The following is a 68229-nucleotide window of genomic DNA, read 5'->3' as shown; positions in this document are numbered from 1 at the left end:
TTCTGTGAAGCTTCTTTGTGACAACATCAGTTGTAAAAAGTGCTATACAAATACATTTGGTTTGATTTGATTTGATTAGTTTAGGGTGCTTGCCCAGATGTCTAAAATGACTAAATATAATAAATAACTACTTTTTAAAATTAATTTTATGTTAGCTTCCTTCAAACGTTAAGAACATTTTTTGCCTTCTCTTGTAAAGTTACTATTTTGAATATACTTGTTTTTTTTTGTAATGCAATTCTGTAATGCAATTTTGTAATGCAGTCCATTATTAATTCAATAATTTGTTCTAACTTAATAGTTATAAGTAAAACACTCTCTGTTGAGATAAAAAGATCTTTCTTGGCTGCCTAAGACTTTTGCACAGTGCTGTATATCTAAAAAGGCTTTAGCTGGCATTTGTAGATTACCACATTTTTTATCTTTATCATATATAAACATCTGTGGTATTACATTAAGTATGTGATGGGAAAATATCAGCTGTATGGTTTAGAGGTCAGAACTCTGAACCTAATGTCAGGGGTGTTGAGAAATATTTGACAGTATGGCATTATGTTCAAGGCATGTCTTGTTTCTGTGTGTGTGAGTGTGAGTGTGTGTGAACCACATCTTACAACTGCCATCAGAGATTAGAATCAGTCCTGACATAGATATTTCCCCCTTGCATTGCACTATACTGGGTCACTGAGTGGCCTTTTCTCTAAATGCTTACTCACCAGGAGCTGACTGCACAGGCCAACAACAGAGGCAGCCGGTGGCCCTGAATGGCCTTCTGCTGACTAGACTCCAGCAGCCAATGAATGGAGCTGTCATTGCTGTCAGTCCTACTTTCTGTGCCACAATCGCCCTATCACACCCACGCATGCCATCCTGTCTGCCTCAATTACAAGCCAAAAGGGACAGCTCCAGTCACAAGCCACGCCCCCTGTGTGACAATGTGGGAACAACCAATCAACTCATTCTCCACCCAGAGAGAGAGAGAGAGAGAGAGAGAAAGAGAGAGAGAGAGAGAGAGAGAGAGAGAGAGAGAGCTTGATGTGCTTATCCTTATTTCCTTATGGTTAAAGAGAAATTCTACTTTTTTTTCAATTTTTTGGTATAATTCAGTGAGTGAGATGTGAACATAGTCATTCAGAGGGATCTGATGTGAAATGTTTCATTGTACAGAAACTTGCTGACTGCTGTTTTCTTCACAGTGGTGGTGATAGGAACCATGGGTTGTGATGCCGACAGCACAAATCTAATTTATTTGCTTTCAGTCCAAAATGACCAGTGAATCTACAGTTTTTTATGTGTAATATTAATAATGGTAAAATAGTGGTAAATCTTTAAAAATACATTTTCTTTGAAAACTGTTTTGCCTTAAAATGCCATGAAACACATGTTAGGCCAAAAGCTTATCTCATAACTATCATAAAACAATGCCAAAGGCATCATGCAATGCATTTGTTACTATTTCATTTAATAGCTGAGGGAGCTTTTAGGCACTAAACGATTTGGATATCCGGCTTCTATCACCACAACTGTGACAAATTCTGACTTGAAGGTTTCTATAGAATGGGACATTTCACATCAAACCACTTGGAATGACTTTGTTTACGTCTTAGCAATCAAATTACTCAGACATTATAATACAAATCAGCAGATTTCCCTGTAAGATACCCAGAAAACAGTAACATTGAACTGGCTTGTTTGCTTTCACACATTAATGAAGTGTATAACATCAACACAAATATGTGTTTCAGTCTGCTTACATTTGGCACTAGTTATGTTGACTGATATATTTTGTTTATGTGGAGATTATGTACATATGTGTCACAAATATTCAGGACAGTGCTTTTTCAGTGTACAAAGCAAGTCTGTTGAATCCTTTTCTGAACTGATGTTGTGCAAGTGCACATAATACCAAGAAACTGTGAGTATTTAGTCAGAATAAATATGTTAGCTCCTATAGATTTACAGAATCAAGCAATATGTTTGGTCCAAATTAAAAACATCTCACATCAATGTTTGTATGTTTTGCAAGCATTTATTAAGTTTGTTACTAACATAATGCTGGGGTTACCAACCTGTACTGATTTATTCATTTTGCCTAGATCGTGCATATTTCAGTATTCCACCTTAATAACACAATGCTTTCTCTCTTTCTTTCAGAGTTTGGTTGTTCTGAGAGGAATAACGCATGGCAGTGTGAAAGTAGGCCCAATGGAGCGAGCAGAAAGCCTTCGCACTAATCTGCTCTAATGCTCTCACGCCCTCTGCTGGCTGTAGTGTGGTGTGGGCGCAGTGCAGGCCTTTCAGGGGTCAGACGATAAGACAGAAACAAGCAGGATTTGGTCGTTTGTCAACTATGAACAGCCAGTCAGTAGTCGTTCATTATTAGTACTTAAAATACACATAGCTTAGAGTATAAAAGCCAATGTGCTTTGAGTATTACAGCAGCGCAAACTACAGGCACTACAAAAATGCTGTCTTTATTATCAGTAAAATACTAGACTAAATAAATCGATTTTCTGAGAATAATATTTTAATATTGAGCTTCTAATGGTAACTTAACAGAACAAAATATTGCATCATGTTTAAGCTTATTATGTAAAGTTCAACGAACTCAAAATTGAAGGCAACCATAAACAATAACAATAATAAAAATTTAAATTATTTTTCGTCGTAGTAATAATAATGATAATAATAAAAAAATATAATATTTATTGTTATGCTTTATTATAGAATGCACTACTACTACACTCAGAAAAAAGGTATGAAACTGTCACTGGGGCAGTACCCCTTTTGTCACTGGACTGGTCTCCTCTAGGGTACATCTCAGTACCTTTAGTCAGGATCAATATTCAATAGTCCATAGAAATTCTATTATCTAAGTTGTATTGACTCCACACACCTCATCTCAGCTCCAGCCTTTTTATTTACCTGTTCTTTCTTAAAACATCAGGATATGAAAAGATACTTTTTCACCGGGGAAAAACATATTTAAGATGTAAGACACAATTAGACTGTAAACCCACTGTTGTACCTTTGAGGCTACATTTACATTATTTGTACCTTAATGAACGAAAGTTGAACCTGCGCAGAATCTTTATTTCTAACGGTGTATCCAACGAGTGCAACCATTATTAATCATAATTCACACTCTTGTTCTTTTAATGCGCGATTTAACGTGTTTCATTAATCCCGCTACAGGACGCTGTAGAGACTCGTCATCTTACAGCTTGAAGCTTTTTGAACTTTTTTATAGCTAAAGGAGTTCATTTATGAGAATATCGCTGTATTTCCAGCCTGGATTCTCTGGATCCCATCAGCACCAGTCTGACCCCTCAGTGTGGGCCTCACTCACGCGCTTCGCGGGCTCGAGAGCGTCATTGCGCGCGCTGGAATCATTTATTTCTCCAGAACGACTCCAGCAGCTTCACGTTCTGCTGATTGCTTTCCTGTGTGCTGTGAAAGCTCTGACTCTTCAACGCCAGCTCGCAAATTTTCAGGGAGCTGTCGCCATGTTTACCCTTCGCGAGGATAAATCGCCTCCCGTTCTCTCCTTCTTCACCTCCTCCTCATCCACCTCCTCCACCTCCTCCACTCCACCGAGCGCGCTGCCCACAGCCGCGTGACGGTTTATTTGTTTAGTAGCGCGGCATCATTTATTTCCCCGCGCGCTCTGTTTGGGCAGATGGCGCAGTCCCGCGTGTTTATTTGAAAGGGGCCGCATGGCACGCGAGGGTGCAATGAGTGAGAGAGCGGCCCTGGCATCGCGTTTGACGAGAAGCAGGTTAGAGAGAGAGAGAGAGAGAGAGAGAGAGAGAGAGAGGGGCTGGGTCTTGCTTCACGGATGGAGTCTTTTAATGAAACATCCAGTTCAGCCATAAAAAACTTAATTTAATATGATCTTAAACGGTGACGGCGCTGTATAATTTGGCGCGACATATATCGTAACATGAGCGAATCATGACGCGAAGCAGGCCTGAAAAGCCCACACAAGACTCTGCTCTGGTCTTTCCACCTGCTATGAGCTGGATTTATCTTTATTTATTGTGGAGAGCCTCCCATTCTGTCGCACAACGTCAGCTGGAAACGTGTGCCAAAAATCAACATATGGCAACCATATCGAGTTTGCACTGCTGTGTCATGAAACCCTTGCTTCGGCAATCAGCTGCCTGAATAATATTATTTTTACACCTGATATCTTTAAACAGTCTAAGTTCATCACAAAATTCTTCTTGCAAAGTTATCCACACAAGGCTTCTCGCAAAGGCCCCTTTGTGTGAAAGGGGATGATGATTGACAGCAGACATTACACTGGCCACACCCCGGAATCACAACCACGCCCCATCCACGAAAACGTCATTTCTGAAGAAACCAATCCTTAAAGAGCCAATCCATCAATGTCTTCTCGTTCGCCAATCAGGTTAAAGCTATTAAACTGTCTCCATCCAATCACGCTCTCCTTATTTTCATCAGCTCCATATATACGCACGAAGGCAGGACTGGCTGAGCATATGCGAAACATTTAAAGCAAGGGACGAACAGTTCAGAGAAGAATGAGATCAATAAAATAACGCCTGCTGATCGTCACTTTGAGATTAGCGCTGTTATTTATTTATTTAGTTGTCTGTCTGTCGGATCTGACTGCAAGTGCTGGAAGCGGCCTCGAACATAAATAGCAAAACTGCATTTGAGTCTGACACACCGATGATTAGGCTTGCTGGTTACTAAACGTTTTTAAAACCCACACTGGCCATTAAAACCACGTTCAGAAGGTTGTGAAGCGCACGAACGTACACCTCCCCAACAACACGCGCGCACACACACACACACACGTGCGCACACACGCGCGCGCGCACACAAACACACACACACACACATGCACACAAACACACACACAGACACATGCACACAAACACACAGACACATGCACACAAACACACACAGACACACGCACGAACACACACAAGGGCGTGTCAGTAACATACAATAAATTGAAAAATGACTAAGGGTTCAGAAGGTCTTGCCATTCAGCAGCTGTCTCTATGACATAACATGGCATCAGGTATACGTAGATAAGCCATATGGAGGAAGTATGCAAAGATATACAGGCTGCAGTCGAAGTCAGCGTTTTCTACCCTTTTTTCTTTTCTTTTCATCTTTTGTTAGACTGAATAGAAGTGATGCTTTTCTTGATTCATGAATACAGTACATGACAACTACTCACCTATTGCCAAAAATAAGTAAAATGGTAAAAAAAACAATGTTGATATACTGTATTTCCTTAAAGTAAAAGAACACAAAAGTACAAGTCAATGCAATGTGTAATGTTTTTCAGTGTACATTTCGTTGTGATATAAGATATGCATGTCAAAAGCTTTAAAAGGAAGTCATTCTGTCTTTCTTTTATTCAGTCTTTTATTCCCTTTCCCCACTGAAAATACCATTCCAATTTCAGTTAGTTTCAGTTAGGACATTTGCAGTATTTCAGTTTTTTAGTTTGCTCATTAAGAAAGACTACAGTGAGGTTCACCAGAAACAGGAGCACCTGAACTTGCACTTCAACTCCAGATTTATTATTCAGTTATTTGGGAACTGCTATGAAACTAAAGTGTGTAGTTATAAGATTGAGGGACTAAAGTGTGTGCCCACATGGCCTCTAGGGTTTAAGGAGCTAAAGCAGAGGTTCCCAACCCCAGTCCTGGCAAATTCGGGACATGTTTGTGTATTCTGCACTCTGCACACCTGACCCAGATCACAGGTAGGTTGTTAATTAGCTCATGAGTGGAATCAGGTGTGCTTGATAAGACAAAGCACAAAAGTGTGCATAGCGTATGTGCTTCATAAAGATGGTTCTTCAAAGGTTCTTTAGTAAAGGCAATGGTTCTGTTCAGAACCATAATGGTTCTACAGATTGACGGAGAGCTAAATATGGCTCTTTATGGTGCACGTTTTAAAATGTTTCTACAGCACCAATCTGGGTTCTGCTATTGTTATGATGTCAACCTTGTCACAATAGAAGAACACTTTACTGGAGAACCCTTGAAGAACCATCTTTTTTTAAGTGTGTGGGGTAGGCAAGACTGGAATTGGGAACCCCTGAATTAAAGTGTGCGGTAATGCTGGTAAGGTGTGGCGCTGTCCGTGGTGCTGAAGTCGCGCTTGACTGACAGCTATCAAACACCTGGGCTGTCCGTGGTGCTGAACAGTCAAACAGTTGATGAAGTGATTCTGCACTGACAAGCGAGCGAGATCCAAACCTGTGTTCTCTCCATCCGAACACTAAGCAACACAAGCGATTACAGGACGGACTGATAATTCAAAGATAAGTTTAATTTATGCTGAACTTGTGAGGGAACATTGTGACCTTCTGAAGGACTTGCCTCGGCCACGCTCCCACTTATATTCGCTCATGCTGTCTGTGTTTCGCAGATGTGGTGCTGTGAAGGTCTCTTTCAGCTGGGCTCCCTTTGAAGAGCCTGTAGCAGCTGGAAATGGCTCTCATATCATTTAACACCCTCGGCTTGTCTTTAATGGTCGTGGCGCACTTCCTGAGGATATGGGGACACATGTGACACATGCCTGCACTGCCTGAGCTGTCTACCAGAGATGCTTGCATCGCACGAAAGGAAATTGGCTCCAGTATGGTCACTGTTGGTTAGCTGATGAGGACAGGTCATGAGAGGAGGCCTTAACAAACTGTACCACTCAGAAAAGGTGAACAGAACGTTTTATATGTCTTCAGAATGTCTGCATTGTTAAAAGGGTTTCTAGTTTGAACGTAGCACCTTTTTCTCTCTAACATCTGAAAAATGTTTTTAAAAATGCGTCTTTAAAGAACCCTTAATTGAAAAGTTCTTTGGGTAACCAAAAATGGTCCTCCTGTTGCTTTAAAGAGCCCTCCAAAGAAACAGCATGGGGAATCTCAGAAAGCCCGTTGTAAAGTTTGCAGTTGGCCACCAGGTGGAGCTATTCATACACATATTTACACCCCTCATATGATCATCTCTTGTTAAAAGATGCTTTCTAATATGTGTCTCTGGAAAACCTTGTTAAGTGTAGTTAACACAGATGTAAACATTGTTCTCAAAATTAAACTACAGGCCGCACTATCCAACATACCACACCTGGCATTTCGACATTTATTCACGTTTGAATCAGCATCATGGTTGAAGGTTGAATCAACATTGGATATTGTTTTGATTTTGAAAAGTGAATCAATGTTGATATAGCCACATTTTTTCAGCATCCAACCTTTCAATATTGAAAGTTCCAGAGAGCAAAAATCAGTTGGCCCATGTCTAGGCCAAATACTGCATGCCGAGCTTGAAAGGCATCAGCTGAGACTTCAGTTTGAATCTAGGCCCAATTCTGGCCCAGTTGCTCGACTCACATTCAGGTATGCCATGATATTAATGCTCCCCTGCCCAGCCAGCAAAATATACTCACTTCATGCACTTCTAGATACTTTCTGCATAAGTCTAAATCTCTATTTATCAACTACATGTACAGCATAACAGAGAAAGCAAACAACCTTCAAAAGAAAACCAGCTGACTCAATCCCCAATGAAGAGAGCACAGCATAGGTAAACACAGCTGATCAATCAATAGTCTGCCTCAGTTTTAATGTGCATTATCATCAGACAGTATGAACTGAATCATGCCTTGTAAAGTTGGGAAATCTTAAAGCTAACCTGTTTTCACCTGTATGTATTCATGAATTTCAGTGACAACACTAAAAATCATTTGAAAATGTTTGCTTTAATTGTCTTATGATTTAACTTTTACTTTTGTACATTAACTCAAGTAAAAAGTATAAATAGAATACTTCTACTTTAATAGTTTCTACTTTTACTCAAGTTCAGAAGTTTTGTACTTTGTTCTCTCCTAGCAAAAAGGCTCCTGTAGCTTAAAATGTGGTGAATTAATAGGGAGCGTAGAAGTAAAAGGTTAGAGCGCAGAGTCATTCAGAGCGGTTTGATATGAAATGGTTCATTGTAAGGAAATGAACTTCTGAACCATGGCTAGGTTTCTCTACAACAGGGCATTTCACACCAAACTACTTTGAATGATTGTCAGCATCACAACTATTTAATTCTATAGATTTTTTTCATCTTTGGAGTTCCCTTTTAAGTTTTAACTGACTCAAGCACAAGTTACTCGAAGTCTCTTCTTCTAAATATTTTTGCTTTATCTTCTAAACTCATGCATGAATCATCAAACCTGGTTTGTGATGTGAAGCCAAAAGCTTGCAAGCCAGCATGCTAACAAGCCCACACATCACAAAGCCTGATTCATTTCTGATTTTGGGACACTCCAGCACCATTCACTTGACTTATCTGAATATTCGAGATAATATCTGATTAAAAATTATTATATTCATTTTTTTACTTAAAATATTCAAAATTTGCAGCCTTACATCTGACTATTTCTGTAATCTCTCAAATCTAAAACACAACACAACACATACACTCATATGCTAAAGTTTGTACGTCCCTGGCCAAGTGAGATTTTGTTGCTTTCCTTTCCAACAAAACTTCTGCACATTAAATAAATATTGAAAGAAAATACATAAAAAGGAAAAAGCAATCATACTACATGTTACTAGTTTTTAGGATTGAGTTTTTCTTCTGTTTATAGTTATTTGTTGTTTTATAATGTCGTATCTTGGCCTATTATCACTTTGACAGACATAAAGAGACAAATTAAAGTTTATTCATTTTGTTTATTGATATTTTAAGTGAAAAACATACATTCTGGTTCTTCAGTCTTTACAACACTAATGTGTTTTCTTTTGCATTTTGAGCTCTTTTGCCTTCTTCTTTTGGATTTTCTGCGATTCTCATCTTTCTTCCTTGCTCACGTTCTCCCTCAGGATTCAGCTCACATGGTTTTTGCAGATATTGCATCGGCCTGTGTTTCTAAGCGACCACCAGAGGAACTGGTGATGGGATTTTCCTGAACTCTCCTTAATCACAGCTACCAGAACCCCTAATCATCTCCCGTTCATGCTCCAGCTCCTCCGTCTTCTGCTTCATCATACTTGACATACATATTTTTGGAGTGGAGCTCATCCAATATCACCCAGATCTTGTCCACCTTCTTCTTTTCGGCTTTCCACATCTTTCTCATCTATTCAATCCCTTCCTCTTTCATCAGGAGCTCACCATGTAGCTGCTCATTTGCCTCTAAGAGCTCCTGGGCATTCTTCATCTGGGCTTCTAGATGTTCTTTCTCTGGTGCCTCAGCAGCTTTTCTCATCTTTTCTGTCCACTCTTTTTTTTATGTTTTTTTTAGGCTACTCCCTCTCTGTCCTTCAACTTTTCAGCTGTGTCACTGGTCGCTTCTTTCTGGCTTAGTCAAACTGCCAGTCCTTTGTCTTGAGGTCAGCACTGAGTTTCCAGGAAGGCCTCCTTGACTGCCCGCTGTCCTCGTTTCACCTTTCCAATTCTTTTAGCCTGCTGGCTTTCTTTCTGTCTGTCCATCCTCTCAGTCACCAGCAGATGGTTCAGGTGCTTTATATGATCCTGAAGCGTCTTCCATGCCGCTTGGGTTCTGTCTTCTTCAGGACAAGAGATCTTGTAATCCAAGTACTCTATATCGGTTCTTACATTCTCCACCTAATCACCTTCCATTTGGAATCACCTTCCAGAAATCCCTAAATAAAACATGCAATATTTACTGCACCTGACCTTCCAGTGCACTAAATAGTATACACAAATAGCGCATGCGCCATTAGAATTGCACGCATTAGTGTAGTAGGTGTACAGAAGTGTGTGGTTTGGGACGCAGCTTTAGATCAGCCAGTGAGGCCAGCAGTCCAGCGGCTGATTATAGCGATTTTAGCGTCTCCAAGCAAAAGTCTGCGGTACTTTGTTGATCAAGGATCATTTATTGACGTAAACTGATGCAATTATTGAGTTAAATTTGGCATTCTTTGAGCTGAGCTTCGTATCTGCCAACTTTGGAAATTCGTACAGTTAAGGCACTTTAGCGTAACTACAAATTCAAAAGAGAAGCGGGTGGGTAAGAACTTGAGCTTTGGTAAATGTGAGTTTATTGTTTTTGAACTTTGGCAGCTTTGGTAGCCACGGAAGCACCTAATCTTCACCAAACGCGTTTCGAAGCCTTCCGAAGATCCAGAAGCGAACCTAAACGCTTTTCCTGCACAACCTGCGCAGGCGCACTGGGACCATCTCAATACAGGTGGACTGGGGACCTCAACACCGTCGCTGATTGTCAGTTAAACATAGTTTTTATGCTGTTGCAGGAGGCGGCAAGCAAGCCTCCTCATAAACTTCACGTTCTAGCTATTATTATTGTTGCTGTAGTTTTCTATTTTTAATATATACATGTAGATTTTTTAAAGTGGTCTTATCAAAATATTAAAAAGCTAATAAAATAATAATAATAATAACAACAACAACAATAATAATAATAATAATATTTTGAATATTTAAGACATTATGTTTATTCAAACTTAAAGCATCACAATGACTTATTAATATTTTGCTAACAACCATTTGATATTAAAAGTTTTTTTTTCCAAAGTTTTTTTAAAACGTTAAAACAACAATTCACGTTATTTCAACAAGACTTCAACGTTGAAGGTCGGTCATGTGCCGGTTGGGATCCTATTTTTACTTTGTACTTTTCTTCTTATGTAACAAAAGCGAAACAAAAAGCTCCAACAGATCAAAAGAGCAATTAAATAACAGTAACACAGCGAACCTGTTGTGACCCTGACAGTGAACCGTTAGTTTAAAGGCACTTTATCTTTTATTACTTCACTGCATTAGATGTGTTACATCACCAGACCCAACCAGCGATACTTTGATGCACATCTAACATAGATGCAGTTTTTCTTTTACCAAGGAAAACGAGGATATGGAGGCAGAAACAAGGGATTTAGAGGCAAAGAAGTTCTTGCACATTTGTACACTCTCAGAATATAGGGGCGAAAGGTCCTTGGGCAGGACCCCTCTTGTCATTGAGTTGGTATCATCAAGGGTACATCTCAGTACCTTTAGTCGGGGAACATATTGTACCATAATCTGTTGAAATGATATTTTCTAAGTTGTACTGACTCCACACACCCGTCTCGTCTCCACGCTTTTCGTCGTTTTGTTTTAAAACATTACGTTATAAAAAGGTACAAATACGTACTTTTACCCTGGAAAAACTTATTTAAGATACACAATTGGACCAAAAGGGGTACATTTACATTGTTTGTACCTTAATGAACGAAAAGTGTACCTTCACAGTATGTTTGTGTTTATAAAGAGAGCAATGATGTGCACAGACTGACTGAATGTACCACACTGTAAAAATGAAACGTCTGCTCAACGTAAACGTCTAAGGTAACTTTTATACACAGCGTTTCTAAAGTTCGCCTGAGGACACCTTAATCAATCTTCCCAGTTCAGCCAAAAGATCTCCCTCACATTTCTAGCTCTGCCTCTCAGGTGGACAAATAATAAATCATGTATTTTTTACTCGGTGACCCCGCTATAATCCGGCTCGGGAGATCTTCTGACGTAGGTAAGAAATGACTCAGCTCAGTGTCCGTCCCAAATCCTAATGGGGTTGATCCCAAAACTGTGTTATGATAAACAACAAAGAAGCTTGTTTAAAAATAAGATATATTTTAAATACTTAGTTCTTCAATGTTATTAAATCTAGCTCACGTTTGCATTGGTTAGAAGTCACTAACTGTTCCAAATCACTCATCTTTTCTTGTTTTTTTAATGGTGAAAGAAAAACAACAACAACAATAATAATAATAATAAAAAATATAATAATAATAATGAACAAACCACTGAAAGTACAGGGTATGTTCGTACATGCATTTCAACAGTGGAGCTAAAACATGCATGTCTAATTTTGTAGTTTTATTATTTTTATACAGCAAATAAAGTAGGAGAACAGTGAATATATTATCATATAACAACACATTTCCTACACAATCGACACCTCAGGTTCTTTGTTTGGCATTTTAATTCAATTGTTCTGTTTATTACCATTTTACTAATGAAGTCTGTCAGTTTATAACACTTCAGGTGTTAATAAAGCGCTGCGCAGGCATATTTCATCGCTGATCGGAAAAGTAGATTCTTCTACTTGAAGAAAAATCCAGTCGAGTTTGGTGAAAGCTGCTATTGGATAAAAAGGGTGGGCGGAGATGCCCTGACGACACGCACACAGACCTCTGGCGTCCAATAGCAGAATAGGCCACGCCCTCTGAAGTTGTTAAAATTCATGACACACACGCAGACGTAAAGAATATGTAAAATGATCATTGGTCCGCTCCAAACTTCCAACCACCAATAAAAATAAAGGTGCCAGTTGTAGAGAAAAAAGCCTCAGCAGACACCAGGCATCGTACCAAAATAATATTTATTAACATCTAGTGACAATAATGTCAGTTACATCTATGAAGGAGCAAGTTCAAACGAATTCCTAGAGAAAAATCTGTGCACACACTGTTAATGGGAGGTAACACTAAAATAACACCAAAATAAAAACGGCTTGGATATATATTAAAATATTAATAAATGCTAAAAAAGTTAAAGTATCAATTAATACTGAAGGAAATTTTATATATATATATATATATATATATATATATATATATATATATATATATATATATATATATATATATATATACACACACATATATACACACACACACACACATACATATATATATATATAAATGTGTATGACATATATACATACATGATATATATATATATATATATATATATATATATATATATATATATATATATATATATATATATATATATATATATATATATATATTCCTTCAGTATTGATACTTTAACATTAATTTTTTATCATTAATTAATTATACTTTTGGTCCATATACTCTCTGAGCTTAAAGGCAGATCTGTTTTTTCAAATCTATCAAATCAAATGGGAGTTTTTAAGTTTCCAATCTTACCAAGTAATAGAGAATCCAGATTTGATTGTGAAAATATATGTAAAAATTGCATGTAAAAATATATAAAACGGGTTAGGTACATGTTCACCAAAGTTATAACTATACAAACTTACATCCGTTCAGATTAGATTAAGAAATGTTCTGTGCCATTTTTTCTGAACCCTTCAAACTACCAAGTTTCCCTTTCTTATACTCTTTGGTTTCTGAGCATGTTTTTATTTTAGTTGAAACATTAGCATTTGCATAACATAATGTAACATAATGTAGCATACTGCCACTTGTTTAACTGCATCTACATTTTAAATAGTTCACACTCAGGACAAACAGACCAAAAAGTGACATTTGTTGTGCATTAAAACATTTGCACCCCTAAATTGCAAAGAACACACCAAATGAGTTGACTTACAATAAGAAAAAGTGGCCCTAGTTGCAATGACGCTTAAAATAATAAATACTTACACAGAGTTTGCCACAAAAGCCATACAGATTTGAGTACTTTTTACAGCTCACTTAACCTCACTGGCTTGTGAGAGATCTATGCAGGCATGTTGGAAATATTCAGTGCAAACAAGATCAGCTCTTACTGACCACAATTCAAAATCCAAGAAAACGTCTTAAATAATTCATCCATCCATCCATTTTCCAAGCCGCTTCTCCGAAACAGTTGCGGGGGGTGCTGGAGCCTATCCCAGCAGTCTTCGGGGGCAAGGCAGGATTTCTTAAATAATTGCCCTTCAAATTAAAATGTGTAGTTATTGGGCCTTTTTTATAGTTTCATAACAGCATAATCTGTTTAACAAAGCATTCAAGTCTGAATGGCTTAATACAAAAACAGCTACTTTCACAATTCATTAGCCTAGAGAGTTTCATAAAATCAAAGCTGCATAGCTACAATGCTTCTCATTCCCTTTAGATCATTAACAGGTCTGCTCTCTTGGCAAAGGAGATTACTTCAGTATTGACCACTTGATCTGTTCTTTTGCAGACTGTAACACCTGGAAAAAAGTAAAAGTGATAGGTTTAGTTCATTTAGTGATATGGCCACATGTCCTGTGAGATCTGCACATAATGACCATTAAGATTTGTAACACATATAATGGTCCACAAAAATGAAGATGGGAATGTGTAATGATACTGTAGGTTTGAGAGGGAACGTTTCTCAGAGAAAATGCAACATTTCAGCCACCAGGTGGCGCATGGAGACCACTATTCAATGAGACATGTTTTTTCAGTAACCTGTAACTGGGTGACATCAATGTACACTGATTTTTCAAAATGCCTTTATAATGTAATCGTTAAGATGTAAACAAAGTCATTCAGAGTGGTTTTGTGTGAAATGCTCCTTTCCATAAAAACCGAGTCAAGATTCTTCATAGTGGCATTTAATGTCTCTAAAAGCTCCATTGCAGAAAGCTATTACATGAAAAAATAAGGGAAAAGAATTATGGATGATGATGACTGAGACACTATTTCACATGCATTTCTAAATGACTCAGTTTACAGGGAAATGATTGCAGCTATATTCATAATGAGTTTATTCAGACCACAATATACAGTAATGTAAGATATCCTAGGGTTCAGTATTTCTCTGTTGAGCAGAGTTCAAAATCTGTCCCTTACTCAATTAGAGAGAAGACTCTTGGCATAAATGATCTCTATGGGACCATTTTTAAACCATTCTTTAAAGAACCTTAAACCACAGATTCTCCATAATAGAGAAGAACTATTTAACCATGCAAATATCCATCCAGTATTCAAAATTGCTCAGTGCCTTTTTAAAGAACCTCTGAAAAATCACTTTTAAGGGTGTACTGGTTTGACTAGGTTCTGAATTCATATACTTAGATTTAAAAACAGAGTTGTTGACTTCAATGTTAGCAAAAATGAATGTGAAAAAATATTCATACATGGTGAAAAATGTAATCTAAGAGAGTTATATTCATTTGACAAACTTTCTTTTGGAACTGCAATTTTCAATTGTTTACCTGACTATGATTAGTTATATGAGTTATATTATAGTTATATGAGCTTTTGTCTAACAAGCTTTCTAATGAACTTTTTGTCTACTTTTTAATATTTTGAGTGTCCACACACACACACATACACACACACACAATATATATATATATATATATATATATATATATATATATATATATATATATATCTATAGACAGATAGATACATAGACAGACAGACAGATAGATACATAGATAGACACAGTCTAAAGAAAAAAAGAAAAACATGCATCTCCATTTTTGTCTATTGTTATTTGAGCTTAGCATTTGCCCTTTACACCATGTGAATATTTCATGATAAATGGACAAACAAAAATTCTCCAAAACACACTGGTTAGTCACTTTCTTACCATTCTGAGTCATATTGCGTGCATGCATGTGTGTCTGCATGAGTGCGTTTGTGTGTGAGCACACTTACATTAGAGGTGAGAGCCAGTTTCTCAGTGATATGCTATGTGGGGTGAGGGTCATAGAGCAGGGTTAGTGTATAAAGCTCATATTAGACACAGAAAAAGCACAGCTGATACTGCTGAAAATGTTAGTGTTAGAGCGCTGATATTCATCAAGACTGACATGCACTTCATCTAAGCACTATGCTAAGAAGCATTCGTATTAAAGCAGCATTTTGAGCACTTTACTAGCATGAGCAATGTACAGGGCTTTGCATTTACACTAAGACACAGCTGCGCACAGTGTAGCATCTGCTTTAGAATTTAGTTATAAAATTTTAAAAAGTTTCAATGTATGATATATGGTATGCATATGTATGAGGGAGAGAGCTTTTGTGAATGCAAGTGCATTTTTTATTACCTGAGCCACGCTCTGCTCTGATAATGGGTTGTCATCAGCCTGAAACACAGGACAAACTTTAGACAGACGCCCCTGGTCATTTTTTTATTTGTTTTGCATGAGTGAAAATAAATAAAGTGCTTCACTGTGAATTGTTGTAACAACATTGGATAAAAATCTTCTAAGTGGCCTACAGCGCTTTTTAGAATGAAACCCTTCAAGATTCATACACAATTACTGTTTATTTGCTAAATTTAACATATTAAATAACAAAATAAAAAATCTGTGCATCTGTGCAAAGGTTATGTGTTGTCTCTGTATGTTACATGCGGTAAATAAATAGAAATGATGCACTAAATTTTGAAGAAAATTTTCAATTTTTTTTATTCCCAGTAGATAATGTGTTAACTTCTTTCACTTAGAAAATCAACAAAAGTTTTTTTTTTATTTACTTAGAGATGTTCAAACTTGTGCATATGACTGTATATACAACCAAAAACAAATAACAAGAGTTGGCCAAACAACAAAACACAAAGCAGTGATAGTAAATATGATGACATTTTAGCTATACACACTAACAATGCCTACAAATAACAATCACACTAACAACACATAAGCCTAGTGATGCATGCCTGGAATTGGAAGATTTTTGCTCAAAATACATAGTTGGCAATTGGCCAATTTTTATTTGATTTTGGTTGATTTGTGTCATAATTTTATGATGTAAATTAGTCAAGTATGTGCACTCTGGCTCTTGGAATAATCGCTGCTACACCTACAGTCATATGCAAAAGTCTGGATACCCCTGGTTTGTTGATTTTCTAAGAGAAAAGGAGTCATGACATTCTCATAATTGAATACTGCATTTGATGTATATTTGTATGAATACAACATCCTCATAATTAAATATTGCATTTTATGTATATTTTTAGGAATATTTATTAGGTTTTTAGAGCAGAGTTATGTGTTTAACATATTTACACTTAGAATCAACAATACATGTAATTTTACATGGGTGTCTGTTGTGGCATAAATAAGCTTGACTCATTGTGTTAAAAATGCATTACCTTTAATGCAGCACTTTATTATATTCGTGTTAGCTGATATTTTCATTTAAGAACTGTACATGCCAGTTTGCCACATGAAAGATCAAATAATGTTTTTATAATGTAACTTTGGCAAACAGAGAATGACTGGAAATGTGCTTGTGTGTTTCATGTGTTCATTTAGCCCCCACAGTATGAGCTTGGATCTATTTAAAAATAAATAAATAAAACAATCCAATTTGGCTGTAAGGACACTGGAATCAGCCATAAAAATGTATGATTGTGGCAGCCCTACATAAAAACTCAAACTCAGCTTCATAAGACAGTTAGTCTCAGTCTGAGATTTAGCAGGGCAAATCAAAAGAAAAATGTAATGATAAATGAAAGAATTGAAAGTCCTAATGGTGCAAATCTGGAACAAACCTTTGTTCTTCTGACCAACTCAGAAGATATCATTTTTTTGTCTAACCATATACTACATTTGTTTCAAATCTGATACAAAGTTATTTTTGAGTGTATTGTGTTGCAAAATGAAAAAAAATTTACTTTTTTAAATGTTTTGCTGCCTTAACATAAATTTCTAAAAAGTTGGTAGTGCATATTCAAAACTACTTACACAATGTAAATTGGCTGTAAATGTGATTAATTTCTTAGCTCATTGTGTTATTATCACCACTGTCTTAAAAAAACAAGTATCACCTCAATTTTTATTTTTCTACATACTTTGAGCACAGCAGCTGCTCTTTAGTGTGAAAATTACATGATAAATGGACAAATAGAAATAAACCAAAATTGCTTGGAATAAAATCTCTTTAAATTAATGCATATTAAATATTAGGAACGTTCTTGCCTTCTCCTAAAAGCTAGCATTTTTGAAATACTTGTTTTTCACACAGTGATGACATGTAAATACATGGTTACACTTGAATTTTACAGCAACCAAAAGTAATACATAAGAGAAACGAAGAGTTTAAAAATGAACATGGGGTTTAGTGTGTGTTAATGTGTGAAGACAATTTTGAATATATCTTGTGTTTAAATGCTCAAAAGCAAGAATCACTGTAAGTTCTAGAAGACAGCCTACGTAAGATTGTCTTCATAAAGTCTGCTCGGGCAGCAAAGTGTCGTTTCTGCTTCAGAGAGTGAGCACACTTGTCCACACCATGCAGTTACCTGACCATATCCTCTCTCCCTCCCCCCACAGCCCACTCTCTTTCAATGTGAGGAGAAGGAGGAGGAGAGGAGGGGTGGTCTCTGTGAGTTATAAAAGCTGGCTCTTCTGGCCCTGGCCCTCCATGTTACCCGTGATGTAATCGAACAGGACAAAGCCAAAGGCCTGCTCCGACAAACACTGACAGAGTAGAGGAGTGAATATTTAGCCATAAGAGACTGTATGTGCGTTTGACAATGCAAATATAGCTTGAATTGTTTTTATCATTTATTCCCAGTGCTTAATAATAATGTAGCAGCATAATCATGCTGAAGCTATTTCCTCCACTGTTAACACTCCAGACAGAATGCAACCTAATAGGCCCAACCAAGCCCAACCACAAAACCCACAAACCCCTGGTTCATCTACTCTCCCTAACATGCAGCATAGATTTGAGCCAGATTCTCTAAACAGAAGCAGAAAAACCACAAGCTAGTCTGAACTCAATAGGAAACTGTCCATTTCTATCATGAGGTCACACACACAACCTGTTGACTCAGGCTGGTAAAGTTTTCCTCACTGTGTTCATGCTCTTACCCTGTAGTTGACCTTCTCCACTACCTGCTGAGGGTCGCTCTCCAGGATCACCCTGCCAACCAAGAGCAGTGAGGTGTAAGATGGCAGCAACACGCCACATGTTCCGCAGTGAAGGTAATTAATTATTCTCCCTTTTTAAAGCTTACCCTCCATCAATGATCTCATCCACCACCAGAAAGACTCCATCCAGATTATCTAGCAGACATCGTCTCTCAACATTTTTCCTGAAACAGAATGCAGGCATGTTTAGTCTCTACATTCTGTGATTTGATCACTGAACAATACCATTCTTTAGCTTGGAACCACTGTTTCCAATAGCATGCAGTACTGCGCCAAAGTCAGAGACCACCCAAACTTCATTTATTAAATTTTAAGTCAAAACAGTTAATGAGCACACATTCATGTTTCAAGAAAATGAAAAAAAAAGCAGAAAATACATTTAACAAAAATTACACTGAAACCTCAAGCTAAATATAATATCAAAAATGTCAGTATTTATTTGTCAGTGTCCACTTATTAGCTGGGCCTTCAGGAGCTCTTTATCATGACTTCCATTCTTTTCAGGAGACTTGTGGTCAGTTTTTTCAATGAAATCTGCAGGGATGTTTTTCCACACCGCCAAAGTTCAGTCTTAGAAGTTGGTTGAAGTTTCTGTCTCTCAAAATTCAAGTAATTTCAAACACAATCAGTGATGTTGAGGTCTGGATTCTGGGACAGCCAGTCAACTGTTCTGAACAAATCAGCAGATTCTTTGTTTGATTTGCAAATAATCTTTTATTCTTCTTTTTCCTTTTCTAAGTATTGGCTTCTTAATATCTACATATCCTTTCAGACTCATAGAGCTGAGCTGTCTTCTCACAGTGGATGGATAGACAAGAACACCTGTGGATTTTTTCACTGGAGCTCGATTTTCTTCTCTCTGTATTGTTTACCTGATAGTGACAGATAGATATAATAGAAATTTTGACTGGAAATAAAATGAAAGGAGGTCTCTGACTTACGCACAGTTGGGGGTACATGCATACATTGTTTCAAATATACTTTTGTTACTCTACAGCTTTACAGGTCTAAAATAATTTGTAGAAAGTTTTAAGAAATGAAGAAATTTTAGATGTTTCCACAATGATGAATAGAGTAGATGTGGATGATTCTAAAATGAGAAAGAAAGCTGCACTGACAATGTTAAAAGGTTATCCAGACTGCTGTTTACCAGCAAATGAGATATTAAATAAAACATCTAAAAACTTTTTTCTAGTGCCTAGTTTGTATTAGACTGAAATATGCTATTATTGAATACAAAAACAACATTCATATGACAAGTGATTCCAAATTTCTGAACAGTAGTTCATGTCTCTTACTGTATGTATTTATTGCTTAATAATTCTTGTTTTACTAGTTTGCATGTAATGTGAACTATGTGTTTAACATGAACACACCTCAAGATCTGACTGAGTGATTCAAATAAGCAATTCAGCACTGCCATCAACATGAGCTGTGGAAAAGAAGAGAAATGTCAGATTCTTCATACTTCTTTATTTAATCTCTGTTTCTTTCTTATTCTTGATACAATACTGTAAAAGACTTAGACCACCTGAGAAAATTATATTTAAAACTAATTATCTGAGCAGTACACAGAATCTATTCAAATAAACATTCATATCATCATTTTTTATTTTAGCTGTGTTAGTGTGTATGTTTGTTAGTTTGCTTAATCATTTCCAAACCTCTCCTCAAGAAAGCCCACTTTTCATAGTTACTATCCAATGACTAATTCAAGTTGAAGGGGAATTCACAGATTTTTAAAAATTTCAAAATTTCTGCTTAATTCAATGACTAAAATGGAAACAAACTCATTCAGAGTTGCTTGACGTGAATCAAAGGATCACAATATCTACAGAACAAATATAGCCATTTTATTTACTACTCAAAATCACCTATCTACACATCTTCTGAGTTTTAATTGCAATGTTGATAACTGTAAAATAGTGATAAATCTGAGAACATACGCTTTCACCCTGCATTCACCCCTACATCATAATGGATGTCATAAAAACCTTTGACACCAAAATTGTCTCTCAAAACAATTGTAAAACAGTATCTCAGATATCAAGCATATTCAGATCCAATTCATGTAATAGCTCTCTGTGAAAAAGCTTTTAAAGACATGAAATGATTTGGAGGTCTGGTTCCTAACACCACTACTGTGAACAATTCTGTCTTAGTAACCTTCTCTAGAACAAAGCATTTCACTTCATATCACTGTAAATGACACTGATGCTGCAAACAGCCCATTTTGAAGTCACTGCTTCTGAGATGCCACAACAACCAGCTCATTTACATGTATCCAACTATTCACCAAACAGATGTTTAGCCCCCCCAATTCACATTAAAAATTTCAGGAGTGTTTCAGCTCTGAGTGCTGTTTGAATGAAGCACAACATAGGACAGCCAATCAGAACACAGCTCACTTATCTTATTTATCTTAAGTATGAAAGGCACAGTAACACCTGCTTAACACAAAAGGATAAAGCGAGTTTAGAAAATGATAATGTAAAAATTAATTATTACCATTTTTGGTACATAAAACCACACAAATTTTATACGTGGCAAAATACACTAAAAATGTATTATACAGGCCCTTTAAGACTTTGTGAGTTCCCCCTCACAACTGACAATTATATCATTCAATAAGGCACTGTTTAACTAAAAGTAATGTAGTCTGTTCATTTTTTTACCATATGGAATTGTATCACTATAATGATTAGTTAGTGCCATTTTTAGCTTTATAATATCATTTTGTTATATAATTAACATTTTGTTACATATAACAGAATTTTTACTTCAGTCAGGGCCCAGTGTATATGTAACAGATGCTAAAAGAACAGATTAATTAAATTTCATGTGTTCACAATGATTCATTCTGTAATAATAGCTGATTGTATGAAGTGAAACAAAGCGACCTGGTCTGCATGTGCTCTCAGAATACTGGGTTTGACCTAGAAGATAGTTTACCTTTGCTTTCTCACAGCCGTGTTAAGCTGTGACCACCCATTTGGATAAACATTTAATTCGGCATACATGATAATGAGTGGAGAAAGAAACATAAGGCAGCTCCACCATTTTCTTACTGACTGATTTCTCACAGAAATACCCACCTCATTCTCCTGTGCGCTGCCCACCACATAGAAGAACAAGTCTATGCTGCTCTTGTAGACTATGGTCATGCCCTCCAGGAAGGCTATTTCATCTGAAAGAGCATATGGAGGCAACAGGCTGTGGGTGTTACTGAATAGCATTCAATTCCTAAGGACAATTTAAGACTCAGACACTCACATGCATATACAAGCTTGGCCTGGGGACTAGCACGTAAAAGAAAGGTTTTAAACTTGATCAGTAACAACCTGAAGACACAATAGAGGACGGTCAATATTCAATTTCAGTTTTTTTAGGGGGGGGGGGGGGAGTAGTATATGCATGTGTAGTCATCATAGACCAGACACAACCTAGAAAAGGGTGGGAATGTGAGGGTTGGTTAGCAGTATTAATAACCAACAGTATCACCCCATGGGGCAGAGGGGAACTTTCTATTGTATGAGCACTGGGCTTCATTCACACCACCGAGAGAAACAGCTGGGAGTGGATGAACTAGTTCCTTGCCCTCTTGTTGAATTGTAACCAGAGATACAAGTGTGAAAGGGACAGCCTACAGTTTCTGATAACACGTGAGACTGTCACAGACAGTGGTGGGTCACTTGGTAAGCTATACTCACAAAAAACAGACTGTCTAGGAAATAAGTGGACATATAGTACAATTTATGAACTGGCACTATGCTAGGAAACATCATTTTCCTTTGCTATGCTTTCACATTCCAATCTCTTTACACATTCCTAAGATCTTTTGAAAACATACGGTAGTATGCAAAACTTTGCATGCCACTGGTCAAATGATGTTTTCTGATTTTCTAAGTGAAGATAAGTTACCACATCCTCTATAAAGAACACATATTTGCACATTTTAATGCATAATTACTGTTTATTTGCTAAATAGAACAATGGAAAAATATATATATTGTTTATTCCTTATTTTTTCCTGCAGGAAAATGTCATATTTAAGTTTGTTCCCTGAAATGAATGTGTTAACATATTTGCATTTAGAAAATCAACAAAATATATCATTTGAATGGGTTCACACATTCACATATGACTAAGCCTCCAAATAAAAACCATAGCTAATTAATTAACCAGCAATATAATGACACTAATGTAACTGGCATTATAATGCTCCGTTCTTATTCTTTCACACTACAGTATTATGTGTTCCCAAAGATCTGGTAAAAGGCTAACAAGAGGATTCCTGCTTTAGGTCTGGGTTTAGAGAACATTTTAAAGCTGTTTAAAACTTGATAGATCCATTTTACTATGAAAAGGTTTTTACCTGACACCAAAACAGTTCTCTTCAAACCACTGCACTCACTGTATACCCCTATATTAGACATGTTTACTTACTCTTGATGTTGCTGTATGCTCTTAAATAAAACTCGGGGTCAATGTGATTCTTCTGATACACACATTTTAGCATACAGAAACCTAAAGAACTTACTATCTGCTTTATGCGTTTTGTTGAAGACATTCTTCTCAAAATTCTTCTGTTCCTTCATAGAGGGGTATAAGTCCGGGTCATAGTACTGAAAAAGCAGATTCACAACTTGTAATACACACGTATTATGCACATTATACATGCAGAGAATATAATAAAGAATAACTAATAAATAAACCACACTTGTTTTAATCAGTTTGCCTGTGTTTGCCTGTAGCTAATCTTCGCAGTTGAAAAGGGGCTTAAAGTGTGTGCATTTCACTTTTACTTTATTGAGCCTCAGTTGTCAGAAAAAGAAATCCAAGGATCTCCTCTATAGAACAATAAGATTGGCAAATACCTTTGAAAGCAGTCTGTTTCCATCGTTATCCAAGATGAAGACTGCTTTCACTGTGTACAGAGAAGGTTCCTTAATAAAAAAAAGTGCATTACCATTATTTGCTGCATATCATAACAGCTTTTTAATAGTTACAGTTATGTTTATAGCTTTTTATATTTAACCAGTTTTTGAAGTGAGAAAATGTTTTGCAGGTGAAGACTTCATTGGTATACCATCGCATAATCATGACAAATGAGTTTGTTTCTAGAAAACTAAACAAACTGGACCTGAAATATCAAAAAACACATGAGAACATTGCAGTTAATGGGAGCAGGAATGTGTGTTGGAGGTGGTGGAATGCTTTATGTCTCTTCTTCCATTTCGCAGACTGAATCTGTCCGGACCAAAGTTCTGTTATGCACTGACTGCCACTGATCCAGAGTCTGAGTGTACCACAGAACTTGGGCCCGAAGAACAGAACAAAAGAACACGAGTTTTGGGGGAGGTGGGCTGAAATAAAACTGGTTAATCACATTTTAGGAGGTGACATTTTGGTCTTTCTTAACACCTGTACAGTTCATCATGAAGCAGCCTATCATTTTCACATACCTTACACTACACCACCAAGCAAACCATTTGAAACTACTTATACTTTATATACTTACATTATTTACATTTTAGCTTGATAAAAATGTAAAAGGGCCCATATCCTATAGTTTCCCCACTCATAATGTTTTTTGTCATTTTATGCACCAACAAGAGTCATAATTCAGTTTTACATGACCATTTTCTAACTACTATTTATTTATTACAATTAAACGGGTTATTTTTGTTCCTATGACTGATATAAGTACACAAGCTTTGTTCTGAAATGCTGTAGGCTGATCAGGCACATAAAAGATATTAACTGTTTTTTGTGACATCACAAACACAATGCATTCAAAATGAGCTGTTTTTTGGAGTTTAGTCTCCATATATGGATTGTCTGGATTGGGCAGAAAATAGTAGGCATTGTAACTTTAATAACGGTTACATAGTTGATCTATCTCTTTTATTTAAAATAAGCAAGAAAAGTTAGATTTTCCATTATATGGCCCTTTTAAAAACGCTAATTAAAAATAATAATAATGCGCAGGCACGTACCAGTCCTTTTATATGGCGGTGGCTGGACGTGGGAGTGGAAAAAAAAGTAAATAGTGGTGTGTGTGTGTGTGTGTGTGTGTGTGTGTGTGTGTTGAGAGAGAGAGAGAGAGAGAGAGAGAGAGAGAGTTGTTTGCATAGAGAAGCATTTACATATTTACGTATCAACTAGGGAAACAGGATAATATACAGGACATAATGTGTTCCTTTTCCTTTTGTGCAAAAGGCAAACTGAAAAGGTCCACCTGTGGAACCAATCAGCGCAAAAAGCGCAGACTCTCCAGTAAGCACAGACGCGCCGCTACGTATCGAGGACGTGGCATCCACGTCCCACTTGGCTGGGCGCAGACAGCTCAACTTTTGTCCTAGCCTACTGGTGTATAACTTTATGCAACTGGCAACTAAAGCACAACTACCATGTTACTCTTCAGCAATGTCGCCGCTGAGGCATCCTCACAGAGAGAAACGGTCCTCATATCCTTCGTGCAAAACCTGATTTCTCTCCTGCCATACTCGCCTGAGTAGTTAACATGTGTTAGATTTGCCTTCTACTCCACACAGTATTTTTCCGCGGAGAAAGAAAGAAAAAAAGTGAAACACATATAATCAACTGCCATTGTCTACATTTTATCCCATAAAAAGACCTGTACCGTTTTCTTCGACGACTACGGACCTCTAATAATAATGCCATAATATAGGCTACAGGAGCTTAAAATAGTGTTTCAAGTTAGCACGCTAGCTTTTCAGTCAGCAGCATATGCTGCTCGAGAACACACACAGAAACGTACGAACGTCGTCATTCTTGAAAGACGTTTGAAAAAGCGGAAGAATACAATCCACACGAAATACAGATATCCTTTTTTTTCCTTCAAACTGACTGTAAATGAAATCTCAGACCTACCAGAGCCCCGGAGTCCATCGCTGTGTTCAGTGTTGACGTGGACAGCTTTGAGCTGTCAGTCCTGCTGCTCTTGTAAAAGCCTGTGAGTCATGGGGGGGCGGGGCGACGCCAGCCAATCAGACGAGCGTGAAACTGATCTCCGTCGACGGCCATGTTGGCTCTGCGGATACAGCGGCCTCCTGTTACCGTGACTCTACGGTAGAGAAACGGAATGGAGGCGGCTGCGCGTAATGCTGCCTTCAAGTCCTGGCGGAAATATGAGCGCACACGAACGCCACCAGTGGCTGTGTTTTAGTTATTCGGAGGCCTCACATGAACATGAATCGTGTTTTAACGACTTACCTTTATCCACATGCTAAAAACTAAACACAGTGCTGTGCGATTCTATGGGTTAAAATATTACGTTCGCTTTTGCTCATTTCTGTTGCAGAAGTGGTGGAGAAGTCTGTCTCTTTAACGACAGAAAAACAAAAGTAAACAAATGGAAAAAAATGCGTATCCATTTTGTTTTGTACACATATAACGTCGAATAAGACCCTTAAATTCATAGGAACCTCCGAGGCAGCAAAAATGTGCCCAAGTGAAGCAACTTGGATACTTCCTACAAATTACTGTGGTTTGTTAGATGCAAACATAACCTACGCTAACCGTGTACGCGCATGTTTGACTACAATGAGTCATTAAATGTGACTTTAAAGCTAAATTTAGCACAACCTTCAGAAGGTCTTGGGTAGATAAGTAGTTTGCTCGATGCAAACCGTTCTAAAATGGGACGAACGGTGACCCTGCAGAAAAATGACCATCAGAAATCTTTAGGATTGAAACTTAATGGTGTTGATTTCTATTTGGAATTGGTTTCCCATGGAGACCACTAGCTAATTTCCTGTAGAACACCTTTAGGTCCCATCAGGAAACAACATGCCTTTAGAATCAGCCATTGGTCAGCTGTTAAAACATATCCTTTACACGGTGATATCAACCCTCATTACAAAACCATCAGCAACCAAAAGAAAAACACAATGGTTTCTGTTTTTTAAGCAGAAAGTTATGAAATTTAACAGGTACACGACTGTACACAACTCTGTGAGCTACAGGCGAGGAAAAAAGACGACACGCAGGCGAACACCACAAACACTGTATCGGCCTCTCCGATAGGTGGCGTTGTGTACACGTTGTGCACTATCAAGAAGTATTCTTAGCAGGAGGAGGACCGGTCAGAATTTAAACAGTGCTGGAAACTGGATGCCCACATAACTAAAATTACCAGTTGCTACCAGATGTGGACTAGTTGACTGCCATGAGTGAAAAGCTACACTAAGGCAGCCTATACGTTCAATGATACGTTCATATAATGAGTTGTTCATTATTTATGACAAACTAGTCCACGGCCTTAGTTTGCCACATTTAAGAGCTCATTCAACAGAGAATCCATAGCCTACTAGGCTATTACTACTACTACTACTACTACTACTAATAATAATAATAATAGTAATAATAATAATAATAATAATCGTATTCATTAATCGTACTTATAATACTTGAAGAGAAGCTTTCATTATTGCATGACATGAATGATCAAGGTCTTTGCCTGACTCGGGACAGCACGTTCATCCCAGGTTTCATAGCCTACTTACTCAGCCAAACATTACAAGTATGAGTTACTGAATGCTGTTTAGACTGGTAAACATGGGTCTAAACTATCCCATGACAGAAAGGGAAAATGTCACACACCATATATACTAAACGTCACGACTGCTGGATGAGTTAGGCTGAGACTCGAGCCACTCCCACTGAATAAAGAAGCGGGGCAAACAAGAACTGTGTGGTAACAAGTCAAATCTCACAGCTGCACTACTCGCTTACAGTCAGGGGTTTTATTGGTCGATGTGTCGGTCAGTCACCTGTAGCGCCTTTAAACAGTCAGAGCGGTGCTGTTTGGCTCTGTAACTCAGCGGCACACCGACCTGTCTGAGTGAATGAAAACCGAAACTGCCATCGCGTCACTTTGGGAGGAGATGTGAGGACTGCCGGGTAGAGCCTCCGCACATAAATGCACAACCGCTACACTCACATCAGTTCGCCTACTACTCACAGAGGAACAAACTTCAGCCGCCCAGTGACGAGGTAAGGAGGGCTGCTTTATTATTATAGGAATATGGACGGTTGTTATATAGCAGTGTGGCGTCAGGCGAGCTGAACTTCCGATCATTTACACAGCAAAGGGTAAAATATACTGATTTATTTCTCACATGGTTTAAGAAGTTAATCGCTTTATTTGCTAAAAACATCTGGCTTTAAATGACTAAATACATAAGGAAACAAATAAATAAAAACTGCATTACATGTCAGTCCTGCGTTGTAGTGTGACTGTCAGTCGTTTTTCTGATGTTATTTTGAAACGTTTGTCCGAGGTTATGAGTCCAGTAACAAACAGTGCCAGAAGCAGCTTGTGATTGTTTTGGTCATCGCAGATCAGCAACCCTGCGGGTCACATGTGAGTTAGGAGGGGAAAGTTCCTGGTGAATAACAGGAATGACACGCCAAGCCCAAAACTGCCATGTTTCTTTCCCCGGGTAACGTTCAGATTACATCATGCGCGGAGGGACAGAATGCGCTGCTACAGTTCACAAACAAACAGAAATAGGTCAGCGGGCGTGACGGCCATCGACAGCTCGCTGTCTTTTGCGGCTCACTGTTGACCAGCCTCTTATCTTCGAGCGTCCGTTTTAAACAACGGATCTAGAAGCTCATTCTGGTACATTCTAAGAGCGAGAAAGTTCAACACGCCACCAAGTGGACCTGGCTGATGTCCAGTTGAGCAATCAGAAAGCGTTACAGGGAGAACAGACGCAGTTTGGCTGTTTATTAGGCCTGTCCTGTGTTACCTATAATGTATTGTTTTATTTTGTTTTAGAACTTTCCAAACACAACATCCTCATCAACTGGACTCAAAACATTAAGAAGTTTTACCTTTATTATTGGAAGTTCCAAATAGACATTATTTGGGCTTAAACCAGCCCACTGACAGAGATCCATCCCCACTGGCTGTTTTTGGAAGTGCCATGCAGTCCCTGAAGAAGTACTTCAGTGAAGGCCTAATTCAGGTGGCCATACTGCTCAGTCTAGCAGGGATAAGGGTGGATGTGGACCCTTATCTCCCTCCTCTCTCTGAGATCATCCAAGGCCAAAGCTCAGCTCTAACCCAAACCCAGTTCCACAACCTCTGGAACTCGCTGGATGGGCACAGTCTCCACCCGAAGAGCTTGGACCTGGACAGGTTCTTCACAACCCGCAGGCTGCTGCGCTGGGTGCGCTCGCTGGACCACCTGCAGGTTCCAGTAGCGCAGCTTGAAACCTGGCTGGTCCACAGGGAGTCTGACAACAGTGTGACAGCGATGCAGGGCCAGGCTGGAGCACTGGAGGGGGCTGATGGGCTGGTGGACATCGAGGACTCAGCCAGCTTGACCATGAGGATGGGAGGTGGAGGGATGTCAGAGTTGGGGTACAACCCAGTCGGGGAGGAGAACCTGGAGGATCTGTCTCGGCTCTCAAGAAGCCAGATGGATAATGAAGACATTAAAGAGGTGGGTTGAATTCACAGGTTGGTGCTAAGGGTGGGCAGATCAATACAGTCTGACATTTTGGTTTTCAATACATAAAAAAATCAGTACCAAATATTTTAAAAAGTATGTTTGTTTAATTAAATTGAACATGTAAATGAACATGTAAAAGAATCAGACGTGAAGAATGCCTCTAAAAGTTCCCTCACACAAAGTGCTGGTTTCAAAGGCTTGCCTGAAGTCTGAGACATTGTTCTGAGATAGGGTTTTGGCTTAAAACATATTATTTTTAACCTATTTATGGCAGAGTGGTATATGCAGGGTGTTCAAAGGCAGTTCCCAAAGAAAATCTGAAAAGTAAGTTTTCTTTAACATCATTAACCTTACATATAATACACATGTAGGTTCACATGTGGTTTTGGATAGTAAATAAAAATATGCAATATTTGTGTTGTAGACCTTGTGACACCTACTTCCTTTCACCACCACTGTAAACAGTCATCAAGTTTCTCTATGATTAACCATTTCACATCAAACCTCTGAATGATTCTGTTGACTTCAACCACTGTATTACACAGAAAGTTAGTAGAATTAGTTCAGTTCCTCTTTTATACCCATACGTTCTTAAAAACACCTTCAGAAGCAATTGAAGAGCACTATTTTGTAATAAGTTGGTGAATTGGCACACAACACTGGAGACTGGATAGTTTAAGACTATTCTAAAGACTTTGTTTTTTTCTTTTTTTTGATGCCTGTTTTTGCCATTATTCGTGTAGAAATCACATTTCTTACTTTCAAGTGCAGAAGACCACCTTCAAAAGTATCAGTATTGGTAAAGGCATTGCTGTTAGCCTTCATATTGGTGTTGCTGTCCCTAGTTACTGGTGCATTTTCACATCTGATTAAAACATTACGCCACACGATTAAATTATATTAAAATACATTCAAACTCATCATTCATGCCATTTTTGTCTGTTAAATTCTCTCAAAACCAGCAAACCAGCACTCATCTGCTTCTGCTTCTAACCCCTGAAAGCTTACCAACAACAGTTCTCTAGTATTGCAAATGTGCTTTACGTTATACAGCAGTTTGATCTAAATGTTTGTAATGCCTCCTACATTACCAGGAAGTAGATTATCTCTGTCCTTTGCCCTGCAGGTTTATTACAGAACAAAGTTAACTGATGACATTATTTTAATCTTATTAACTTTTATATAATAATTTGTAGTCACCATGTGTGATGTAATACACAAAAAGTTGTTAAACAGCCTAAATCACTAAATATAATTGTATTTGACCACAATTTAACTTAATTAAAACCAATTGGCCCTGCAATTGACTTGTCTGTTATCAATTACTGGAGAAGAACACAAGAAACAGGGTAGGCAGTATGTGTAGTAGGGGGTGGACTTTAGGCAATAAGCACTGGATATGTCCCTCTCATGTCCTCTCCGGTCTTGGTCAGATTTCTCCTTGTTACTCAACAGCTGATATTTGTGTGTTATGTTCCGCCAGCTGTAAGAGGCACGCCAGGGGATTCTGGGTAATGTGTCCAACATATGATTTTAGGAATGTTGCCCTGGTCTTGCATACACATGGTCTGTCACACAAACACCACATACATACATACACACACAGTCCAGAAATGGCTTAAAACTACACACAAGAACATGTATAAGAATCACTTTCTATTCACTTCAGTGGCACATATGTTCATAGTATTATTTAATTAAAAAAAGAAAAACGTTTGTGCAACCTCACAGTGTAATGTTTACACAAATTACATAAATGTAGCTTTAGGCCTCAGCTTAATAGGAGTGTGGGAGAGCAACGTTTTGAGTACTGTTATTTTCTCTCAGTGTTGAGGAGGTATGTCGCCACAGAAACATAAAGATAGACAACAGCGCTCTGTCCAGACTGAGGGGACTCAAGTCACTGTCTAAGCTGGCGCTTGCAGTTGGCTTCAAGGCAAAACAACAGGCTGCAGGGGATTTTAAGCGTCTCTTTCTCTTTTCTCTTTCACTTTATGCATCTATGGCAGCTTATGCTCTCATTACCAAGAATTAGGGTCTGATCTGTTTTTCGGTCAATTGATGTATTGACCAATATTGATGTTCCACAGACTTACCGGTATTGATGAAAAGTTTTAGTGACTTGTTTGATATTGTTTAATGGTTTGATGCTTGTATAAAACTGACTAGGTAAAGCTGGGTACAAATCACCATTGAGGTTAAAATAATAAACATATCAAATGTTTCCAAACCTAACTTTATATAATATGTTAGAACACAAAATAAAAAAATCGAATAATAAAGAATAAATAACGAAGAATAAATAATAATAATTCGGAGAATCTTAGTATTGGTTGAGCTCTACCAGGGTTGTCATTTTAAACACACATAGTTACATACATACATAACAGTAGCTTAGTGTCTCAGTCTGTCCAGCATAAAGCACAAAAACATGTTGTTGTTTGGCGTACAAAACACATTCAAGGTCACTGCTCTCATATTGTTCTATACCAATAGTCATTAGTCCTGGCCCTGGAGATCTTCCCTCCAGCAGAGTGTAGTTCCAGCCACAACCTGCTTCACCTGCTCCAGCTAATGAGCTTCTTTGGAATTCCTTCATGGTCTCGATCAGGTGCATTAGGGTAACATAAGGATGGGGAAGAGGGGCAATATGTTAGATGCAGGTTGAAACTAAACTCTACAGGAAAGTGGAGGGTTGTTGGACACTGTCTGATACATTCCTTTCTTTCTGAGCTGAATGAGGTTTTCCATTCTTAGACACAGCTGTCATATTGTCAAGTCCACCCAGTTTCAGTGGTCAAACAGGCTTGCCTGTACATAGCCTACAACACCTATTTCTGGACAGAGGGCCTTGCTTGTTGGTTAGTACTGTATGTAAGTGAGCTAAAAAAAATTCTGCCTCTTTTGAGCTAAATTTACTAGCTGCCAAACCTGTTACTTCGGGAGAACTAATTTGGAGGGAGGGGGAGAGAGAGAGAGAGAGAGAGAACGCACAATGATTATCAGATTGTCGGTCTAATATATATATATATATATATATATATAATGTGAAGAACATATGAAAAGGTTTAGTTGAGTCACATATTACTCTCCTCAATCTCCTTTTGTCTCGATATTGGCTTTAAAAGGGTGCCTGGGTTCACCAGTCAGGCTTGTCATGACCTGTATGGATACAGTTTAATCAGAGGCTTGTTTGCAGCGTGGCTTGCATGACCCTAGCCGGGGCTGTTTTGCAACCTGAGTAGACATCACTGGACATTACATGTGCACATTCACTTTCGCAATGCTTGTTTACCAGCTGCTGATTATGTGACTGGCACACACACAAGACCCCTGCTGACCCTTTAGTAGACTCTAATCTTCAAGAGCCACACAAAGCAAAGACTGCTCTTAATCACTTTTTCAGAAAGATGCCCCAGTGAGACCAAAGTTTAACCTTGAACTTTCCAGTTCATTGCTACAAAGGCCCAGACACAAGAGACAGGAGCATCTTTATTTATCAAAAAGAGGAATTCTATCACAGTTTATGAAGGTTCAGTCTGGGACAGTAAGCTATAGGTTTAGGCCATGGTAATGTGGCTACTGTTCTCTCTCTGCTGACCCACTGATCTCGGACTTGCAAATTCAGTGGATTATTTTGAACTACAGATGGAAATGCGCCTTTGAATCTAATTATAGTAGTGAAGGCAGACAGACAACCAGTTGCTTTCACTAAGTCCTTTCCAGAGCACATAAAGGTTAAGTTTATATATAGACAATGGCTGTCTGTGTTAGTGATCCTATGAAGAGGTACAGAAAAAATGAACAGAACAGAACAGGTGGTTGTGTAGTGTAGTGTAGTGGTTAACACCTCTGCCTTCTATGCTGTAGACTGGGGTTCAATCCCCACCTGGGTAAGCACCCTACACTACACCAATAAGAGTCCTTGGGCAAGACTCCTAACACCGCCTTCACCTACCTGTGTAAAATGATCCAATTGTAAGTCGCTCTGGATAAGAGCATCAGCCAAATGCCGTAAATGTAAAAACTTGATAATTCAAGTAGTCTAGTACTTGACTGACAGATTTTGGCACTTTGATTAGTTTTAAGACTGTAAATAAAGCCATTAAGTTGTTCTTTTTAAAAGACATGAATTCCTGTTTGAATTCCACTTTATTTTTCATCTTAAAATTAATACGGTCCCTCGATATGGAGGGCTTATTTGATATAATTGATTGTGTACATCTTAGCAATAGCCTGGAAAGTAGGGGAGGGCAATATGGCAAATATATCACGATACTTCAAGACTTTTTTACGATACATGATATGCATCAGAATATTTAGTTTTTCTGAGATTGTTGTTGGAACAACAAACAATAATCCACAATAAATTGGAACACACAAACTAGAACCTCTTGTGCCACATATAAAATACTGTAATAATCATAACAATTAGTGATTTTTATTGAGTTTTACAAATGGTACTGCACTAAATGCAAGTACACATGCCAAATTATTCTCTCTTTGTATTGAAACATAGTTGCTCAGTGTTCTTTAAATACTAACGATATGCACAATATGCTGAGAAAAGAATGCTGTGGCATAATTTATCACGATAACAGTATAACATCATCATATAGCCCACTCTAACTGGAAAGCCTAGTCTAAATCACCCATGAAGCATATTAAACAATCTGTATTGTTGTCAGAGGTTTTATTTGTAAAGGCTGGTCAATTTCTACTACCAGTGTCAAATATAAATTGAAATATAAAATTAAATACAAAGGCAATTGACACTTCTGTTATCTTGTGTGTTGTAATACATTGTGAATATGTATAATATATAAGCAATTTAGAATGTGCAGTGGAAATGCAAAATTAAGATACAATAGTGAAGTTGTGATCTTGTCCCCCTCCCCCCTAGGAAACAGATGAAATGCCCCTGTGGCAACAAGAACCTAACCATAATGTCCATCAGCAGCAACTGCCTCAAGAACAAAACCAACACTTTGGTCAGTTTAATGAAGACGAGGATGAATTCATGGTGGATAGCTGGAGGAATGCAAATCCATTTCATAACCCCATGGGCAACATCCTGGGGGAAGATGTCCAGGTATTAAAATAATTTGCCCTACTGTGTTCTGACAGACAGTAATGGATACCCTTGATGGATGTCCATGCAAAAGCTTAATAAGGTGCTTTCACACAAGCACAGCTTAGGTGGACATGTTCTTGCAAAAGAAAAATGAGCCATCCCAACAGGACAGGGAAATTTCCCTGTCTCGGACAGCCAAACCGTTGGCAGCTGACTGAGGGTTACGTTTCACATGAAAAGAACCACCCTATTTTCCAGCACAAGCATGTTTATGACTACAGCACTTGCTGTGTTTAAAGGAGCACCCCTCCTGTAGACATTTCTTCTTTTACAGCTTCTGCTTCATTTTAATTAATGATTATTATTTTAACTAATATTTTATCTTCAGCTTGGCTACAACATTTAAACAGTATCTTTAGATTCCAAAAGCATCCACAACAGATACAAATTAGTTTGTCCTGTATTCTAATATAGCTAAAACGCCAAAATGATTGACTACAGCTGAATGACTACAGTTAATTTGCTAGCCATCTCAGCATGTAAGTATAACATTCTTATAAGCTTGGTTTTTGAAACCCTCTCCAACAATTGACTGACATTAAGGCTAATCAGGCCTGTTTGTCCGTCCCAATGTTGTCTTTCTACATTCCATAAAAGCACAAGCCTGAGGCTTGATTCTGGCCTTGGCGACTAGTGTTTTCCTCATACTTCTTTTTCCCCTCTACCAGTTTGCAGGTTTAGAAGAAGATACCTCATTCTCTATCGAGGAGTGTTTGCAACTATTGGAGTCAAATTTGCCCCTAAGAGAGCAGCAACATGTAAGTTGCCTATTTATAAACTCCTGTTATTGACTGTTCTGACATGTTCTAAAAACTTGCACAATTGTCAGTGGTATGATTGTACCTATGTACTTCCTCAGTTGGGAGATGCTGATGTAAAGAGAGTGGAGGAAGACCCACTGCAATACCAAAGGCCTCTTCTCTCCCCACTGCTCCCTCAAGATGAGCCCTTGCTGGACCTAGAACAACAGTGGCAAGATGTTTTGGCTATTATGGATCCAGAGGTAATCATTATTTCTTTCTTCCTCAGTAAAGTGTTTTTATAGAACTTTGAATTCCTTAGAAGATTTTCTTGCTTCTAATATTAAAAATGTAGCATTTTTTAAATAAAAAACTAATCAATTAAATACCATGCAGGTTTCTATACACACTGCTCAAAAATAAGGGGAACACTCTAACACATCCTAGATCTGAATGAATGAAATATTCTCATTGAATACTTTGTTCTGTACAAAGTTGAATGTGCTGACAACAAAATCACACAAAAATCATCATTGGAAATCAAATTTATTAACCAAATGGAGGCCTGGATTTGGAGTCACACACAAATTTAAAGTGGAAAAACACACTACAGGCTGATCCAACTTTGATGTTAAGTCCTTAAAACAAGTCAAAATGAGGCTCAGTATTGTGTATGGCCTCCACGTGCCTGTATAACACCTGGGCATGCTCCTGATGAGGTGGCGGATGGTCTCCTGAGGGATCTCCTCCAAGACTTGGACTTAAGCATCTGCCAACTCCTGGACAGTCTGTGGTGCAAAGTGGCGTTGGTGGATGGAGTGAGACATGATGTCCCAGATGTGCCCAATCGGATTCAGGTCTGGGGAACGGGCGGGCCAGTCCATAGCTTCAATGCCTTCATCTTGCAGGAACTGCTGACACACTCCAGCCACATGAGGTCTAGCATTGTCCTGCATTAGGAGGAACCCAGGGCCAACCACACCAGCATATGTTCTCACAAGGGGTATGAGGATCTCATCTCGGTACCTAATGGCAGTCAGGCTACCTCTGGCGAGCACATGGAGGGCTGTGTGGCCCTCCAAAGAAATGCCACCCCACACCATTACTGACCCACTGCCAAACCGGTCATGCTGAAGGATGTTGCAGGCAGCAGATCACTCTCAATGGCATCTCCAGACTCTGTCACGTCTGTCACATGTGCTCAGTGTGAACCTGCTTTCATCTGTGAAGAGCACAGGGTGCCAGTGGCGAATTTGCCAATCCTGGTGTTCTCTGGCAAATGCCAAGCGTCCTGCACGGTGTTGGGCTGTGAGCACAACCCCCATCTGTGGACGTTGGGCCCTCATACCATCCTCATGGAGTCGGTTTCTAACCTTTTGTGCATACACATGCACATTTATGGCCTGCTGGAGGTCATTTTGCAGGGCTCTGGCAGTGCTCCTCCTGTTCCTCCTTGCACAAAGGCAGAGGTAGCGGTCCTTCTGCTGGGTTGTTGCCCTCCTACGGCCTGCTCCACGTCTCCTGGTGTACTGGCCTGTCTCCTGGTAGTGCCTCCAGCCTCTGGACACTACGCTGACAGACACAGCAAACCTTCTTGCCACAGCTCGCATTGATGTGCCATCCTGGATGAGCTGCACTACCTGAGCCACTTGTGTGGGTTGTAGAGTCCGTCTCCTGCTACCTCATGAGTGTGAAAGCACCACCAACATTCAAAAGTGACCAAAACATCAGCCAGAATGCAGAAAGGTACTAAGAAGTGGTCTGTGGTCCCCACCTGCAGAACCACTCCTTTATTGAGTGTGTCTTGCTAATTGCTAATAATTTCCACCTGTTGTCTATTCCATTTGCACAACAGCATGTGAAATTGATTGTCAATCAGTGTGGCTTCCTAAGTGGACAGCTTGATTTCACAGAAGTTTGATTTACTTGGAGCTATATTGTGTTGTTTAAGCGTTCCCTTTATTTTTTTGAGCAGTGTAGCTTTACGTTCAAAACTAGGAGTGTTACACTCCAGTCCTGGATAGCCACAGTCCTGCATATAGTATAGCATTTTCCCTTATTATACGCACCTCCCTCAACCTATTAGCTAATAAAGGGTGCTACCTCAGGGACAGTACTAAATGTGGCTCTCTCCAAGCTTGGGGTTTGACCTTTTATAACTATATAGGCAGTTTTACTAAAACTGGATCCCCTTTAAAGTATAACTTCAACTTTTTGCAGGACATGGATGTGGATGATTCTCATTTCACTGTTGGAGGAAGAGCAAGTGAAACAGGACATATGGACAATCCTATCCACCAGGATACTAGCCGTCACCAAACAGACTTGCTAAGATGCAGCCAGATCTCATCTGCAAGCAGAGACATCAGCAAAGAAGACAGCCATCAATCCAACCATAACCAGAACATTTCAAATGCCTCTTCCAACATAGATTTTCATTTGAATGACTCTGACATCATAGATTTCCTTCTCTCTTCTGCAACAGATAGCTCTGCTAACAACAGTCAGAATTCAAATGGATCCTCTATGGAGGAACAGGACCTGCCAAGTCTTTTTGGTCCTCACCTGGAAGAAGACATGTTTGAAGAGATCAGTTTGCTGGATCTAGCTCTGGAGAATGAATTTAGCCAGTCACAGGTTTCCCAGAATGTAGAACAGGACCATACAGACTCTGACTCTGGACTATCTCTGGACTTCAGCCAAAGTCCTTCTTCCCCATGTAGATCTGAATCTTCATGTTCCTCTTCATCATCCTCTTGTTCTTCATCATCCATGTCATCCACAGAGTCAGCTCCAGAGGAGGGGGCTATAGGATACACCCCCATCAAAGAGGAACTCACTGATGAAGAAGATGAAGGAGCTGTTGGTGGTTACAACCCAGAGCAACATAAGATGTGCCACACAAATTACCGGCAGCTCAGTCAGTTCCAACATTTACCCTGGCTTGAACACATCGGCCATAATCACACCTACAATCAGCCCCAATGTATCAGTCAAAGAAAGTTCCCCAAACAGCATTCAAATGAGTCTCTGGAGCATGACGTCCAGAACAAGCTTTCTAGTAGAGATGAGAAGCAAGCACGTGCCATGAAAATTCCATTTTCCAATGACCACATAATTAACTTGCCTGTGGAGGAGTTCAATGAGCTACTGGCTAAGCACCGCCTAAGTGAGGATCAGCTCACACTGATCAGAGACATTCGGAGGAGAGGCAAAAACAAGATGGCAGCGCAAAACTGTCGGCGTAGAAAGCTAGACATCTTACTGGGCCTGGAGCATAACGTTAATGGCTTGCGACGTCACCGCGCCAGACTACTCCGAGAAAAGTCTGAAGTTTCACGCTCAGTCAGAGAAATGAAGCAACGCCTTAATGACCTCTACCAAGAAGTGTACAGTCTACTCAGGGAAGAGCAAGGGATGTTCTGCTCAGTCAATGACTTTGTGATGCAACAGGGCAACAGTAGCCACATGTCATTCCCCACACACTGCAGTTCACAATCCAGACGGAAGTCTGGAAAGAGGCAGAAAGAGAAGGAGTGAGGAGGATGGATAACCAATAGTCATTAATTATTCATTTCTGCAGGCCAGACAATGTTTTTTTAAAATATTAAGGGGAAAACTCTCCATCACAGTGGAGTCCAGAGGTTTGCTGTAATTTAGTGGGGGAGTTTATTTACTCCAAAGGTTTGCTGTAATTTAGTGGGGAAAAAACACTCAAGACACGAGTTTTGTGAAAAAATGGCCAGACGTTTTATGCGGCCCTGGTGATAAGGAAGGCAACTGTCAGCATTAACAGTTGTGTGGTTTTAAAGAAGGCAGTTTGTGAAGGTACAAGAGATCTTAAGTGCGACTTTACCACAGAGCTGGTAAAATTATTGGCTAACTCAATAGTGTTAAAATTAAACAAAAGCCAATGAAAAGGAGAGACTCCACATCCCTGTGTTAGAAGAACAGGAATGGAAGCCAAATTGAAAAAGGAAGTGCTTTTCCAGCAAGAGAAGTTGCAAAATCAGTATTCTAGTGTTATGATTGAAACATACAATACCTTACAGTAATGTGTGCCTCAGTTCACAAGACATGATTGTTATGCACTGTATTTTAATCAGTTACAAGACACTACACCTTTTACCTGAATAACACACAAATAGGGCCAGACTGATACATCTGTTGGGGGCATCAGATAATGCACCAATATTTAGTGGTTCATTTAGTAATAGGCACTTGTGATGTGAGGAAAACTTATATTATTGAGCTAACCCAGGTGATAGCCACATCCTGCTCAGTTCTATTACAGCAATATTTTATTAGTTTGAATATGTAAATCTGGGGGAAAAAACTGCATTAAAAAATTCAAACCTAACTATCATGAAGATTTTATTAACAAAAAGCTTTCTAAGACTAATGATATGAGGTATGAGAGCTAAACAACAAAAAACAGCAAAAATGCTAAGAATTCTGGGAAGCCCCCTTGCTCCAATATTTTTGGCTTCAGTTGACAACTTACAACAAAAACTTTGATTTTTGTTTAATTCTCAAATATATACAATTGATAATGATACTGCTCTCAGAATTGTAGCACCTTAAAACTGACATCATTATCAGTCACAGAATTTTAATAATTTGTTACTTCTAGCACCTGTTGTATGATTTACAATATATATATATATATATATATATATATATATATATATATATATATATATATATATATATATACATACATATATATATATATATATATATACATACATATATATATATATATATATATATATATATATATATATATATAGTAAATCATATATATATACTCACTGTATCATATATATGTCACTGTTTAAGCTATCAGAGTTCTGGTTATCAGGGAAATTTACTGTAATGATTTTTTTTACTTTCTTCGACATTGTTTAAGAAGCTGTCTTTAACAGTGAAACCTATAAACTTGTGTTTTCGCAATGCAAAACATTTTTATAATGCCACATTTTCATATTTGTAAATATGAATTCTTGATGACAAGCTGGAATTTGTTTCCTTGTTTCCTTTGTTTAATTAAAGATATTTATTGTCCTACATCTGTGTATTGACTACTACTAAATGCTGCAGTACATGTCCCAATATTTTCTTATAGAGGGACAAGTGAAAAATAATCACCCTGAAGGGAACCAGTCATGCCGTCAAGTAGTTGCAATCAATCATCCAGCACCCTGTATAAGCATTAGAGGTAAAAATCATGTAAAGAGCCATGTTATCTGGAAAAATGAACAAATGTCTTTACATCTAGGCAGTCAATACGCTACCGGGAGTGGTTTGTGAGAGTGTGGCAAACAAAGCCAGTGTTTATCACACATTGCTGAAAGATTATGAAAGAGATCAAAAAGTTCCTGATTGTTATCAATAACCTGAACGCTGATGGGGCACAACAGTAGATGTACTGAGAAACATTATTATGTGTTCAAGACACTTTAAGCCAAATGACTTCAAGAAAGAATCTTATATTCTAGTCCTGGAGGGTTCAGCACATTTTGGTCATTACTTGTTCAAACCTGGTTCAATTAATCTGTTCAAAAGGGTTAGTTTGTGTGTTTAAGCATGGAAAGCACCAACCTATCCTGGACACTGGACCTCTAGGACTGGAAGTAAAAATCCCTGGTTTAAAGTTTGGCATTAAATCTAGACAGGAACAAAAACTGTCTTTAAATGGACCAGTGGTCAAACAATAGCAACATTGTAGAGGTAGGCTTTAGAGGAGATGTATACAAATCTGGTCCTGGATGGCCAGAATTTTGGTAATTTACCTGTTAATACACACTTGATTCCTCTTGTATGTCGATTGCCAGGTTTAGTAGCTGTGTTTGAGAAATGCAGTTACCAACATGTGGACACTGGCCCTCCAGGACTGGAGTTGTTCCCCACCCCTCCTTTAGAGAGTAGCCTACTGTCAATATTGCACAGGCTGTTGAGTTGGATTTTTTTTATTCTACAATTGGCATCAAATCCAGGTTGGAGGTAGCTCTGCCAAACGTGTGAACTATTGGAAAGTGCTTGATTGATAACATTACAAAATGTTTATCTCTGCAAAGTAACTACAAAACGCTGAGACAAATTTGTTTTGCATTTACAAGCTGACATCATAGACACCTGTGTGCGTTTCTCTCATAAGTTGGGTCTGTTCTGTCTCATCTCTCGCTCTTCTTCCAATTTTCAACTTGCTCATTTCTAATTTGAACTTGTTTCAGTTTTCCTTGTTTTTTTCCTGAAATGGCTTTTAGGTAAAAGACTGGTTTTTCAAATCTCTGGCATGATAGAACTTAAAATTATCCCATTTAGTTCACCTGCTAAAGGTAGCTGAGTAAAAATAACTTACAAACATAATGTTCTTTATTATGTTTGCAATCTTGCTATAATCTAATAAAAACAGACAACATTTAACAAAAACATGGATTTATTTTTGTTTTTTTTGTAAAAAAAAAAAAAAAAAAAAAAAACTACCCTCAGAAACAATGACAAACATGCTTCACAAAGATAGAAAGCATCTAAAAAGAAGAAAGAGACAGACGTATGATTATGGTGTCATGTAACTTGATGAAAGCACACAAAACTGAAGCACCTCAAAAGCAGACAAACAGAAAAGATGGAGCACCACTATAAGCACTATAGTCTTGAGCAGGCTACTCTCAAAGCAAACAGTAAGGAAATTAACTCACCAACCTGTTTAAGAAGCTGTTTAGCATTTTTAAAGTAACAAGATCGATGTGTTGTTGACATCTTGTCTCCTGTAAAGCTAAAACCTAAGTTACTGAAGTTGACACATTAGTATGTTTTCCAGAAGTTGACTCCAGTGTCAACATTTAACAAATAAGCCTTGAAGCATTTAGCTCAAATCAGTCCATTTCTGAAAAGTGTTGTAAAGAGTGCAGTACATTCTGCTTAAATCACTGAGGACAACCTGAACATGTGTTTTCTCCAGATGGAAAACAGAATTCTGAAATAGAAATGGTGCCCTTACTTGAATCTAGACACCTAAAAGAAAGTAACTGTCAATTGTAAAATCTCTCTGCTGCCCATTTAACAAATAGAAATCACAATACGATTACGAGGAAAAGTAGTTTCCAACATGATTATGGGAAAAGTAGTTTCCAATGCTCCAAAGATCTATAACCTTAAATGTATTGATGAAATCCCAATGTGTGCATATATGATTAGCAGCCTTTTAAGCTTTGAAATGCAGCTAAAACAAGACAAAAATTCTACTGAAAATTCTACTACCCTTTTTTTGTTAGTCCATAGAACAGCTTGGAACAGTACACCAAGAGAAACTGATTAAACAAATGCTCAACATACTTCTGAGTGCTTCCTGACTGAAACTTTGTCATGTCTTATTAAGTTATGCTAAAGTAACTAAGGCTTTTTTCACTATACAGTTAGACACATTAGAACAAAGGCCATCACTATGTTTAAACAAAAGATTTCTCAAACAGACTTCAGATTACGCTGGAACATCTCTGGTCAAATATTGCATTTGTGATATTTGATCCTATGAGTGTTTGTACGAACAGCTTCAAACTCTCTTTGGTGATTCAGCTGCTTCTCTATGCCTCATACAACTGAATCATTCTTGTAAAAAGTACTCCAATAAGATCTCTAAATAGCACAAATTCAACATAAAGCATATATGTATATATCTATGTATAAAAACAGTTGGAACAGCTCAAGTGACAAACCAGACAATTAAACTGAGAAAAACATATTTATCTTTATGTATAAACATCAAATGGCCTTTGCATGAGCAAAGGAAATGCGTGCAATATCAAGGTAAAAATACTTAGTTGAGACCACTCACTCTGACAGCATAAAAACTGATGCAGTATCATCTGGTACCTTGGCAGACTACAGTTCCCATAATCCAACAGAAAAAAGAAACATTAAATGAGAAGAGATTCTGCAATTATTACACAAACATACATTTTATCTCTCTAAAGACATCACCACTCAGAAAATTCTGCAGATGACTCCGCCCGATGACTCTGCACGGTTGTGTGTTCTCCACAGTATTAAGTGTCCAAGTTTTATGGCAAGAAAGCTAAAAAGAGCAAACAAGTTTCTGCCCGGACTTCACACTTCTTGTTATAACTGCCATCTTGACCCCAATACCACCCACCCTCTTTTTTCCCCACCCCAACCTTTCTGACCTGCAACCTCACTTTTGCCTGTTGGTTAGTTCTTGTCATCTTTCTTCTCTTCCTCCTCAGTGGGGTACGAGTGCCACGTTAGCCGTTCCTCATAGAAAGAAATGACGACTTGCGGGCACTTCACGTTGGCTTCCTTTGCTGGCACAAGATCTGCCTCATCCGAATTTTTCCTGCAGGGCAAAGATACAGAGAGATAGAGAGCAAATCTCAAGGTGTGGTTCTCTTTGGTGTATTAAGCTATGTGAGCCAAATCATTGACTGAACATGAGGCCTTCTGTGAGCAGCTTCAAATTCACACTCAAATTTGAAATGTAGATGGATCAATTTATATGCCGAAAACCCAGTCTCGACTTTCTAACAGACTACAGGGGGTCCTCGGGTTACGACATTGATCCGTTCCTACGACGCGTCGTAAACCGATTTTCGGTGTAAGTCGGAACATGCGTACATACTGTACGTAAATACTGTACGTAAATACTGTAAGCACTTATCCTATCCTAACACAGTACCCTATATAATTATCAAAAGACACATTAAGGAAATATAAAATACGTTTAGTAGGAGGACCCGAGGACCTCCTGTACTTAGCCTTTGCTTGTTAAAGCTCATGCTGGAAATGGACATAAAAATAATTCAGACATAAAACATCATGAGAAAAAGGTGACATCTTATCCTAGGAGAAATTTTGTGATTTTTCTGATGCATTCTAAGACTACATTCAGATTACCAGGTGGAAGTGACAAAAATCAAAATTTTTTGCTTTAATGTAACACAACTGAATCTTCTCAATCAGATTTATGGCCATGCGTCATTAATGAGAATGCTCAGATCAGATTTGTGTTTTTTTCTCCCACTGTGCATGAGCTATTGCTCAACATTAACACGGAAGCAGTGCCCTACCTGAATACTAAACAGCTGAGAGTGGTTTAGAGCAGGAATGTCCAAACTCAACCACTAAAAGGATCATATTTTAAAAAAAAAAATGCGTGTACATTTTTTTATAGCATTTTGTTATAACCTGAGCTGGCCATTGTTTATTCGAAATATGCCAAAACATCAACAGCTTGGGTCTTTTAAACCCATTTGTTTGAACTAGACACCTGGCATCTTTTCTTTGCTGCAAGCTCATTGATTCTTCGGATCAATTTCTGAGCTGCTGAGCTGGTATTTGGTATATTGGTTGAACTGCAGCTGAAATGTTTGGTGATATGACTGGCAGAATTGAGGTGTAACCTGTTGATGGGGGGTAGGAGAGTCAGAGCACAATTTATGTTGTGGTGCAGCTGGGGAATGTAGTGCAGAGCATTGTGAAACTGGCTAAAATTAATAGAAAATTAAAATACTTTCACTGGCCTGATCTGGCCTGCGGGCCGTGTATTTTTGACATACATGGTTTAGAGCAAATTAAATACTATATCTGTGAGATGGCTGAATAATAACTACCGAAATGCCACTGTGCTGTGCTCAGGTAGAAGAGGCATTATCTCTCAGAATTATCTGCTGGTGGCTCTTAAAATACTTTGCTTTTAATGCCAATATACTACTTTTAAGTGCATGTACACGTGGTCTTATGTTACCTGTGTTTTGTTTAGTGCATTCAAAATTTAATAAACAGGATGGCTTTGCTTGTTACAGACCGTATGTAGACTACTGTAAATATTAGTTACAGGCAAGCAATGGCTGTCTTCTCACCAACCTTCATTAATAACATACTTGTGCATCATCATCCCATGATCTAGATCAGTGGTTCTGAACCCTGGTCCTGGAGAACAACTTGCCCTGCACATGTCAGTGTTTAACCTGCTCTTCACAATTCTAATTTAACAGATCAGTTAACTAACAAGTCCTTTTTGAGCTGAAGTGCATGTGTTAGAGCAAGTAAACAAAAACGCGCAGGACAAGGGAACCCAGGTGTATTTTAAATAATAATTTGAACAGAAAGGTATTTTTGCTCACCACTTCATAAGGAACATCAGTTCTCCACTAGAATCTGTGGCTCCAATAATGCGCTCAGGATCCAAGCCCCGGGCAAAACCCCTGGGCTTCTCCTGCTGCAGGAAATTGAGAGGAAGAACACTTCAACTTTCAAACTGCACTTCAATTGTGCCCTTATAACTCTTAAGTGTCAACTAAGCACATCAGCTGTAATTAAACAGCCACTTTCCTTAAATCAGAGAACGCTACTCCAATAAAATAATAAAACTCCAAAAAAAGTGGTAGAACTTCAGAACATACATTTATTTGGTTTCATAAATATGAAAGATATTTACATATAGATTAAGCCTACTACACTGTGCAAAAAGAGGTGTAACGCACATGCATAGAGCAAGTCCATAACATCTTACCTCATCTTTTCTCTTCTTGGGTCTGTCTTCACTGCCTGCCTCGTTGTCCGATTCGCCTGCTTTCCTTTTGCCATCTTTTTTATCCCCATCTCCAGCTTTTTTATGTGACTGTAAGTACTCTGCTATCAGATCTGGGCAGTCGAGGTTATCTTCAGGCTCCCATGTGTTGTCCTCACTGATCAGGACATAAAATCATTGACAAAAACAAGTAATTTTACCAGGGGTGTTAATCTTTTCATAAAACTGTATATATGGGTCAATCTACAAAATTACTTCAAACTGGGGTGTATGTGTGCATAAGAAAAGACTGCAAGGATGAGCAAATCATTAAACCCTATGTTATTTTTAAATAAAAATCACAAAGACAACATATTAAATGAAGTATAAGATATGGAAGGATTCACAACTCTGTGAAAGATGACACAGGCACATAGTGCAACAATCTAAGATTAACAATTCTCAATACAGAATAGCAAATAACATGTGATTTCATCATCTACAGTACATAATACCATTAAAACATTCAGAGAATCCAGAAAAATCTCTGTATGCCAGGGACAAGGCTACTACTATTAGCTGAGCGTGATCTTCAGGGTATCTGGCAGCACTGCAGATGTGATTCTATAGTGGAAATCACTGCATGGGCTCAGGAACACTTTTGAAGACCACTGTATGTGAACATTTGTTGCTGCATCCACAAATGCACATTTAAACTTTACCATGCAAAGAAAAATTTAAGAAAAAAATTTGAACCTGAAATTCTTTTCGGAAATCAGGAACACTGCATCCTTCAGACTAAAGTCCGCTCAGCTTGTTGGTGTGGTGGGTGGATTAGTGCACATGGTGCGAGTGACTTGCACATCTGTGAAGGCACCATTAATGCTGAACAATATATGCAAGTTTTGGGGCAACATATGCTGCCATCCAGATAGTGCAGCGCCCGGGAAAGTCTCTGGCAGCACGTAACAAAAACACTACTGGATGAGCAAGAAATCCGACCGGCACCCTCTGTGTTAAAAGCCAGGTTAGGTCAGGAGACACAACCCAAATGTTTAGAAGAGACATTTTGTCCTTTCAAAAAAAATCAAGCCACCTTGGGAGCCACAACATTTAATGTCTAGTATGTTTCAGTGTGCGCGAATGTCCTAGAATAGGCCAAAAAAAAAAATGAACGAAAAAGCAGACTTACTTTGCTCTGCTTTAAGCTTTAGCTCAGCTATAGCAACTTTTCCTCAGAAGTAAAGCAACTTAAAGCTTCTTGTTCAATTGTTTCCATTTCACCTTAAATTTTGACTGAAGCACCAAATGTAAATGTGGCACCATTTAAGGTGGAACTCTCGTTGCAGATTTAACGTACCAGAAAACCAAGCGCACTGCTCATACATGCGAATAAGTCCATTAGTCTCCAAATGTTCATCTTAAATCTCTTTGCCTCTTTGTAGCTATTAGCCAGGTGAGACTTTGCTGCTATGTGACCTGCAGTCTTCTCAGTCATTGAGAACCAGGGCTTTTGCGCTATGTTGTACGCTTTGGAGCAGAGATTCAGCGTCCAGTCTCGAAGATATTTAACTGGCACAGTGACCCCTGACTCTCTACAACGATATCAAAAACCGTTATAAAAATCACTGAATTAAATGGGTAGGACAGCTGTAACGTGCTGTGTGGACATGAACGGCAGAGGATTTTATTTCACCATAACAGCTCATTTTATCTCAGATGAGTGGCAGCAGCGTCTCAAACAAGAGCAGTGAATGAGAGCCTTCTAGATCACTTTCATTTGATTAAAAAAAAAAAAAAACATTGGAAGTAAATTCATTATGGATCATTACAAATACTTTGCTTTAAAACTAGTGTTCACACAGTAAGAAACAAAGAAATCCTGTATAGAAAAAAAAAGATGCATCAAGATGCATCGATAATAGTTTTATAATCGCATCGAAGCCCTCTGAATCGTAATCAAATCAAGAGTCGCAACTTTTTTTAGTCACACCACTGAGTTTTAGAGTAGGTGTGAGACTGCATCCCTGTCCTTTTGGTCACATGGTGAGTAGTTAGATTCCACTGTTTTGAAGTACAACCCCAATTCCAATGAAGCTGGGACGTTGTGTAAAACAAATAAAAACAGAATACAATGATTAGCAAATCCTTTTCAACCTATATTCAATTGAATACACTACAAAGTCAAGATATTTAATGTTCAAATGGATAAACTTTGGTTTTTTGCAAATATTCACTCATTTTGAATTTGATGCCTGCAACATGTTCCAAAGAAGTTGGGTCAGGGGCAACAAAAGACTGGGAAAGTTGAGGAATGCTCAAAAAACATCTGTTTGGAACATTCCACAGGTGAACAGGTTAATTAGAAACAGGTGAGTGTCATGATTGGGTATAAAGGGAGCATCTCTGAAAGGCTCAGTCGTTCACAAGCAAGGATGGGGTGAGGTTCACCACTTTGTGAACAACTGTGTGAGCAAATAGTCCAACAGTTTAAGAACAACGTTTCTCAACATGCAATTGCAAGGAATTTAGGGATTATCATCTACAGTCCATAATATCATCAAGAGATTCAGAGAATCTGGAGAAATCTCTGCAAGTAAGCGGCAAGGATGAAAACCAACACTGAATGCCTGTGACCTTCGATCCCTCAGGCGGCACTGCATTAAAAACTGACATTTTATAACGGATATTACTACATGGGCTCAGGAACACTTCAGAAAACCATTGTGAGTGAACACAGTTCTTCGTTCCATCTACAAGTGCAAGTTAAAACTCTGCCATGCAAAGCGAAAGCCATATATCAACAACACCCAGAAATGCCGCCGGCTTCTCTGGGTCTGAGCTTATTGGAGATGGACTGACGCAAAGTGGAAAAGTGTCCTGTGGTCTGACGAGTCCACATTTGAAATTGTTTTTGGAAATCATGGACGTCGTTTCCTCCGGGCCAAAGAGTAAAAAGGACTGTCCGGATTGTTATCAGCGCAAAGTTCAAAAGCCAGTATCTCTGATGGTATGGGGGTGTGTTAGTGCCAGTGGCATGGGTAACTTGCACATCTGTGAAGGCATCATTAATGCTGAAAGGTACATACAGGTTTTGGAGCAACATATGCTGCCAACCAAGCAACATCCCTGCTTATTTCAGCAAGACAATGCCAAACCACATTCTGCACGTGTTACAACAGCGTGGCTTCGTAGTAAAAGAGTGCGGGTACTAGACTGACCAGACCTGTCTCCCATTGAAAATGTGTGGCATTTTGAAATGCAAAATACCACAACGGAGAGCCCGGACTGTTGAGCAACTGAAGTTGTACATCAAGCAAGAATGGGAAAGAATTACCACCTACAAAGCTACAATTAGTGTCCTCAGTTCCCAAATGCTTATTGAGTGATGTTAAAAAGAAAGGTGATGTAACACAGTGGTAAACATGCCCCTGTACCAATTTCTTTGGAATGTGTTGCAGGCATCAAATTCAAAATGAGTGAATATTTGCAAAAAACAATAACGTTTACCTGTTTGAACATTAAATATCTTTTCTAGTAGTGTATTCAAATGAATATAGGTTGAAAAGGATTTGCAAATCATCGTATTCTGTTTTTATTTTTGTTTTACACAACGTCCCAACTTCATTGGAACTGGGGTTGTAAATGTGTTTTAAAGCCTGAAAATCAGTGATTAACATTCAGAATTGTCACTCCCAAAACACGTATTTCTGCAATTAAGAAGAGTTTACAAACTGATCTTATCTTCGCTTACATGAGTCTGGCTAATTTCACATTTACATACATTACATTTTGTTTGTTACTGAAATGTTATTTAAGTTCTCTCAGTAAAGAACCTATTTTGAGGCTATAATGCAAAATCTTATTTTGTCACGAAGGAAACACTGAATCACTAAAGGAAAAGTTACAGTAATGTTCTGCTAAAGTTCAGAAGGAAATGGTGACCAAAGCAGGGGATGACCCTTCACCCAGCATGCTTCTACTGCACTCACTTTGTGAAGCCCTTCCATTTGAGCAAGTACTCAACCCTGCCCTTCACCACCCGTCTGTCCAGAACTTTCTCCACCACATATTCGTCCTCTTCCTCCTCCACCACCTCCTCCACCTTCTTCTTGCTCTGTTTCTTGCCTCCGATGGCCGCCAGCTTGTCTGTTTGAGGGGGTTCTGTAAGAGAGAAAACAGTGTGTATAAGGTTTAATAGTCCCCCCCCCCCCCAAAAAAGTTGGGGGAAAAAAAAAAAAAAAAAAAGTGATCACATATTGATGATGCATCTCTGGTGGGTTTCAAGCAAAAAGCAAGTAATGAAATTCAGAGGTGAATGTGCCAGAGTGGCAATACTCTGACAACTGAAGCAATCTCCAATGCTGTCCACTTAATGAAAGCGGCAAATATTTAACAAAATCTTCTCCTTACCCTAAAATGTAGCTAATTGGCCAGGACATATCTGTTGTCCATTGACTTGCTATTGTGGTTTCATACACTATATCATAACAATATGGTAATCTATTCAAATGTACAAAAATCCAGCTTAAAAAAAAAAAAAAAAAAAACACAGAAGCAGCCACCAGAAGTTAGACGGCACTTTAGTTTTTATAGGCATGAGCTTGTCATGCAAGAAGCTACAGTCAAGTCTGTTTGACTTTACTTATCAACTACACTACCATTCAAAACTTTAGATTCACTTAGCACAAATTTTATAATTATATGCAAAAATAATTAGTATGCTCATGTATGCCCTCAGATTTGATTTCCACTTATGAAATGATATATTCAAAGAACTTAAAGTAAAGGAAAATATTAATGACTTTTTGCAAAATTATACTTTATACACAGTATGAGCATTAGAACACAGCTTAATAAAGAAAGTTTCTAACAGCTTAATTATGTGCATCACCAAATTCTCCTGAACTGTCATAATAGGCATTACTGGTCAAAAATTTAACTTAGGGTTGAATTAAACTTCAAATTGAATTAAAAACCACATCGATTCACAGGCATGGGAATCATGTTGTTGTGCAGTATAAATGCAGGGTGTTAAAAGCTCTCTATGTACCCACATAACACCATTTCATCAAGCCCATCTAAAAGTTTCTTTATTGTTATAATTTAGAGCAAACAATCAGTCTGAATTTGAAATGTCAGTACAACAGCAAAATCACAAGTTTAAATAAGCAAGACTTAATGCAAGCCTCAAATGTGTCCAGCACTTATATACAAGAATAGCATATCTATTTTTATTTGATGGATCCCCACCTTCCTCTCCATCATATGACTAATATATAATCTGTTAGATAATATCAGTTGTATAAAACTCCCCTTGTGTGCTCATCCCACAACAAGAAAAAAAAAATGACAGCAAACCCAACATAACCCCAGGACTGAAAACAGTTCCACACATCAAGGAAAGAACAGAGTTCAGAGGATGATAAAGGCACACTAATCAAGATTTTTGAGTTTTCTTTCCTGTTTTTCAATTCTATTAAGACAATCAAGAAGCAAACATTTAATGACACTCAGTTACTCTAGCTTTTGATAAACAGACAGACAAGATAGACACAACATAGTATAAAGTACTTGCATCAACATATCACAGCCTATCAACTGTAGTATATCTTTGTATCATGGCTAGCGTGTTTGTGGCTACAGCATTAGATTGGGACACTATAAAACACAAATATTCTTTAGAAACACTATAATACTAATATAGGGCAGATTTTCAGCTACTCCTCATTTTTGCCATGCACAAGAGTACTGAATTAAGACACCTCTGTATTGTATCAAATTGAATAATGTATTTTGGAAGAAAGAAGAAGGAAATAAGTCCAAAAGTCTAATACTGGCCTACATTAATACCTCTAATACAAAATACAAAATTTTAGGTGTGTGAACTGGCCAAATAGCAAAGTATGATCAAGTCAGCTCAAACAACTACAAGCAACCGTGTTAAACTGGAAAATCTTAGGAATCTCTTTAGCTCATCTTTAAGCCTTGTATACACAATACCAAAAAGAGCAACGCATTGCCCATCTTTTTCACCACCAATCAACAGCGAAGCCCAAATTAGTCAACAACATGATCACAACATGAAAATAAAAAAAAAAAAAAAAAAAAAAAAAAAAACCTGAAACAGAACAACCACAGAGAAGCCATGAACTAATTGTGAACTATGAAAAATCATCATTCTATGCACATTGGTGCTGTGAACTAGTGAACTGACATACAGTATCATCATTAAACACTGACCACTTGCACCAATGCTGGGAATTTTAGACTGCAAGCAATCAACCAAAACCAGTGCAGTATGAAATTTACTGTGCAGCCCTATGTGAAACTAACATCCCTTGCCCAAAACACACTGCAAACAAAAACAAGTGAATAGAAAGTGAGCATAGTAAAAAGTTATAAGACACCTGGGGGGGCACTGGTGGTGTCTGTTGGTTGGCTCATGTTCGTCGAGTGGATTCTGCGGAACCTTCCGGTTCCTTGTCAACGTCAAAAGAGCTGAACAGAGTGAAAATGTACATTAGGGGGGAAGGGAGGAGGATCAGGGTTCATGAATCAAAGGATACTAGGGAGAAAATAACAAGGCAGGAGAAAATGTCATTGATAGCATTACATTGCATTATCACAGTGCATTGTATTATACTGTTCAAACTTTTGCACAGTTTAATTGCTAACTTGATCGACAACGTGGACAATTCTTTAATGCGCAGGGCTTTTATCTGTTAAACATTTTAACCAATCACACTTCTGAAATACAATTCATTTAAATAAGGCAGAAAAACGGTTACACTTATTTAGTCAAAGGAGTGTACCTGTAGCCAACACAATACTCATATAACACATTTCATGACTAAAGCCATTAAAACAAAAAACAACCCAAAAAGTTATACTACTAATTTTTAACAGTCATGCTAAAATGAGTCCTAAACATCAATGAACTGAAATGAGATACACAATTATGCAGATTCATTTTTTTAGCACTATCCTGTGTTTTGGTAGGATACTGAAGCTAAGGTGTGCTGGTTAATCCATCTCTAGGTTATTCGGCAACGTTTGACACCCTCTCACTATCAAGAAGCTCTACGGTCATACAGGGTGTGAATTTGTGAGATGACCATTGGCTCTCACGCTAGAAATGTCCTTTGACAATCTGCTTAAAAATGGAGTTGTGGGGTGAAACCTAGGAATCCCCACAGAATACCCAAAAACTGCAGCCTGAACAGAACCACTATGTGTGAGGAAATTATAACAATTGCACACGTTAAGGTACCGTACGAGTAGAGTAGGTTACCTACTTATGAGCTGTGAAGGAAAGGACACATTAGCCTCCTTTTTCACACTCACACATAAGGCAGAACTAATCGCTACTCCAGTGTCACCTCAAAAGGTTTAGCAAGGCTTATACATGTTATGATCTCTCTCTCTTTGGACTCCCTTCTGGAGTTTAAACTTTGTCAAGCCAAAAGAGACATAAAGCCAGGATCTGGTAACAAACAGAGTTATGAGCACCGGGTCTAAAATGCAGTCAAGCAATTTATAAACCTTGACAGAATGACTTCTTTGAAGAGAACACAGCAGGCATACAGATGAGCAGCAGTTCACTACGTGCGAAAAAAATCATTTCTACTAGGACTAGACAAATCGGACTAATCACAATTTGGCCTCTGCAATGCGTTAACTGTCAAAGGCAGCAATTAATACACTTAATTCAGGATTATACTTGCTGCATCACAATCGAAAATGTTTAATGCCCTTACAAATCCTGTGAATTTTTAATGTGTGTATGCATCGAGTGCAGTGATATCAGGCATGCTTTGAAAAATCATAGGCATTCAGACCACCTGACAAATTGCACGTCTTTCATCAGCAGGCACGCTGGTTATTTATGGACACACTATCCATTTTAATAACAATTATCATAATCACATTTTGCACAGTAGAGTAATTTCGACTGAAAACGCCCAATAAGAGCCATCCTATCTTCTAATTAAACAGTTCTCAGATTTCTATGTAAAAATGATGTTTACATGGCCCCTTTTTCTATCAGATACACAGTGGACACACACTATATTGCCAAAAGTCTTCACTCAGCCATACAAATCATGAAGTTCAGGTGTTCCAATCATTTCCATGGTTACAGGTGTATAAAACCAAGCATTTAAGCATGCAGACTGCTTCTACAAACATTTGTGAAAGAACGGGTCGCTCTCAGGAGCTCAGTGAATTCCAGCATGAGATACCGTGATAGGATGCCACCTGTGCAAGTCCAGTTGTCAAATTTCCTCACTACTAAATATTCCACAGTCAACTGTCAGTGGTATTATAACAAAATGGAAGCAATTGGGGACGACAGCAACTCAGTCATGAAGTGGTCGGACACGTAAAACGACAGAGCGGGGTCAATGGATGCTGAGGCACACAGTGCATAGGGGTAACTTTCAGCAGACCTCCAAACTTCATGTGGTCTTCAGATTAGCTCAAGAACAGTATAGAGAGCTTCATGGAATAGGTTTCCATGGCTGAGCAGCTGCATCCAAGCCTTACATCACCAAGCGCAATACAAAACATTGAATGCAGTGATGTAAAGCAGTGGAGACGTGTTTCTGGAGTGACGAATCACACTTCTCTATCTAGCAATCCGATGGACAAGTCTGAGTTTAGCGATTGCCAGGAGAATGGTTCTTGTTTGACTGCATTGTACCAAGTGTAAAGTTTGGTGGAGGGGGGGATTATGGTGCGGGGTTGTTTTTCAGGAGTTGGGCTCAGCCCCTTAGTTCCAGTGAAAGGAACTCCTAATGCTTCAGCAGACCAAGACATTTTGGACAATTTCATGCTCCCAACTTTGTGGGAAGAGATTGGGGATTGCCCCTTCCTGTTCCAACATGACTGCGCAACAGTGCACAAAGCAAGGTCCATAAAGACATGGATGAGCAAGATTGGTGTGGAAGAACTTGACTGGCCTGCACAGAGTCCTGACCTCAATCCAATAGTACACCTTTGGGATGAATTAGAGCAGAGACTGCGAGTCAGGCCTTCTCACTAACATCAGCGTCTGACCTCACAAATGAGCTTCTGGAAGAATGGTCAAAATTCCCATAAACACACCCCTAAAGCTTGTGGAAAGCCTTCCCAGAAGAGTTGAAGCTGTTACAGCTGCAAAGGGTGGGCCGACATCATATTTAACCCCATGGATTAAGAATGGGAGGTCACTCAAGTGCATATGCTTGTGAAGGCAGACGAGCGAATATTTTTGGCAATATAATGTATAAGCGTTACTTTATTTTACTGATTACTAGAGCTTTCATCACCTTCCTCCAGAACACCAACAATGTTTCACTCTGGTCAAAAACACCATCTGCATGATGTGCTGCACCTCATAATGTAATGTGCAAATGTGTGTCGTCACCTTCAAACCGTCTCCAATTATTACAGCGATATATGGTACCAGCAGAAAAGTGTTAAATTCTACAGCCATAAACTTACTGCTCAGACTGTAAGGTCAGAACTGCACCACTGGCTAGAGAACAACTCAACCATAAATTATGTTTTTAAAAATTATTAATTCTGACATTTATGTAATCCCACATTTTAAACCTTTTATTTTTTTAAGTCAAGCAATTGTAGAAATATCCTTTGTAAGGAGTTGTAAATTTGTAAGGTGACTTCTGACTTATCATCTAATTAAGCCTGGATTTTTTGAGAAAACACTTATACACATATATTAGCTTTGCAAAGAAGTAATCCTTTCAGCAAATACATGAAAAGGGTGCCAGCTTCAGCAGTGGAACAACCCTTAAAACACATACAGGGCATAGTCCAAACACACATTTCTGTGTCTTATGTTCCAGTCACAGAGGTAAATTTATTACACAATAAAAAAGTAACCAAAATAACTTCAAAATCATTCATTCATTCAAAGCTTGTTTTGTTAATATAATTTCAGTAAAGAAAGAGACAGAGAGATAGAGAGGGGGAGAAAGACAGAGAGAGGACAAGAGAAAGGAAGAGAGGCAGGAAAAAGAAAGAGATGGAGAGGGAAAGAAATGAGTGGGGGTGTAAAAAACGATAGAGAGATACACTCTTTGGCACTACGGCCCAGATTTATCCGATATTTGAAACTTATTTTTGCAGACGCATTTACTGAACTCTAAAAAAAAAAAAAAAAAAATATTGACAGTTTCGTGATGCTGGCTTACCACACTAAAAAGACTGCATTATACTGCAATTGTAAGCCTACAAAAATATGGCTTTAGCCAACAGAAAGTACTGGCAATGTTGGCTTACAAAATTTGTCTAATAAAAACAGGCTAATAAAAATTGGCTATAATCTGTAAAGAAATTGGAAAATTTGAAAAACCTGAACTTGAATGTTCTCAATAGTTCAAATTGCACTGTTACATATAAAACTTTATCCTTACTAGTTCTTAACTCCGATTTAGAACCAAGTTCCAGATCTTTCTATTTCTACATGAAATACTGAATTAACACGTTGTCTACGCCATTTTCACCAGTTAGAAATAAAACGAACATGTAATATTATTTCAGCATGTCATGCTTTATTTTGGTCCCTCCCAATCCATTTATTAAGTCAGGATGCCTTTTGTTTACATGTGTCAATTCAAGTTTCGTTGTCAATTTAAAAAAAAAAAACTTTGTACAAAAGCTAATAAACTTCTGACATCAATGATCGCTGGACTAAAAACCAACATAACCTTAAGACACTTATGATTTTCTACTATCATCAAGAAAGTGGCTTCCGGTGCAATAACGCACTGCTAAAACACTGGAGACGGTGCAAACGACGAAGTCTTAACGCTGCAAAAACCCGCAACAATATGGCTTCAGTACAAATTCACACCGTGTAAAATATGATAAAGCGCAATTGTTTGTTGTATTTATCTACAAAAAAACAGTTCCTTGCTCGAAAAACGAGCATGACTGTAGGCATTCTTTCTTTTTTATACCGGACTGAGATGAACCTACTAGCTAGCTAACTAGCTTAGCTAGCTAGCTACATTCCTTCTTGCTCTGCGGCGAATTAGCTAACGTTAGCTAGAAAACAAAACAGGGTAACGGTGAATGCAAATTCCCAAACGGTACAATTAATTGCTGCCGTGCAATTTCAATGATATTTTAAGAAATTTGCCGTGTAAAGGCCACGTTGTCACAAACAAAGAGAGCTAGTGAGCCGGTCCCTAGTGCTAGCAGGTTACACCTATCGTCTTTGGCTTGCTAGCGTTAGCTATACACGCCTGCTTCTCCATGTTGACCTGGATCAGAACTGAGAAGTATGGACACGAACTGAAAGACCAATCACAAATATTTCAGCAACAACTTGCTTCATCCAGTGTATAGTTACCATCTGAAAAATGTGCAGTCGACATTTTGCTGATATGCATTAAAAGGTTATCCTGGCGCGATGTTGTTCCAAAACACTACTCAGCCTTTAACACCATAGAGTGGGACTTACCTTTAGATTAATAAAATAACGACGCAGCAACACCCAAACGAGTGTTCAAATAGTTCGTTTAACAGTGCAACAAGAAGTCTGAAATGATTTGCACAATTTCTGTAGATCTAGTCTCCGTAACGTTAGTCACTCAGACAAAAGGTACACAGAGCCTTTGCGACCCGCCAATTCTGACGGAGCGTGCTTACGCTAATAAATGTGGAATCATGGGAGTTGTAGTCTTCTGCTGTGTTCCAAGCCGCAAGGACGGGCAAAAATGAGAAAAAAATGCAACGCTTGATACATGCCTGCTCGATTTTTTTCAGTGCTACAGTAGTCCCTCTCTTGCGTGAGATTTCCTGGTCTAAAGATTAGAGAAACTCCCTTCTGATGACCTTTCTTGAAAGTGGTTAAATTTTGACAGACTACGAGCGCTCTGGAGTGGATTTTTGGGGATGGCTGTTTGAAACTTTTTTTGCTAGTTGGATAATTCTTCAACCTAGTTGTTCATTTAAGAAAGAAAAATGTTTAATGACCACTTGAGGTTAGTGCTAAGTCATTAAAGCAAGCTAGCTTTATAGATGTATTCAGTTCATTAGACGGCATCTATTTTTAGTCTTATGACCTGTCTGCAATTTCCCCTGAGGACCTATCTCAATATATAAAGACACACTGTCTTTTCTAATCCCCTTACATACACATATACACTATATTGCCACAAGTATTCACGCACCCATCCAAATAATTGAATTCAGGTGTTTCAACCACTTCCATGGCCACAGGTGTATAAAACCAAGCACCTAGGCATATGGACTACTTCTACAAACATTTGTGAAAGAATGGGTCACTCTCAGGAGCTCAGTGAATTGCAGAGTGGTACTGTGATAGGATGCCACCTGTGCAACAAGTCCAGTCATGAAATTTCCTTGCTACTAAATATTCCACATGTAACTGTCAGTAGTATTATAAGAAAGTGGAAGTGATTGGGAACGGCAGCAACTCAGCCACAAAGTGGCAGGCCATGTAAAATGACAGGGCGGTGTCGGCGGATGCCAAGGCAAGTAGTGCACTGAGGTCACCAACTTTCTGCAGTGTCAATTGATACAGACCTCCAAACTTCACGTGCCCTTCAGATTAGCTCAAGAACAGTGTAGAGAGCTTTGTGGAATGGGTTTCCATGGCTGAGCAGTTGCATCTAAGCCTTAAGTCACCAAGCGCAATGCAAAGCTTCAAATGCAGTGGTGTAAAGTGCTGCCGCTGGATTCTAGAGCAGTGGAGACGTGCTCTCTGGAATGACGAATCAGCCTCTCCATCTGACAATCCAATGGACGAGTCTGGGTTTGACAGTTGCCAGGAGAACAGTATTTGTCTGACTGCATTGTGCCAAGTATAAAGTTTGGTGAAGGGGGGGATTATGGTATGGGGTTGTTTTTCAGGAGTTTGGCTCAGCCCCTTAGTTCCAGTGAAAGGAACTCTTAATGCTTCAGCAGACCAAGAGATTTTGGACAATTTCATGCTCACAACCTTGTGGGAAGAGTTTGGGGATGGCCCCTTCCTGTTCCAACATGACTGTGCAGCAGTGCACAAAAGAAGGTCCATAAAGACATGGATGAGCAGGATTGGTGTGGAAGAACTTGACTGGCCTGCACAGAGTCCTGACCTCAACCCAATAGTACACCTTTGGGATGAATTAGAGCAGAGACTGTGAGCCAGGTGTTCTTATTCAACATCAGTGTCTGACCTCACAAATGAGCTTCTGGAAGAATGGTAAAAAAAATTCCCATAAACACACTCCTGATGCTAATTGCTAAGGCTAATGCTAACTCTTCTTTGTTAGCTCGCTTTTATTGCAATTTACTACCTAGTATCACACAGCTTATTCAGTTGGATTCCACATGCACATACAATCTAAGCCACTTTTCCTTCTGGGTTGCAGATGGTGCTGGAGTATAACCAAGCGTTCAATGGGTGGAAGGCAGGATACACCCTGTACATGTCCATGAGAGGGCACATACAGACATATACATTCACACCCAGTCACACTTAGGGGCAATTGCGTGTGCCCACCTGGCCTGTCAGCTTGTCTTTAGATGCAGGAGGAACCAGCAGCACCCAGACAGACATGGGGAGAACATGCAAACTCCACGCAGGAAGACAGAAGGACATTGTGATGTACTCCTTGATGAACTTGTTGTGCTTCTGTGACCAGATGAGCAAGAAATCAAGTAGGCTATATCCCTAGTATTGACTTATACATTACTTTTTTTAGCATATACAGATCAAATAAACTCAAATGTGTAGTTAATAGACTAGAAAACTGAAGACATTATATATATATATATATATATATATATATATATATATATATATATATATATATATATATATATATAATATATATATACACACACACACACACACACACACACACACACACACACACACCTCAAAAAAATAAAGGGAACACTCAAATAACACATCCTAGATCTGAATGAATGAAATATTCTCATTTAATACTTTGCTCTCTACAAAGTTGAATGTGCTGACAACAAAATCACACAAAAATCATCAATGGAAATCAAATTTAGTAACCAGTGGAGGCCTGGATTTGGAGTCACACACAAAATTAAAGTGGAAAAACACACTACAGGCTGATCCAACTTTGATGTAATGTCCTTAAAACAAGTCAAAATGAGGCTCAGTATTGTGTGTGGCCTCCACGTGCCTGTATGACCTCTCTACAATGCCTGGGCATGCTCCTGATGAGGTGGCGGATGATCTCCTGAGGGATCTCCTCCCAGACCTGGACTAAAGCATCTGCCAACTCCTGGACAGTCTGTGGTGCAACGTGGCGTTGGTGGATGGAGCGAGACATGATGTCCCAGATGTGTTCAATCGGATTCAGGTCTGGGGAACGGGCAGGCCAGTCCATAGCTTCAATGCCTTCATCTTGCAGGAACTGCTGACACACTCCAGCCACATGAGGTCTAGCATTGTCCTGCATTAGAAGGAACCCAGAGCCAACCGCACCAGCATATGGTCTCACAAGGGGTCTGAGGATCTCATCTTGGTAACTAATGGCAGTCAGGCTACCTCTGGTGAGCACCGTGCGGCCCTCCAAAGAAATGCCACCCCACACCACTGCCAAATGGTCATGCTGAAGGATATTGCACGCAGCAGATCACTCTCCACGGCGTCTCCAGACTCTGTTACATCTGTCACATGTGCTCAGTGTGAACCTGCTTTCATCTGTGAAGAGCACAGGGCGCCAGTGGCAAATTTGCCAATCCTGGTGTTCTCTGGCAAATGCCAAGTGTCCTGCATGGTGTTGGGCTGTGAAAACAACCCCCATCCGTGGCACTCATACCATCCTCATGGAGTCAGTTTCTAACTGTTTGTGCAGACACATGCACATTTGTGGCCTGCAGTGACGGCTAGAAAAATCTATGATTAAATGCTGCAAATATGTAAATAACACCTGGCTTTATAAAACACAATTCACTCCCCAGTCCATATATGGAAACTAGGTTGTAAAAGAACGGCCCATTTTGAATCAACTGTTTTTGCTATGTCCCAAAAACCAACACATTTAAATGGTGCCTATTCAGTCTATAGAAGTTTAGCTCTGCCCATTTACACTGAAGTTACAAGATATGCTTCAAGCCAGACTGTTTGAATGACACACAATAGGGTCAGCCAATCAGAACAAAGATTATGTACACATTTCAATCTTAAAGGAATAGTAACAAAAAAACAAACAGTTAATTCTAAAAGATGGTCATAATGATTTTGACCGTTTTTGTACATAAAACAAACAAACAAAAAATAAATAAATACAAGAACAATGCAGGCTATACCCCCCTGCAAAAAGAAGGTGCCCCGGGGTTATTAGCATTGTCATAGAAACACCTGTTTGTTTTGCTAAAGAACCTTGTTCGATTAAGAGTGATTTTCACATAGTTGTGCAGATTTAAAACAATAATGATATATCCTATCACATTCTTCATTTAATATGTAATGTGTGGGTACTGAGACAAGCCTGTGGAAACTCAAATGAATCCAATTTGATCCCCCTGTTGAAGCCAGGAGGAAGTAGGAAGGTCTGTGTGCTTGGTACACTTTGATGAGAACCTTTTGAAGTCGGAAGGATGAAAGAACTCGACTGATTCATGCCTTGGTCCAGATAAGACTGCTGGTTAATAAAAAACCCCGTAAGGAAGTTTTCAATTTTAATGTGGCCTGCGCAATCTGGCCTCTGAAATACATCCATACTTTGCCCCCTAAAAGTACTTGGACATTTGTGCAATTCTAAAAAAAATATATGAATATAATTGTGTTAGGAAATGTCAAACCAAGAGGCAAACAGACTATTCCAAGACTGCACTCTGTGCACATCTGAGTTCATTACTCAACACAAGCTCAGCAACACCACTGCACTCTCAGAAATAAATGTACTAAAGATTCTCTTTAGGGTACATCTCAGTACCTTTAGTCAGGGAACATAACTGTACCATAATCCATTGAAATTATATTGTCTAATATGCATTGACTCCACACACCCCATGTCGTCTCCAATTTTTTTTAATCTTATTGTTCTGTTTTAAAACATTAGGTTATGGAAACAAAAAGTACAAATATTTTCACCTGGGGGAAAAAAAAGCTACACAATTGGACCTTAAAACCTCTCTTGTACCTTTTGAGGGAACATTTTACATCTTTTGTACTTTAATGAATGAAAAATGTACCTGTACAGAGCCTGTATTTCTAACAGTGTGTGACATCTCTTCCCTCTATGCAGCAAACTTTTTTATTCAGTATAGGTGTCCTTTGCTTTACTTACTGCTTCCATTCATTACAGAAAACTGTAAAACATTTCATCTTAGAAGATGGTTACATTTTCAGCTTATTAAATTCATGTCTGCCCTGCGATGGACTGGCGACCTGTCCAGGGTGTATCCTGCCTTCCGCCCGAAGACTGCTGGGATAGGCTCCAGCACCCCCCCGCGACCCTGACGGAGAAGCGGCTTAGAAAATGGATGGATGGATGGATAAATTCAAGTAATCTCAATAACAAATGAGTTATCAGCCAACAAAACCTTATTTCACAGATCAGATGTCCAGTTTTTTTGTGTGCAAATGCTCTACTTGTTCTCAATAAGGGCTTCTTGACAGCTACACGTCCTTTCAGACCCCTAGTGTTGAGTTGTCTTCTCACAGTGGAAGAATGAATAGGATCACCTGTCAGTTTTTTTCAGATCTGAAATGAGTGGAGTTTGATTAATGATGAAAGGACTGTTTATCTGGTGGTTTCATAGATTTTAAGACTTTCTCTATCTACTTAAAGGGTTGGGCAAAATACTTCATTCATACTGTTCCTCCTTGTTAGTGGCTAGCAATGTTCATGTAATTATTCTGTTAATGTTTTCTTATCATCATAAACTTTTCTCCCCCTTACCATCTGCTTTAGTCCACTACTACTCCCACAATCCCCTGCAACCAGGAGTCCAGTACAACACAAATGATAATCGCTTGTAAACGTACTGAGAATGTTGTTAGTTTGATCACTTCTTTAAAAGAACATCAATAGCTGGTTTATCACATGGGTTTATCAGTCTACTCAGGCTTTAGCAGGAATATCAGTGTTTATAAACAGGTCGTTGATTAAAGTCTTTTTAAGAATTCATCTAACAGACATGTTTGCTACATGTTGTTCACAGATTCTAAAATAGTTTCTAAATAAGCATTGCTGGTGTTTCTTTTGAATATTATGTTTTCTAAAAGTATTCACCTAAAAATGTAAAAAAGTAACTGCATTCTGAATATTGCCTTTACCAAATGTATCTTAGACCGAATACGGATATTACATTTCTGTATTCTAAATATGCATTTGCAATACTTGTATTCCATCACATCCTAACCCTGTGGTATATATTTGTAATTTTTTTTAACTCCAGTTTCAGAAACTCCTGTATTTTCCTTTTGACTTTCTACTTCTTTATGCAAGTGGATTAATTTTATATCTAACATCCTCATTATTATCTCCTGAAGAATGAACAACTTATAGATAATGGCTGTTTAATTTGAACATCAACCGTCATTGTGACATCCAGGTAAACACACACACACACAGGCAGTATGGATCACAAAATGCGTACTGTCTGCTTTGTATGTGTGCTAGGGTCTCCTATATGAGAGGGGAGGGGTAAAAACAATGTGTTCTGCTTCATTAGCCCCTTGTAGCCCTTTTGATGTAGAGCATCATTTCTCACACTCAGCCCAGTCAATTAGCACCAACGAGAAGGTGACTTTGGGGAGAACTTTGGAGAGAACTGCTCTTCTCCTCTGCCTTTATGGGGAAAAAGTTCTAAAACATTTATCTCAAAACATAAATAATTTAGAGAAAATGTTGGACGGAAGATTCAGAAGAAGTGACAAGTGTCTGGCTTTGACTCATCTTGGAAGAAAAATTCATGACCAACACTATTAATAATCAAGCATACGACAACTCTAGAGATCAGCTGAGTTGTACAATTCTGATCTCATATTTGAAGTCAGGAGGCTGGGTAGACGCTTGATTGATAGTCATGAAATAAAATAATCAACCAAAAGGGTCTGTATGTTAGTGATTTTATCATGGTTAAAATAAAATACACCAATGTTCAGTTAAAAAAAACAAAAACAAAACTGATTTGTCATTAAATCACTGTCCATAGAAATAGGTCATAGGTCATATTGAGCACTTTTATGTAAAATTACATAATCAACTTTTATTTAACTTGCAACTCATTATAGAACAATGGGCCTCACTGTAAATGGTTTAAGTGAGCATAATCATCTTGACATCAAATTAATCTTTTTGAGTCACTCTGTATAAGATCCTCAAATGTGAGAGAAGGCAAGGGGATTAGGAGCAAGACATTAGATAAGATTTTTACTTTTTATTTTTTGTTTTCCTTCCTCTAACCTAGTTCACTCAGCTGAAAAGGGACTTGATAAATGACTGTTGAATTTGAACTAGTATTCGTTTTCATTATCAGACAGAAATCAGCAGTATTCTTTTGGAATTACCTTCATTTTAAGCTAAATTTTGGACACATTTGTGCTGTAAATGTTAGATGGAAAAAAGTCATTGAGCGGTTTGGTGTGAAAAGCACAATTCTAGAGTAGCTTACAGAGTCAGAATTCTTCACAGTGGTGGTGATAAGAACCACATGTCCAGAGCGTTCCTCTATAGCTACATCACACAGTTACATAAAAGGTCTGCACTTTTTTTTCAATCCATTAATGGTAGAGTGGTACATGCAGTGCAGTGTGAGGCAAAATAGTACCCTCTCAAAAACTGACTTATCACAATTCTACCCTTTGCAACACTGTACATAAAAAAAAAACCTGATTGTTTTTAGTGCAAATAAAATGGTTACATTTTCATTAAAGGCAACCCCTGGAGGACAAACCACTCTGCCTATGACTTTCTTCTCATCTCAGTGAAAACTGGTGAAATTTTCCTTTTAAAAGCAAATGCATGGTTTTTCACATGGGTATATATGGTTCTATCAAAACATTTCATTGTTATAATGTGATATCTAGTAGTTTAAAGGTTCTTTAAATTGTGAAAAGGTTCTTAACACATACATAGCTATGGTTCTTTAAAAAGCATCTACTGAAAGGTTCTTTAGGGAACATGAAGACATGAATGACATCACTCCAAAAAACCCTTTTTGGTACCTTAATGTTTAGAAGTGTGCCATAATATCTATCTATCTATATATATATATATATATATATATATATATATATATATATATATATGAAACCAGAAAAAACAAAACAAAATGCAGAACATGGAGTCCCCAGGACTGAGAACCACTGGAATAGAATAAGAAAGAGAATGCATTTGTGTGTGTGTGTGTGTGTATGTGTGTGTGTGTGTGTGTCTATATGCTGGGGTAATGTAGAGGAAAGAGTTCTGATCTAGAATGTGTGGAGAACAAAGGAGGAGCACTAACAAAATTTATCATCTGCCCGAGCACCATGATTGAGTTAATTACCCCATTACTCACGTAAACCAGGAACGCTGTCTGGGCAACGAGGGACACACTAATACTTTCATTCACACAGAGAAAGAGAGAGAGAATGAGACTGGGTGAGTGAAATTATCCCTCTCTATCTGCAAGCTCTGCCATGGCATCAGAGAAGACAGTTAAGCATTCCCCTGCATGGAACGATGTGTCAGAAAAAGGCTTTTCTCAATGATGTTTCATAGATTAGATAAAGGTTTCAAACTAACAAAACTTTCCAATATGCCTCAGAGCCTCTTAGCACCATTTCATCACTTGAGCCAACAGTTATATTAAGTTCCAGAGGACTACACAACAGAGATGAGACCCAAAAGCAGGAGAATAAACTGCCAGAAATGACTCCCATTCAAATGCTTTGGACAGAGGACTGGTGCAATGAAAATGTTGTTTTCAGGAAAAAAAATGTTTCTGAAGGATGCTCAAGCAATGCGCTTGCAGAGGACACTGGTAAGTGCATACATAGTAATTGTGGAAATTAAAAACTGTGCAATAGCTGTGGAAACTGACTCAAATGTCCTCCTACTTTACACATGGGAATTCTTTGTTTTGGATGTGTTCTAGTTGAATGATATGTTTATGTCTACCAAATACCAAGTGTCTCTTTAGTACAGGGGTTTCCAGTTCCCAGCTCTTGTGATAACAATATCAGTACGTTTGAAGGTGTCCATGTGCACATATGGAAATGGTCTTTTCATTAGTCTTAAATGTTTAATCTAAGCCTGTATGTACATATTCATCAGACTATTGTTGTAATATTGTCAATTAATAGCAGGTGTTTCAAGAAATAATAAGTGTTACATGGTTAAAATAACGTGAGATTAAAACACAATGGCCTCAGGACCATCACCCTATACCTGAAAACTGATAGTGTGTAGGAGGTGTTGATGAAGAGGTTAAGGAAATATAATTATCCTACATAATTATTGACCGCAATCATTTATCCATTTTCAATGTAATCCGCAACAGATTAAAATGATTGCTAAGAGAAAACACTTGGCATTGTAATGTGACGATCGATTCAAAAGGAAACGTCAGTATCACAAGTATCGATGCTTCAGTATTGATCCGCCCGCATCACAGTTCTCTTCGCCAGTGGACAGCCAAGATCGAAACAGCTCTAGACCAGCTCAACACTCGCTTTAGACAACATGGACCAACTGACATGGACAGAAGCCTAAGCTGTGGGCAAGGTGGGCAAGCACACGCAAAGCTAACAAGTACGTCCAGATTAGTATCCAACTCCAACAATAACACTACCACATATACAGTAGCCTAGCAACATTAGTGACACAACACAGCTGCTGAACAACAACATCATGTTTAACAGCTGTGCTAGCTGGCTGTTTTATATGCCATTTCTCCCATTTTCCATGTTACAATAGCTCACTGCTATATCTGTCTTATATACAGGTGCACCGAAATGCTTTCTTCAGTAAAGAAACGTCAAGGTAGGCCTACATTGTGCAAAACGCTGTAGCTAAATGAATTAGCTAGCTAGGTTAGCCACATCAGTTTGTAACTATCTGAGCACAAATCTCCGTAAACGTGTAAACACCATATAATAATATGACACAGAGCTAAATGTTTCAGCCATTTAGTTCAGTGAAATAATAATTCAATGAAAAGTAGGCGTACAAAAAAAAACAAAAAAAAACCCTCTACTGAGTACTGAGTAACTTAGCCGCAGAGCTGTAGTGGAGCTTTGTGTTTTCATTGTTGCTACAGGTCATTTTGGAGCGCCTTTCTCTAAGTGAGTTAGTTCAGAAATATTCTGTACAACAAACTCCAGCAAACATCGACACCATTACAAATTTAGTACTTTATAATTTTCAGAAAAATGATCTGACAGGCCTAAAGGTTTAGAGATCATGTTACTCTGCCTCAGAGTCTGAGGTCTTGGGAGTTCTGTTCATGTGAGGAAGAGCCTATGTAAACTTTCGGTGGTTATTGGGGTTGAGGGTGGTTTGAGGCCCACTTTCCAGAGAATTCATTTATAGAAATCGCCTGATTACTTGTAGTATTTGCATGTACTTGCATAAAGATTCACTCACATAACGACAATAAGCAGCAGGTGTGCAGTTGAGTTTAAGTCCAGAAATGCCTCTGGACTAAGACTAGAAACGATTTTTTCAAAAACTCGGCCCATATGTTAGACGCCTGTCTCTGTGTGGTGTGATCTGCTGCCCCCTGGTGCCAAAAGATCAGAATAAACTTTTTTATGGACTAGTGCACGGAGGAAAAAATGTCCAATGGCGCCATCTACTGGGCAGAGGCCGAACGTGCACTGAATTAATAACCTAGTTTGCACTGACTGTTGTGTTGCAAAACATCAAACCGTGGATATGATAGTTCTTGTTTTGAATGTAATTTGGTTCCAAAATTTGACGCACTTTTATTTTATTTAGCATTTTTTCTTCGACCGGCTATTAAAGTTTTTCTTTTTCCTTTAGTTACCTGCACTAACAATGCAGCAAAGAGCAGTTTTATTTAATTAAGTGAATATTTCTGTTCTATTAAATGTCATTTGCTGGGAAAGACTGCTGCAAAAATGTATACATTTCCACGAATGTGGCTGCAAATTAGCCGCTAATTGGATGCAGGTAGTGCAGTTTACATAATTTGTTGTGAAGGAAAAAAATAGTGTATGGTAATGAGTTTTTAAGATGAGCAGATTCACATCCTACACCTTAAAGAAGACTGCTAAGAGAGGGTAAATTGTATGGTAACTTCTATACACTATTAAACACTGCGGGGAGTGAAACTCTGAGACTCCACTCGTTTGAGCCACTCCGTGGATTTATTATTCTATGGCTTGTCTCGATTCCAGAAACTTCATAAATCTCCAGCCTGTGGAGAGGGGATGAATAATTTTCCATCATCGCCCGCCTGATATTCCCGTGCAGCTCTACGGCACCCATAGTAATCTACAGTATGGGCCTGGTGGGAAATAAAAATCAATATATCATCATAGCGGCTCGAGAATGTAATTCCGTTCAAGCCTCTGTTTATCGGATGTTCCGACAGATGCGTTCACACCGTGCAGTAGAGAATATCCCTCCTGTCCGCTGTGCGCTGCTTTATGGCCGAGAGCTCGGAGGCGCTGCCGGGTGCGTCTCTCGGCCGCCAGATGGCGCTTGAGAGTAGAGCGCGTCTTACGGTATTTGAAGCTGTTTACAGCTGTGA

The 68229-nt window shown here is 38.6% G+C and overlaps 3 protein-coding genes across 6 annotated transcripts; 1 reads left to right on the top strand and 2 right to left on the bottom strand.

The window, feature by feature from the left end:
- Window positions 1-13156: 13156 nt before the first annotated feature.
- Window positions 13157-25585, bottom strand: copz2 (COPI coat complex subunit zeta 2). Of its 3 annotated transcripts, none has more exons than XM_017685538.1 (10): window positions 25519-25585; window positions 23499-23567; window positions 23162-23246; window positions 21717-21808; window positions 19998-20053; window positions 18708-18785; window positions 18562-18613; window positions 15790-15828; window positions 15398-15430; window positions 13157-13956 (listed from the first exon to the last, which is right to left on the bottom strand). In XM_017685538.1, exons 1-10 carry the CDS (start codon window positions 25534-25536, stop codon window positions 13909-13911), a joined length of 570 nt encoding a protein of 189 aa, XP_017541027.1. In that variant the 5' UTR covers window positions 25537-25585; the 3' UTR covers window positions 13157-13908. The 3 variants fall into 3 exon arrangements, 2 of the variants coding, with proteins under 2 accessions (XP_017541027.1, XP_017541040.1); XR_001856737.1 differs by lacking the exon at window positions 15398-15430 and adding an exon at window positions 17988-18165 and having other exon boundaries at window positions 13907-13956; XM_017685551.1 differs by lacking the exon at window positions 15398-15430.
- A 1850-nt stretch (window positions 25586-27435) lies between these two features.
- nfe2l1a (nuclear factor, erythroid 2-like 1a) lies at window positions 27436-39314 on the top strand. 2 transcript variants are annotated; one of them, XM_017685522.2, is made up of 6 exons: window positions 27436-27642; window positions 28433-29102; window positions 34015-34203; window positions 34914-35003; window positions 35105-35248; window positions 37206-39314. In XM_017685522.2, exons 2-6 carry the CDS (start codon window positions 28581-28583, stop codon window positions 38523-38525), a joined length of 2265 nt encoding a protein of 754 aa, XP_017541011.2. In that variant the 5' UTR covers window positions 27436-27642; window positions 28433-28580; the 3' UTR covers window positions 38526-39314. The 2 variants fall into 2 exon arrangements, with proteins under 2 accessions (XP_017541011.2, XP_017541018.2); XM_017685529.2 differs by lacking the exon at window positions 34015-34203.
- Window positions 39315-42713: 3399 nt separating this feature from the next.
- Window positions 42714-57166, bottom strand: cbx1a (chromobox homolog 1a (HP1 beta homolog Drosophila)). Its single transcript, XM_017685509.2, has 6 exons — window positions 56990-57166; window positions 51927-52017; window positions 49509-49680; window positions 45520-45694; window positions 45131-45225; window positions 42714-43344 (listed from the first exon to the last, which is right to left on the bottom strand). Exons 2-6 carry the CDS (start codon window positions 51961-51963, stop codon window positions 43200-43202), a joined length of 624 nt encoding a protein of 207 aa, XP_017540998.1. The 5' UTR covers window positions 51964-52017; window positions 56990-57166; the 3' UTR covers window positions 42714-43199.
- Between the last annotated feature and the right edge of the window lie 11063 nt (window positions 57167-68229).

The sequence above is a fragment of the Pygocentrus nattereri genome, chromosome 14 (assembly GCF_015220715.1).
Source record: "Pygocentrus nattereri isolate fPygNat1 chromosome 14, fPygNat1.pri, whole genome shotgun sequence".
Classification (NCBI taxonomy): Eukaryota; Metazoa; Chordata; class Actinopteri; order Characiformes; family Serrasalmidae; genus Pygocentrus; species Pygocentrus nattereri.
This window is presented reverse-complemented; position numbering and strand designations above follow the sequence as displayed.

What these genes read in the sequence shown, in the direction of transcription:
- cbx1a (XM_017685509.2), bottom strand. Translation starts at nt 51,963, where the DNA reads ATGAGCCAACCAACAGACACCACCAGTGCCCCCCCAG. An exon ending in CCAAGAAGAGAAAAGATGAG is followed by an intron (nt 45,226 to 45,519) that starts GTAAGATGTTAT and finishes AATTTCCTGCAG; the next exon opens with CAGGAGAAGCCCAGGGGTTT. An exon ending in CTGATGTTCCTTATGAAGTG is followed by an intron (nt 43,345 to 45,130) that starts GTGAGCAAAAAT and finishes TTTGCCCTGCAG; the next exon opens with GAAAAATTCGGATGAGGCAG.
- nfe2l1a (XM_017685522.2), top strand. Translation starts at nt 28,581, where the DNA reads ATGCAGTCCCTGAAGAAGTACTTCAGTGAAGGCCTAATTCAGGTGGCC. An exon ending in ATAATGAAGACATTAAAGAG is followed by an intron (nt 29,103 to 34,014) that starts GTGGGTTGAATT and finishes CCTCCCCCCTAG; the next exon opens with GAAACAGATGAAATGCCCCT. An exon ending in TGGCTATTATGGATCCAGAG is followed by an intron (nt 35,249 to 37,205) that starts GTAATCATTATT and finishes AACTTTTTGCAG; the next exon opens with GACATGGATGTGGATGATTC.
- copz2 (XM_017685538.1), bottom strand. An exon ending in GAAACAGACTGCTTTCAAAG is followed by an intron (nt 23,247 to 23,498) that starts GTATTTGCCAAT and finishes CTGCTTTTTCAG; the next exon opens with TACTATGACCCGGACTTATA. An exon ending in CAGAGCAGAGCGTGGCTCAG is followed by an intron (nt 15,431 to 15,789) that starts GTAATAAAAAAT and finishes CACCCCACATAG; the next exon opens with CATATCACTGAGAAACTGGC.